General features: G+C 42.7%; 1 pseudogene; it reads left to right on the top strand.

Annotated features, from left to right (window-relative positions):
• The first annotated feature begins 28211 nt into the window (after positions 1 to 28211).
• LOC100138518 (vacuolar protein sorting-associated protein 35-like) lies at positions 28212 to 67063 on the top strand (annotated as a pseudogene).
• Positions 67064 to 72089: the final 5026 nt, after the last annotated feature.

Raw genomic sequence — 72089 nt, 5'->3', positions numbered from 1 at the left:
TGGAGCGTCAAGTCCCTTCAGATATACACTGGGTAGTTAAAAGTTCACTACTAAAATTCTGCTGTATTTGTTTAAAAAGAAAGCCATGCATATCACAGAGTAAAACCTATTTAATTAACAAACACTGAGTGTCCACTTTGTGCAAATAGTGTGAGGCATGAAGAACCAGTGGGCAGTAGGAAGGAATTCCCACAAAGTGATACAGGCTCAGGGGGCTCCACACAAGGGGCGGCCCTGCACAGAGATGCTGGGTCAGAGACCTTCTGAGAAGGTGGCGTTTGAACCAAGACCCAGTGAAGGGGGCACAAGGCGTGTGCATGGCTATCTGGGGGAGAGCAACAGAGCAAGTTTATTTTTCATCATCTTTAAAGATAAAGCATGACTATTAAGATGTTTTGACTTAGGTGCCACGTCAGGACCTTTGGCTCTGCTCCCCAGCTTCTTGGAATACATACTTACTTTTCCTCTCAAGTGAGCTAAGAAAAACGTGTTGTTTAGATGTTGACTTCTCTTGCTAAAAGGCAAGCAAGTCAGCCTAACTGGTGATAGAGTCTTCAGAGAAGGGGCATGAGACAGCTGACCTTCCACGATTAAGGAAGCTGGTCCAGAATAGCAGGGCATGCAGGGTTCCTGGCCACCTCAGTAGGGGCAGCAGGTCCTGAGAAAGGCTTCTCCAGGGCGAGGCATGCTGTCCTGACTCAGAGTGCGGCCTTCTCCACTGACTTTTCTCACCTCAAACCACATTGTTCCAGCACCAGTTGCCTAAGTATTCCAGCCTGTCTTCATCCTTCTTTGTCTGAACTTTCAGATCTGACCAGTTTAGCATTTAAAGACTCCATAATTAAAACCCTTTGCATGGCCAAGAGACAGAAGCCCCCTTCAATGTGGGGAGACAGATCCGTCTGTTCACTAAGTACACACTAGTATGTAATCACTAAGTTGTGTCCAACTCTTTGCAACCCCATGGACTGCAGCTCGCCAGGCTCCTGTCCTCCACTGTCTTCCGGAGTTTGCTCCATGTCCATTAATGCAGAAATGCTATCTAACCATCTATCTCATCCTCTACGATCGGTTCATGTAATAAAAGCCTTGGCATCCCCAAGTAGACAGGAGCCTTCTTCAATGTGGGGAGAAAATGCCATCTGTTTGCTACTCATGTGCAATAATTTTTGACTGGCCAGAAAGAGAGAGGGAAGTGTGCGCTGTGATAACCACAGAGGAAGAACACAGTGAGCAGGCCTGCGGTGGCGCTGGGGAGCAGCGGGTGGGGAGCGGAGACTGGGAAGCTGGGGGTGCTAAGCGGGGCCCAAACACTTCCTCTCCCCCCAACCCCGAGGATTTTCCAAGGCAGAGTTTGGAATCCGCTATCTTGCAGCTTTACTTTTTTATCTTTTATTTTTAAACATAATTATTTGGGAATTCCTTCACTGTGTTTTATTTTGGTTGTGAAAATGTGGCAAGCAGATCATCACAGTGGAGGGCTTTGCCTGGTCTGCATGAATGGCCAGTGACCAAACTGGCCTAAAACTGAAGACTCTGATGTTCAGACATTGAATTTCCCACAATTCCTGGCCACAGGGTGTTATTAATAGATGTCCATTAGCTTTGACTGATGAATGTCAGGCAAATTATTGGGAAAATAAACATTTTCCACTTTTACAATGATAGTGAAATTCAGTTCTAGTCTTCTCTAAGTTATAATCTGTAACTCAGCTATAGTTATATCTGTTATAAATAGTTCTAATTATGTCAGTTATAAATATCTCAGCTACAGTTATAAATCTATTTCAGTGTTTTTTGGTTGTGTTCTATTTTTGTCATAACATGTTATTTTGAACTTCATTAAAATGACAGATAGTCACAGATTACCAATCACAGCCAACACCACAATTGTCTAGTTTAAGTATTGCAAATAATGAAACCAAGTGAAAATCTGCCAAAAGACAGGCAATTTTAGATGGCCTTGCAATCCCAGTTGCTGTTGACAGCTATTTTCATTTTAATTTACACAAAGTATCCATATAAACAATATAGATACATTGAATATATGCAGATGTATGACTTGAGCACTACTTTGCTAGCGTGTGAGATGAGTGCAATTGTGTGGTAGCTTGAACATTCTTTGGCATTGCTGTTCTTTGGGATTGGAATGGAAACTGAACTTTTCCAGTCTTGTGGCCACTGCTGAGTTTTCCAGATTTGCTGGCATATTGAGTGCAACACTTTCACAGCATCATCTTTTAGGATTTGAAACAGCTCAAATGGAATTATCTCACCTCCACTAGCTTTGTTCGTAGTGATGCTTCCTAAGGCCCTCTTGACTTCACATTCCAGGATGTCTGGCTCTAGGTGAGTGATCACACCGTCATGGTTATCTGGGTCATGAAGATCTTTTTGTATAGTTCTGTGTATTCTTGCCACCTCTTCTTATTATCTTCTGCTTCTGTTAGGTCCCTACCATTTCTGTCCTTTTTTGTGCTCAACTTTCCATAAAATGTTCCCTCTGTATCTCTAATTTTCATGAAGAGATTTCTAGTCTTTCCCATTCTATTGTTTTCCTCTATTTCTTTGCACTGATCACTGAAGAAGTCTTTCTTATGTCTTCTTGCTATTCTTTGGAACTTTGCATTCAAATGGATATGTCTTTCTTTTCTCCTTTGCCTTTAGCTTCTGTTCTTTTCTCAGCTATTTATACAGCCTCTTTAGACAACCATTTTGCCTTTCTGCATTTCTTTTTCCTGGGAATGGTCTTGATCACTGCCTCCTGTACAATGTCATGAACCTCCATCCATAGGTCTTCAGGCACTCTGTCTGTTGCTGAAGAATTGATGCTTTTGAACTGTGGTGTTGGAGAAAACTCTTGAGAGTCCCTTGGACTGTAAGGAGATCCAACCAGTCCACCCTAAAGGAAATCAGCCCTGAACATTCATTGGAAGGACTGATGCTGAAGCTCCAATACTTTGGCTCCAATACTTTGACTGTAAGGAGTCCAACCAGTCCACCATAAAGGAAATCAATCCTGAATGTTCATTGGAAGGACTGATGCTGAAGCTAAAGCTGAAGCTCCAATACTTTGATTCGAAGAACTGACTCATTTGAAAAGATCCTGATGCTGGGCAAGATTGAAGGCAGGAGGAGAAGGGGACGGACAGAGGATAAGATGGTTGGATGGCTTATTTTTGTATTCAATTTCTCTAGATCTTATAAAGCAAAGAAGTGGGAAATGCCCAGACAGAGCAAAGGTTTCACTTGTTTGAAAGCAACTGTTGAGACATTTTACATATTCTAGACTGAAGCGTTTGTAAAACTCATACAGAAGATTTACATATCTGTGGAGCAGAGCACATGAGCAGGCAGGTTAGATTCCTGGTGTGTGTCAGTGCGCCCTTGCTTTGTGAGAACTTTCAAATGGAGAAAACTCGATCCACGGGTGGTCACTGTGAGAAACGGCTCTGCTCAAGCAGTTCTACCCTCTTGCTGCTTTGCAGTTTTCCTCGCTTTGTCTTTGCTCTGACCTCACCGTCTGTGCTTTCTCCCTCACTCTGCGTATTCCCGCGAGAGTCAGCTGATTAAAGGGCAAGGCTCAGTGATGACTCAAGGACAAAATTGCTTCTACAGACTATCTGTGCTTTGATACACTTCTGAATAGTGGCAAGCTGACACTCACAACCCCCTTAGGACACATCTCTAATGAGGGAGACAGATGCAGGAACTTATATTTTCAGGTGGAATGTCTCTGAGACATAGCAGTGCTAATCCAAGCTTACTGCTGGCTGGAGGTCCTGACTCCACGGCAGAGATGAGGTTCTCCACACCGGTGCTTGCAGAGTGACCAACAAAGCGAGACTCGGGGGGGTCATCGAGGAGCACGGAGGACTGACTGCAAGGAGCAGGTGGTGGGAGAAGCCCTGGAGGGAAAATCACCCAAAGCCTCAGACTCATGAGGGCAAAGCCACGAGAATTGACAAGGGAAAACTGATTTGTTCAAACAGGACTTGAGCTTGGCAGTTCAACACTGGTTAGTGCTCTGGAGTTCAGCCTGGGTCAAGAGCTATAGCTTGAGTGTGTTGGGATTTCAAGACTTGGCTGAAGTCCAGATAGTACACTGGGTCACAGACCACACAGAATCACTTCACCCTCAGGCTGGTTCCCGCTGACTGCCATCGGTTTTCTGAGAAGTGGTTGTGGTTTTGGTTTTTCTTTCTGTTGGTCTGTTTCCGTCTTCTGTTGCTTTGTGTAATTTCTTGTACTCTCTGGACTCACACTCTGTGAATCTTCAATTTTATTAAACCCAAGTTCCATCTTGTGCAAGATTTGCTCTATGACCGTGGGCTTCCAGAGCTACAAAGAGATCCACCACCCTTTGCTCCATGACCGTGGACTTCCAGAGCTACAAAGGGATGGATCCGCCACCCTTTGCTCCATCTTCATCCCCCTTCCACTCCGGGATATCAGCATTTCCACACTGGTCTCTAACTGTCCAAGGAGTCACAGTCTGGTCCCACTTCCTAGGCAGGAGATGGTCATAACAGATTCACTTCCATAAAAGCTTATTGGGCTTGTGTTTAAATTTTTCCAGAGCTTGGTTTTTTAGTAAATAATTGGAGATCAAACTTTCAGCTATTAAGAAATACCAAGGTATTACTAATTAAACTGGCTAGATAAGTTATCACCTCCTGAACTCATTTACATTTTAAACGAGAAATTCTGGGAACAAGCGTACAGGCCCACAACAGTAGCTCTGTGGCGTTGCATATTTCAGGCACTCAGGGAGAACTGGTGGATATGCCGTTCTAAACAGCAACAGCATCACCAGTCTTTGAGTCTGTGTTTACACCAGCCTCTGGCCTACATTCTTTTTAAACAACATATCATTTAAGTTCTTATTTCGTAAGAGCCTTAGGAAACGAGTATTTCTTTTTGGGGGGGGAGGGGCGTGGAATGGGAAAATAGATGCTCAGATGCTTAGTGTGCCTACGTCATACAGCTGACAAAGGTCAGAACTGAATCAAGCATTTAACCTCTGTCATCTAGTGTCTTTCGGCAGGAGGTTGTCAACAGTGAAACAAACACAGAGCCTAGGTATTCACCTATGATATATAAATAAGCTGTTCTCAGGGTTTGGCTTTGGCTTTTCTGCACAAGCACATTTCACCGGCTCTGTTCGGCTCTCCCATCTGTAATGCGTAGAAACGCTAAGAGCTCCAAGCACAGGAAGTGAAGGTCAGCCTCTCAGAATGCCTTGTCGCCACCCAAGCCCGCAAGTGACCAAGCCCACCGCTCCACAGCCGTGCACAGCACTTCCAACTGCAAACTTTGAATATTTGCCTTGTGCTGTATTTGGGAAAGAGACTACTTTATGTTTATGAATGTCTGTTCTCCTTGTGTTTACTTTACGCTAACGGAGCTAAATGTGAACTCTCACGGTCTAATCACCATAGCTTCTGTCAGACTTGTTCCTGGCCCTGGTGCTCCAGCGCTGATTCCTTGTGTTCCTTCCTGCTTTACGGCTCCGTTTCCCAGTCTGCCCTCCCGTTCCTGGAGCGGTTAATGGCTGGGGTCCTCGGGAGACGGCGTTCGTGCCTAGAATCCCCTCCCTGCCGTCCCCCCAGCGCCGCGTCCCAGGGCCGTCAGCCTCTGTGCCCCGCAGGAGCTGAGTCACGCTTGTGGCAGGGCTGAGGGGTGGCTTAACCGTCTCCGAATATTTACACTCAAAAAAGTGAATATATCACAAAAAATAAATGAACTTCTAACTGTTGAAGCTTGAGGCAAAGCAACGATAAATTGTGAGGATTTATGTGCAAGATGTTTATTATTTTTTATTTCAGTTATTGTACTTATAAGTCCACAATTTCTATTTTGAAACATGTATTTATATTCTTTCACTTATTTAATATGTATTTTTATATTTTATATTAACTTTCAAATTTAAAAAACTTTTAAACATACAATTTAAATTCTAAACATATATTTATAATTTCAATCTCACTATTGATATTCTCCATTGTGGTGAGACATTATGGTCATACATTAGTTGTTTAGGTATGGCTTTCTTTATTTTTTTAATATAGTTAAAATATCTGACTTAAGTCTTTGACTAGTAATTCTACCATGGGCCTCCTCCAGGAGTTTCTGCTTTCTTCCCTGTGTGTGGGCTGTACTTTCTTGCCCCTTTGCATGTCCTATAAAATGACCTTTTAAGCACTATATATAACACGGAAACACTGGAATTGGGTCCACCCTCTCCACGGCGTTTGTTGCTGTTGCCTTTTGTGCAGTACTAGTACTTTTCATCGCTGTTTGCTTTTCTGGTGATTTCTGAACTAATTCTGTAAATCTATTTTCTCAGTCTTGTGTGGCCATGAAAGTCTCTGCCCAGCTAGCTTAGTGGTCAAAAACAACTGGGCCGGTTTTCTTGAACACCTGGAACTGCGAAGCCTCTAGGCCTGCCAAGGTTCTGTGCGGAGGCAGGCCCTCAGCACCCAGCCAGGCAGTCAGGAACTCTGCCATGGCTTCACCTCCCACCGGCTCAGGGCTCGGGTTCATTCTAGCATGTCCACAGCCCTGGGCCTGCATGTGACTTCTAGGTTCCCAGGGAGGTCCTCACAGAGCCTTAACAAACCCCTGTGGGCAGCTCATGAGCCTCTTTTCCTTTTGTGCTTCTGGTCAGACTGTTGTTTGCCCCACTGTTATCCAATATCTTGGGCAGCTGGTTAGAAATGAAAGAAGAGAAGTTACAGCTGACACCACAGAAATACGAATATGCCAATAAAATAGACAACCTACAAAGAATAGATAAATTTCTAGATATGTGCAGTCTCCCACTTACTCAGGAAGAAAGAGAAAACACGGACAGACCAATTACTGGTAATGAAATTGAATCAATAATCAAAAAACTCCCAACAAACAAAAGTCCAGGACCAGATGACCTCACAGGTAAATACTACAAAATATTTAATGAAGTTTTCACTAATCCTTCTCCAACTAGTTCAGAAGAATTGAAGAGCAAGGAATGCTTCCAAGCTCTTTCTGTGAGGCCATCATAACCTGATACCAAAACTAGACAAAGACACCACAAAGGAAAAGAAAAAATAAAATTAGAGACCCATAATATTGATGAACACAAGTGCATCAGTGTTCACTTGAAAAGTCCTTAACAAAATATTAGCATGCTAAATTCAACAATACATTAAAAGGATCATATACCATGATCAAATGGTATTTACCTCAGAGATGCAAGTTTATCTGTAAATCAATCAGTGAGATACACTAAATTAACAAATTAAGGAATAAAAATCATATGATCATATAACAGATGCAGGAAAAGCTTCTGACAAAATTCAACATCTATTTATTACAAAAATTATCAACAAACTGCATAGAGAGGGAACATACCTCAACATAATAAAAAGACAAACCCACGGCAAACATCATCAATGGTGAAAAGCTGAAAATATTCCCTCTAAGACTGGGAGCGAGACAAGGATGCCCACTCTCCCCACTCATCTGAGCCGCCAGGGAAGCCCACCAGAAGTGCCAGTCACAGCAGTCAGACAGAGAAAGAAAACAAAGAAGTGACATGAATCCAAGTTGGAAAGGAAGAAGTAACACGTCACGCTTGTAGATGACAATATCTCACACACACACACACACACACACATGCAGAGCTGACTCGTTGGGAAAGACTCTGATGCTGGGAAAGATTGAGGGCAGGAGAAGGCGGCAGCAGAGGGTGAGATGGCTGGATGGCAGCACCGATTCAATGGACAGGAACTGGAGCAAACTCCAGGAGATGGTGAAGGACACAGAAGCTTCGTGTGCCACAGTCCACTGGGTCTCAAAGAGTCAGACACAACTTAGTGACTGAACAACGACAGATATAGAATCCTAAAGACCTCACCAAAAAACCTATTAGATTTAATAAATGAACTCAATAAAGTTGCAGGATACAAGATTAATACACAGAAATCTGTAATATTTCTATACGATAATAACAAATTATCTGAAAGAGAAAATAAGAAAACAATTTCATTTACAATTGCATCAAACAGAATAAAACACCTAGGAACAAATCTAACCAAAGAGCTAAAAGACTTGTATTCTATGACTATATGACAGGTCTATAAGACCTGATGGAAGAATTTGAAGATGACACAAATAAAGGGAAAGATAAACTATGCTGGTGGATTGGAAGAATTAATATTGTTAAATGACCATACTACCCAAGGCAATCCACAGATTCAATGCAATTCCTATCAAAATAGCAATGGCATTTTTCATAGAACTGGAGCAAATTCTAAAAGATTTAGAATAGGCACAAAAGATCCTGAATAACCAAAACAATCTTGAGAAAGAAGAGCAGAGCTGGTGGTACCAAGACCCCTGACTTCAGACCATACGGCAAAGGTGCAGTAGCCAAGGCACGCTGCCAATGGAGCAAAAGAGACAGCAGTGGAGCAGACTAGGGAGCCTCAAAATAAACGCACAGGTACATGGTTACTTAATCTACAACAAAGGAGGCAAGATTATACACAGGAGAAGGTGGGGACACGACACAAGTGAAGGAGATTAAGAGACACGAACTTACAGTTAGAACCTAAACCAGTGACAGATAAAATTGCAGCACGAGGCAAAGAGTCAGTAACGCTGCATTACCTGTGTGAGCGTCAACTGTTACTAGACGGTAATCGTAAAGCGGTAATCGATGCACAGTGCAGTGAAGGTCAAATCACTATGCGCAGCTGAAGGGACTGTAATAGGTACATGAACTATACTTCAATGAAAGTGAAAGTGAAGTCGTGCCCGACTCTTAGCAACCCCGTGGACTGCAGCCTACCAGGCTCCTCCGTCCATGGGATTTTCCAGGCAAGAGTACCGGAGTGGGGTGCCATTGCCTTTTCTGACAAATCCCCACAAATTCTAAACAGAAGCTCCAAGCAGAACTGCTGACACCCCCCTCCCCAGGCTCCCACAGGCCCTGCTTGTCCAGCCCTGGCTGCTGTGGCTGTTCACTCAGAAGATGCTCCAGATGTGAAGTTGCATCACCCAAAGAAGAAAACTGCCGGAAATGTCCACTTACCTCCTCCCTACACCAAGCACCATCCGATATGAGGGAACAAGACGCCAGTGCTTTTGCCCAGAGGCAGGACCTACTCTGAGCCCAAATGCCCTGTCATGTTCTGAGCTTCTCTGACCTCTCACCCTGCCCTGCTCCTTCCCTCCCTGTTCCCTCACTCCCAGAATCCTTCCTAGATAAATCATCTCACTGGGGTCCTTGACTCAGGTTCCATGTCCTAAGACCCCTTTTCTTATCTCTCTTCTCACACAGACCATGTTCCCATTCATCATCACTCAGTCATGTCTGACTTTATGTGACCACATGGATTCCAGCACGCCAGGCTTCCCTGTCCATCACCAACTCCCAGAGTTTGCTCAAACTCATGTCCATCGACTGGGTGATGCCATCCAATCATCTCATCCTCTGTCTGTCCCCTTCTTCTCCTGCCTTCAATCTTGCCCAGCATCAGGGTCTTTTCCAATGAGTCAGTTCTTCCCATCAGGTGGCCAAAGTATTGGAGTTTCAGCTTCAGCATCAGTCCTTCCAACGAATATTCAGGATTGATTTCCTTTAGGATGGACTGGTTGGATCTCCTTGCAGTCCAAAGGACTCTCAAGAGTCTTCTCCAACACCACAGTTCAAAAGCATCAATTCTTCAGCTTTCAGCTTTCTTTATAGTCCAACTCTCACATCCATACATGACTACTGGAAAAGCCATAGCTTTGACTAGCTGGACCTTTGTCAGCAAAGTAATGTCTCTGCTTTTTAATATGCTGTCTAGGTTTGTCATAGCTTTTCTTCCAAGGAGCAAGCATCTTTTAATTTCATGACTGCAGTCACCATCTGCAGTGATTTTGGAGCCCAAGAAAATAGTCTGTCACTGTTTCCTTTGTTTCCCATCTATTTGCCATGAAGTGATGGGACTGAATGCCATAATCTTAGTTTTCTGAATGTTGAGCTTTAAGCAAACTTTTTCAGTGTCCTCTTTCACTTTCATCAAGAGGCTCTTTAGTTCTTCTTCGCTTTCTGCCGTAAGGATGGTGTCATCTGCTTATCTGAGGCTATAGATATTTTTCCCAACAGTCTTGATTCCAGCTTGTGCTTCATCCAGTCTGGCTGACAACCATGTCCGGAACTGTGCTGAGGTCACAGCAGAGGGCAAAAGAGACCGGGGCCCCTGCAACCTTCTTCTAGCTCAGCTGTGTGCCAAAGGCCTCAGTAGCTCAGACCCTGGGGGCATAGGGATTGGAGGCTTCCACCTCTGGGGCGAGTCAGCCAGAACAAAGTATGGTAGAGACATAATCCAATGAGGCAGAGCTGGCCTCTCAGCAGGTCCCCCCAACAAAGAGAAGCAGATTTTTTCCTCCTGGTTTGGATACTGGGGAACTTCAAGTCATTGAATTGGCTCCAAATAAAACCTTGTGATGCTCTAAAAATAACTGCTTCCCACAGTCAATCCAGTTACTACAAGGGGAAAAAACAAACACTACAAAAACAAAAATTAAAAGAAAATAGGGGAGATCTAGAGGCTGAAGTCATGGTCACTGCTTGTTTCTGGGGTACAATGTGGACGGAGATGTTGAGCTGAACCTGAGAAAGTTCCCCACCCTCAGCCTCTGCTTCTCTTTTCATCCCAGAGAGGACAGCCCAGAGGCTAAAGACAGCCCTCTGCTAGTGTATTTAAGCAGATTTCCAACCAAGATTCCTAGTGCTTCTGAATTCTCAGACATATGTGTGTGCGTGCTCAGTTGCTTCAGTCGTGTCTGGCTCATTGTGACCCTATGGACTGTAGCCCGCCAGGCTCCACTGTCCGTGGGATTCTCCAGGCAAGAATACTGGAGTGGGTTGCCATGGCCTCCTCCAAGGGATCTTCCCGACCCAGGGATGGAACCCATGTCTCATGCCTCCTGCACTGGCAGGCAGGTTCTTTACCGCTGGTGCCACCTGGGAAGACCTTCAGACATACATCTATTGCTAAAAGGCACTGTAAAAACATATAGACCTCTCAGACTTATGGCCTAGGACCTCTAAAAGGCAGTACCCAGCACTGCAAGGCCCACTGCCAGCCCCTGTGGGCTGAGAATTTTGAAAGCAGCTCAACCTTGAAATAACCCCTGAGGTAGTCTCATCCCGGGTATGAAACATACCAGCAGTTTTGCCAATGTTCCTATGTAGGGGCTGGCAGTCTACTTTCAGTCTTTAAGTTGCCCACAGACCCGTGTGAACTCAGGTTCCTCCAGAGTGTACCCTCAGTTCCTTCTGGTCTCCACCAGAACCGCGGCAAGATGCTGCCTGCTGCTGCCGACCCTGGCTCTCACCAGCCAACGGTCCAAACTGTTGCCCTCGCTCTTCTTTCTGCTCAGAATCTGAACTATTTTTTAAGATGTAAGTCCCCAAGAAGACTTCCTCAAGGATCCAAGCTCTGAGATACTTTTTCTTTGTTAGGGAGCACCCTGCAGGCAGACCCTGTGGGTCCTCGCCACGTCTCCAGAGTCTTTGACTTCTGGACTCCCCCTGACATTCCTGGGAGCAGCTCCACCCAGCAATGGCATGAGCTGGCGGTGAACGCCCCAGCTGTGGCAGCTTGTCCTGGAGCGGGCAGCCTGCTCTGTAGCAGCTCCCAAAGTCCCCCGGAGGCTTGAGCCCCGTTAAGCTCTTCTTCCCGCCCACTGTTCACGTTGCCCCTCCCCCTGGGGGCGGTTCCTGAGAACAGGCTCCAAACACGTTGCTCACACACGCGTTTGTCTCTGGGTCTCCTCCCGGAGGAAGCTCATCCCAAGACAGTCCCCACAGAACTTAACCATGAACTCATCTATTAATTATGGCTTTTTGCTTTCTTCTCTCTGTGTTATCTCATCAATGAAGTCACAAGCTATTTGAAGGAAGAGCTACATTTTTTTGCATCATTAATTTTCATACACTCTAGAACAGTACAGCATTTTATGCAGAAGAGATAGTGTGCTTAGCTTCTCAGTTACAAAGATTTTCTATCATGTTGTAGGTTTTCATGCTTATTAGAGTTTAGGAGATAGGAAGCTCGTGAGTTTACTAAACTGCATTTAAAGTATGTAAATGCCATTTACATATAGGATGCCATTATTGGTGCCCAAGCTCCTGTTTTTCATTTTTTATAACTTTTTGTACATATCTAACAGTGGGGAGGTCAGGGAACAACTAACGTGGAAGCGACTAACAGCACCGTCGAGCGAATGAAGGCTGTAGTTCAGCGAAAATGTGCCCGTCTTGGAAACAGAAACTCTTTTAGATCCGTGAAGAATTTGACAGAGTGAGGCTGTTTGATCCACAACCTGTCCCCTCTCTGGGTTCTTTTATGAACCCCTCTCACCCCATCCACCTGAAGCAAATTTTAAGCTGGTGACATTTTCCTGGATTGCACCACATCCTCTTTATTCTCCATCTCCAGAGTCTAAGTTCCTCCTGCCTGTTCCTAGCTTTTCTCTCTCAGTTGAGACTTGCTGCAGCAACTATATCAATGGAAAGGGTCTCACCATCCAACTAAACTAAAGAATGAATTAAGTTTTCATTTTATTATATTCAATGCCTAATTAAAAATTATAAAAAATAAAACTGTAGTTTTATAAAAAATTTAAATTATAATGACTGTGAGTTATAAGGAAAGTCCAAAGTGTGATCGGTATTTTCTGATGGAGAAGACTTGCATGTACATGAGTGAAAATATGCTTTGGTTTTTTGGAAAATTCTCTAACATAGAAGAGGAATATGCTATCGGTGTTAAACAAAAAATTCTTACCATAAATAATTACAATACTACAGCTGTCTATTTCCCCCCAAACAACTCACTGCTAATTTAACACCCATGAAAAGTGGACCGTGAATACCTAAGATTTATTTCAGTAGGGCCAGTAACGGTGCTGGGCATTGTGAATAAAGGCCCAGGGAGCCTGTTGCCTTGAGGCATCACCCCTAGAACCATGGTCTGGGGGTGGGCATGTCAGGCTGTGACAATGGGCTGGTTCTCAAGAACCCAGGTTATGTGTGACATTTAATTTGTTTATGTCTTTCGGGGGAGTTCCAATCTAAAGCTTGTTGGAAATGTAAAATATAAATTTTTATTAACCAAAAACAAAGAGCTAGTTCCAGGATAATAATTTGCTTTCAAAATCCCTCCATTAAAAAAAAAAAAAATCCCTCCATAGTCTGCATCAGCTGCAGAATTAGCTATATGTGTCTCAAAGTGCCAAGTCACTCAGTCATGTCCAACTCTTTGCAACCCTATGGACAATAGCCTGCCAGGCTCCTCCATCCATGGGATTCTCCAGGCAGGAATGCTGGAGTGGATTGCCATTTAGAGGAAGTACGTTGTTTCAAGCTTAATAATTTTCAGGATAAACTGGTTGTAAATACCTTAAAAAAAATAATTTGGCCTTGTCTCTTGATGCAAAAATACATATGACAGAGAAGTCCAGCATATAGTAACTCCCTAGGCACGTGGACTTCTCCCGGGAAATGTACTTTCCCTCCCAGGGTTCCCCATGTCAAGCCTGCAGTGTGGTGGTGAACATGGCTCGGGGGCAGATTAATTAACTCATTCAAACCAGCATTTATTGAGCTCTCACTGTGTGCTCACTGAAGACACGTGGTGAACAGACAGACTGGGGCCCCTGCTGGGGAGGTTTTGCTCTAGTGAAGGAGACAAACTAGCCAAGAGGGAAATAAGTAATAGCGTTGCTCTTGGGAACAAGTGCTATGGAGAAACAACAGCAGGTGGAGGCGGGTCACTGAGACTGCCGAGGAGACACTGAATGCGAGAAGGGGATCTTGGGGAGAGTTCTAAGGCCGGGAACACAGCTTCAGGGGCTGGGGTGGGAGGAAGCCGGCACGTCAGGACAGGCTTCAGTGAAGACTGCATTTTTATCCTCAGTGTTCCAGAGGGAGCATTCAGAGGCCTTCAGGGCAGAGCCGGGCTGTGATACCAGCTTCAGGACTGTGGTTCTGGGCACCATGGGGGAGACAGGACACATGGTCAGGAGGCTTCTCCACAGTCTGGGCAGAGAAGCAGCTGCTGAGACACGACCTGGCCAACCCAGGCTCTGGAGACACCACCCCAGGACCTGACCGTGAGCCAGGAGGGGAGATGCGTTTCCCTATTTGGGGAAATGCTTTGGCCTGAGCACCTGGGTACAGAATTACCTAAAGGAAACAGCCGGTGGTTGATGATGGAAGGTGTGGGAGGGTGGGGCAATGTCCTCGAGCACATGTGTGGAGCGTGCTGGCTTGAAGGGACACAAGGTTCATCCACCAACACTGGCCACAGGCTGGCCACGTGGGCTTGGGTACAACCAGATGGCAGATTCTTGGTTGGAAGATAAGCTTCCAGTCTGATTTCTCTTGTTTTGTTTGTGAAATAAAAGTAAGACGTTGCTTGAGTCCAGCACAGGGAAGGTAGGGGGGTGACGGTGGCCTTGGGGATGGAGAACACATAGGGTTTGTGGTCAGAAGTGGAGCGAGACCACTCGGCATGCTGCGGCCTGACATCTACCAGGTCAGGGTTACCTGGAGTCAGAGGAGTGGAGTCCAATGACCTGGGGATAGGAAGGCCTGGGGGGGGGGGGCGTTCCCTTGTCCCATCTAGAAAGGAAGAGGGGAACTGGCTCCAATTGGAGCTGTTCTCAGGATGTGTCGGAAGCACTTGTGAGAAAGGCTGTCTGGGCCTTGGGGGTGGAAACAGCTCTACAAGGAAATGTGGGGTGTAGGAGGCTTCCTTTATGTCCCGCTTGGGCACAGTCACAGTGAGGAGTGCACCTTCCAGCTATGGGAGGAAACTAGCCCTGCCTTTTAGTAAGTCTGGGGCCTCAGGCAAGGCACTTCTCATCTGGAAAGGTAGTAATAATGCTACTTACTTCAAGGCTGTTATTAATTTTGAAGAAATTACTAGGTATGCACTTGGAACATCTTCAGACACAAAGGATCCACTGGACAACTGCTAAGTATTATTATTATTTTAACTTTTTATTGTAGTGTAGTAGGTTCACACTACTGGGTTACTTTCTGCTGTACAGCACAGTGAATCAGTTATATATGTACATACACCTGCTTGTGTAACTTATATGCAGAGTACATCATGCAAAATGTTGGACTGGATGAACCATAAGCTGGAATTAAGATTGCCATGAGAAATGTCAACAACTTCAGATATGCAAATGATATCACTCTAATGCCAGAAAGTGAAGAGGAACTGAAGAACATCTTAATGAGCATGGAAGAGGAGAGTGAAAAAGTTTGCTTGAAACTCAACATTAAAAAAAAGGATGATCATGGCAGCCAGTCCCATCACTTCATGGCAAATAGAAAGGAGAAAAGTGGAAGATATAACATATTTTATTTTCTTGGGCTCAAAAATCACTGCAGTCAGTGACTGCAGCCATGAAATTAAAAGATGCTTGCTCCTTGGAAGAAAAGCTATGACCAACTTAGTGTATTAAAAAGCACACATATCACTTTGCCAACAAAGGTCTGTATAGTCAAAGCTATGATCTTTCCAGTAGTCATGTATGGATGTAAGAGTTGGACTATAAAGAAGGCTGAGTGCTGAAAAATCAATGCCTTTGAACTGTGGTGTTAGAGAAGACTCTTGTGAGTCCCTTGGATTGCAAGGAGATTAAACCAATCAATCCTAAAGGAAATCAATCCTGAATATTCATTGGAAGCAATGATGCTGAAGCTCCAATACTTTGGCCACCTGATACAAAGAGCTGACTCTAGAAAAGACCTTGATGCTGGGAAAGATTGAAGGCCGGAGGAGAAGGGGATGACAGAGAATGAGATGGTAGGATGGAATCACCGACTCAATGGACATGAGTTTGAGCAAGCTCCAGGAGATGGTGATGGACAAGGAGGCCTGGCATGCTGCAGTCCATGAGGTCACAAAGAGTCAGACACAGTTTAGCAACTGAACAACAACAACATACATATATCCACTAATTTTTAGATTCTTTCCCCATATAAGCCATTACAGAATATTAAGTAGAGTTCCCTGTGCTTTACAGTAGGTCCTTACTAGTTATCTGTTTTATATATAGTATTATTATTTTTAAAAATCCAGTTTTTGTAATGAAGAGGAAATACCTCCATACTGCATTATTTCCCAGTAAAGAGGGTGATATTCTGAGAAATGGTCAGATATCAGAAAGTCCGTCTAGAGAAAAATCATTAACTGAAACTCTGGCCAGATTTATAACAGTTTAATGTTGAAAACCATTTCTCAAATTGAGTCTGGGTGCATGTGCACAAACCCACACACGCACACATGAGTGCATGCACATGTACACTCGGGCACATGTGGGCTGGGTGCCTAGGCAGAGGGTTTGCATCGTGTGCTGCGGCAGGTGGGGAGCTGTCAGGTTGCTTGCTGGTGACTAGAGTCTGTCATGAAGAGTCTTCCTCTCCTGAGCACTGCCCCACCCTCCTCCTGCTCTGGTTTAAACTTTGACTCCACTTTGCAAACTTGAAGAGAAAGCTGTCACCAGCTGATGACTCGGAACTGTTCATATGACTGAGGCCTGTGGGGCACAGCTGATCAGTTCTCCACTTTCTACGTCCTGACTGAGTCACTGGTGCAGCCTCCCTGGAGGTGCAATGCTGTAATTCTGTTATCCGCTGTGCTGATGGAATCTGGCATTGACTTCAATCAAAAGAATTGCAGGCTATGTGGATTACCACGTGTTTCCTGGACACTGAGCATCCTGCAGTTGGAATGGAGATGATCTTGCCCTTACTCTGTAAGCTGCCTGTGAAGCCAGCCAGCCACGTGGATTCAGGGACAAGCAAGTGTCAACACTGCTGACATTTCATTGTGTCCCTTCCCATCACTCCCTCCCACATCCAGTTGGAGATGGGTGGAGTTTCTTGGCAGACCTTAGGTTATATGTGGATCCCTAGCTGCAAGGGATCACCCCAGCTGCAAGTGGACATCTAACTGATTTCTCATTTCTGTTTCTAATAATAAAAACACAGGGTGATGTAGAGTGAACTAACGCACACAAGGCCTGTTCAGGTTAATAAGCACACTTCCATGGTATAATGTTGTGGTTGTATAATATTATTATTATTTAAACTAAATTTTCTTGATGTTTCCTTAGGATATATGCCTAGAAATAATAAATTTGGATTAAAGAGCCTATGATTATTTTTCCAAGACTTTTGCTATGCCCCAACAAACTGTTCTGCAGAAAGATTACATCCATGTGTCAGAGTGTTCACTCAAACTCTAATGCTGGATATTACTTTATTCCAATATTTTCCATTTTCATAGCCAAAAAAAAGGAACATTAAAACCAACATTTCTAACATTTTTAACAGCCTTATTTTAAGCTACAAAGTAGAAGTAGCAAAACTAAGTAAAAACAAATTAAGGTAAATGGCAAGGATTTAAAGTTTGAAACTGCATTTAGGTTTCAAGCCATGTTCTGCCTCATCACTATGATGACAAGAAAAAATGATTCATATTAATTCAAGAACTTTCACTGTATTGTAGCTCTTTTTATTTAGATAAATATTTCAATACCAAGCTAGCTCAATGCTTTTAAATCTTGTAAATGTTTTTTGGATTCAAAGAGATATCAATTTTACCCATTTTATCGGGTCCCATTTCAAAACATTGCACATTAGCGCTCTTTCACTTTATAAGCAGCACTAACAGTATCTTTTCTATCCAATTTTGTAGTCTGAATGTATTTTAACCACTGAATTTATCCAAGGAAGGAAGTAAGGACATTATTCACACTTATAAAGTAGTTCTGAAAGCATTTCAGTCTTTAGATATGCAATTGATATCTGATTAGAGCTGATAACTCCTAAACCAGTAAACTACAAACAACTGAAGGTAAATGTATGACTACATGTGTTTCAAACCTTCTGATAAGAAACCTTTATAGTACATTTTAATGCCCACTCTTCCTTCTTGAATTTAATCAGTTCAAATCTAAAGAACAGGATTACTCCTTGAGAGCTTTAATCCCTGAGTTTTCAAAACCTTGAAAAAGATTTTGGCTTGACCATTTAAAACTTGATTTCCCATCACACAGCACTTTTCTCAGTTCAGATTCTAGCCACAACTGGACACCTGTACCCTCCCATCTTCCCGAACAGTTAACAGTGTTCATAAGACAGATGGCATGTGTCCCCCTTCAGCTTAAAGAAGATGCCAGAGAAATAGGAAACATGGTTCATTTCTCAACTAATCATAGACGAGGAGACCATACCAACAAACAAGGCAAAAAAGTGGGACCTCGGTAACAACCACCTTCGTAAGGGAAAACTGGCCTCCAGCCCGTGCCTGAGTGCACGCGAAGGCCTGTTGGAGCACAGCTGCACTCATGCATTTCTGTGCCGCGTTGGTGCTGCGTGGTACAGTCAAGGGGCATGGTGGAGAGTGTGCCCCACTGGCTCAGATGTGCACCATCTGGCCATTCACAGGAAGGTTGCCAACCCCTGGTCTAGATCACGTGACAACCCCCTGCTGAAGATGAGTAGAAAAGCTGAATCAATGTACACATTTGATGTACATGTAGGTTGGTATACACAACTTCCCTGAGAGGGTGGAATCATGAGAAGTGCCCAGGCTCTGGGGCCTTTCTTCCCCTGGGACAGCCTGTGGGCTGAGCCCCTGGGCTGGAGGCTGCCAAGGTCCAGCCCCGGCTGATCCAGGGTATTCGAAGGGGAGACAGCTTCAGCGAGTTCACTGGATACACTGGCTTTAATTAAATATTAATTAGAGATATAAAGAGTAATAGAATAAGGATAGCTCAGTAGGAAAATTCGGTGAAGAAAAGAGGCTGAGTAGCTTGGTTTACGCAGGAAGTCAATAAAACTTCAAGACAAGAAGCTTGCACCACTTATATAGGCCGCAGGCGTCCTTCCGTTCTCCCGAAGGAGAGAAGACACTGAGGCCTCCCTGGTCGGATCTTAGAAGCCCAGGCAAAGTTAGTAAGCTTGGCGGGCTCCACACTCCAGATGGAGACTCAGCCAGAGTTTGAGAGAGAGAGAGACATGGGGAGACCAGTATTTCGAGGAACTGATCCCAATTCTTTATTTTCCAGAGTCTGTTTTTATACACTGAGATGTTATACAAAAGTCACGCGGGGTCAGCAGTCCTGACTTTTATCAAAGTCAGGTGCTTCATACAAATGCATACAGAGGTCTTAGGGGTGTTACATCATCTTCTGGCCAGGGGGCCTGCTGACAATTTATGACCCTCTCCCTGTGATAGTGGTCAGTCAACACTTATTTCTCCAGGGGTGATTATCCTTAAAACAGACGCCACCCAAATGAAGTTACATTCCTATAGGGTGAAGGTGTAGTGGGTTTTAGTTAAGGAAAGAATTTACTTAGCCTAAGGCCCAACGTGATTAATACCAAAGGTTAATACTTATTTCTTCTATATATTCATTAATGTGTGTAAGGGCAGGGGATGTGGAGACTTAGCAACAAACGTTGGCTCAACAAATGAAAAACCCTTCACCAATACAATTTCTAATCAGCCCATTATACTTATACTAATAGTTTTCTAACTTTTCTAAGGAACCTGTTTTTAGAAGGTTTAAAGCATCTCGTGCCTCTCATGGTTGGGAGGCTGTGAGCAATCACATGTGGCCGAACAAGCCTGTCAGGCAGGCCAGAGAACCTTCAGAGGAGTTTGTAGGTTGAAACGCTCCTGTCACACCCAGGAATTATTATTAACTGGAGCTCTAAGTTAACTCCTTCTCCGAAAGAGGTGGTGGGGGACAGCCCCCCATAAAGTCAGTGTAGGTGAGAGCACAAAGTAGTAAAGTAGGCAGGCTCCGGTTATGGGGTAGATGCTCGAGGATTTCCAGGGGGACTCCTGAGGCTCGATCCCACCTTTGCGTATGTCGAGCCTCCTTCCTCATGACCTTTGCCACGGGTGGAGTGCCTCACGCTGGCCCCCAACAGGAGTGGGCGCTGATGTCCAGGGCCCAGAGGGTTACAGCATCAGTCCTGCAGAAACAAGGGGGACTGGAAGTAACTAGCTGACTGCAGTGGTTACCACCACCCAGCTGTGACCCATCTCAGCCCTGGAAACCTGACATATGGCTGAACAAACCAGAAAATACCCCTGAGAGAGAAGACAGTGTCCTCCTAAGACACAAATTATTTCTACAGCTAGTTTTCAAGTGTAATATTCTCAACATAAAAGATCTCACTATGCTCTGCCCATGATGGAATGGATGCTATTGGGCTTATTATCCTGCCACTGACAAGTGAAAAAGCTGAATAAAATATTCAAAGCTGCTCTTTGCAGGCTTTTGACAACAAACACAGGCTGTGATCCCTGAGACAAAAGAAGCACACATGTGAGCCTCACATTCATCCTTGCTTCTCCCTGAGAGCATCTTCCAGACTCTAGCACAGGGGTTGGAGCCCACGTGGAGACCACAGGCTCTCTGGACAGAAAAATGGAGGCCAGAACTCAGTGCTAAGTGGCTGTGATTTAGGGAAGGGAGAGCACAGAGCTGCAGGGAAGGGAGTCCAAAAGTCTGTGTGGTTTTCATGTGCCCTTGGCTTACTCAGAGCAGCAGACGCACGGGGCCCTGAGAGAACAGCCATGGGAGGCCAGCACAGAGCAGACTCCAGTGTTCAGAGATGCTGAGGACACTGAAATTTGGTCCCAGTCAGGTTGGATTGACAGGCCATGGCTTGGGAGTTAGGACCACTCCTAGGTGTGAGCATCAGTTCTGGGGAGACAGCCAAATGGAAGTAGTCATGCAACTGGTCAGCAATTGCTCACTCCCTGTCTTAAAGAAAGGATTAGAAAAGAATTCCAGGCTTGATTGGAGCTTGAAAGATGAGTAATATTTGGGATGGTGAAATTAGAGTTGTTTAAAATATGCTTTACAAATAAGGAATGGGCCTTAAATTTCAACAAATGCCTTTTCTGCATGCTACATGTTAGAGTGTTTGGGCATTCTCTTGGTTCTGCATAAGTCTTAGGAACACTGTCCTCCATAAACATCCTCTAGGGGAGTCATAATTTGCATTTTATAGATGTTTTGTAAGTGAATGATGCAGTATGTACTCATTTTGCTTCACTTTTTTCATTCAGCTTAGTGGTTTTTGAGATTTATCCATGTGGTACCATCTATCAATGATTCACTCCTTTTTATTGCTGGGTAGCATTCCACTATATGAATTAAAGCAATTTGCTTCCCATTCACCTGTTTACAGGCTTTTGGATTGCTTCTAGTTTGGAGCTATTGCCAAAAACAAAAATAAAAATCCTGCAATGAGCAGTCATGTATGACATATATATATATATATATGATTAAAAATCCAGGAGTGGAATGTTTCTGCTGTATAGTAGGAAACAATGGAAACAGAGAGAGACTTCATTTGGCAGGAAGATGGGGGTGGGGGGCTCCAAAATCACTGCAGATGCTAACTGCAGCCATGGAATTAAAAGACACTTGCTCCTTGGAAGAAAAGCTATGACTGACCCAGACAGCATATTAAAAAGCAGAGACATTGCTTTCCTGACAAAGGTCAATCTAGTCAAGGTTATGGTTTTTCCAGTAGTCATGTATGGATGTGAGATTTGGACTATAAAGAAAGCTGAGCGCTGAAGAATTGATGCTTTTGAACTGTGGTGTTGGAGAAAACTCTTGAGAGTCCCTTGGACTGCAAGGAGATCCAACCAGTTCCTCCTAAAGGAAATGAGTCCTGAGTATTCATTGGAAGGACTGATGCTGAAGCTGAAGTTCCAATCCTTTGGCCACCTGATGCGAAGAACTGACTCATTTGAAAAGACTCTGATGCTGGGAAAGATTGAGGGCAGGAGGAGAAGGGGATGACAGAGAATGTGATGGTTGGATGGCATCACCAGCTTGATGGACATGTGTGTGCGTAAACTCTGGGAATTGGTGATGGACAGGGAAGCCTGGCGTGCTGCAGTCTATGGGATCACAAAGAGTCAGACATGACTGAGTGACTGAACTGAACTGAGGAGTGTGTTAATTTTAAAGAAACTGCTAAACTGTTTTGCTAAATAGTGGCACCGTTTTACATCAGCAGTGCATGAGAGTTCCAGGTGCTCCATATTCTCACAAGACTTGTATTGCCTTTTTTATTTTAGGCAATTTAAAGCATGTAAAAGTTGAATCTCATGGATTTAATTTGTATTTCCTTGATGACTAATGATGTTGAGCATCTTCTCATAGACCTATTTGCAATTTGTGTGTCTACTTTTGGGAAGCATCTCTTTAGGCCTTTTGTATCTGAATTTATTGATACATATTTTTCTCATAAATGTCTAGGCATGTTAAATTTTCTACCAAGAATTCCGGCAATAATTATCAGACATCGTAGCTTCCACATACATAGACAACTGTTGGTAGCTGGTGAATGGCCACGTGGGCTCAGCTGGCCTACCAAAATGAACTGTTAGTTTTGGAGGAGGGGCGCACTAGGGCGGTTGAGTCGGAAGCAACTCTGTGCCTTAATGGTGAGGACACATTCATGGAGTAATAGATTTATCATTTTCCTGTACTGTTTACATTTTCTTTGTAAGAATGAAGAGATTCTGTGACCTTGGTGGCAGATTCAGGGGACACAACTCCTTGCAAGAATTTAAGATGGCACGGCAATTCTGTAGGGAGTGACAGTCCCATCTCACAGCTGAGAAAGACTTTTCAGCCTTGAATGAACTCTCTTCAAGGCCCCCGATTTCTTGAAAGCAGCATCAGAAAATAAGAGTGCTTCTGTTCTCAATTGTAGATTTGGTAGTGTGAGGCAAAAAAGTCGTGGTTTAGTCTCTTTTAGTTAGCAGGAAAGTGGAGCGTGACTGCATATGTCACAAGGGGAAGTCCCGTGTGCTGATACCCTTCTGCAGAGGGGACTAATCTGCCAGGAACATACGTGAAGATTTGGCGCTATATCAAAAAACATTTGAAGCATATCATTCTTTACATTTTCCCCTAATTGATTATAAATAAGGAATGCCATAATAATACTATGACAGATAAAGATCTGAGAGGTGTTATCTGAAGGGTAAGCTGCAGGCAGGATGCCTGAACACTGGAAAGCAATTTACAGAAAGAACAAGACGTCTTCCTTTACCACCCCCTGGAGTAAACCTAACTGTATCAAATTTTATATGGAAAATGATCATTTTTTTTCCTTCTGTGAGATTTTCTTTATTTTTAAAAATCAGATTGTATATATTTTGCTCAATTACAAGAGTGTAGGCAGATATCAGAAGATGAGCAGCTAGGCTTCTGCTGTGTGTGTGTGTGTGTGTGTGAGTATAATGTATACACCTGAAATACAGTCATTCTGAATAAATTGCTGGAGACTTGAATCAGGTTGAATTTAGGACCAAAAATAGCATTATATTCTAATCTTTGAACTGAAATAATTTGGCATATTGTCACATTTAATTATGTGCTCTTCAGAGTTGAGAAGAACTGGGTTCAAACTCAATTTTGGTATTAATATTCCTGCACGATACTGGACAAGGTATTCCTTCTCTCTTAGCCCTCAGTTCTCCATACAAAATGTGATAACGTGATTGTTGGGAGAACAGATTTTAAAGCTGACGTAAAGCACAGAATGAGTGCTCAGTCAATGGTTCCTGCAAGTATTTTTAAATTTTTTATTACTTGAAACTGTTGACAATATAAAAATATGCATAACCTAGTTCATCAGTGCTAGCAGGGATTGAAACTTTAGATCTGGCTTTTCAAAACAAAACTCACCAGACCCATCTTTCATTTGACTCAAGTCCCTGAGTCCAGCGGAGCTCACAGGACTCGGAGCGGCAGCTTCTGTTGTCTCAGGGCTCTTCTCCTCCCTGCTGTTTGACCCCAAATCTTCCGTCTCTCTTCTCCATATCTGCCACTTGTCAGCGCCTTGATCCCTTTACCTGCAGACACTTCCGCCTTTCATCATAAGGTGAACTCGCGGATGCCAGGCTCTGTGGGGACGTCCCTTCCAGGTTTCTCACGTGGTGTCTGGTGTCTGTCAAAAATATCTAACGTGTGCATTGCTGATACTCAGGAAATGTGACAGGCAGGTTTCCCCCAGCCCTCAATGTGCAGAGCACACAGGAGACTCACTCCTTCCCCTTGAATGGAATACTTCCCAAAGCACAGAATCTAGAGCTTTCCCCACCTCAGCAGTGTGTTTTGAGTAGAGAAAGCTTGACAGATTTCTAAGACAAAACAGCCTCAACACAAGCTATAATCTGCAACCATCAAACTCATTTATCTGAGGTATTTTGTGTGATATTATTTTTCTTATTAATGCCTTTCCTTTATGGTAAGTTTCTATGTTATAGGAGTTAAATTTAATTCCAGGTTTATTATCCAGAAGATAATGATAAATATGAAAGTCTTTAATAATCTGTCTTTGAGGGCTCATTTTTAAATTCACAAACATATACATCTTTTTTTCATGAAGAGGTCAATCTCATTTTTTATTTAGTTCATTTTCACATTTACATCTCTTCCTTGGTTTCAATCAAGTGAAAACATACTGTTTCCAAAATCCCTATTTATGCCTGTTATGTATAGCAACACCAAGCCATTAGAGCAGAATCTGTTTATGCTGGTTATGCCTTAAAAGCAAAATAAACATAGCAAATTCTATTAACTTGGATTACATGGCAGCCTATATTTTGAATGATCACATAATGATTTCAACATTTCTTATGTTCCTGAGAAGAAGCATTCAGAAACTTTTCTCAGCATCTATTTTTAAGCATCACAGAAAGCTTGGAGTGTGTGTAGTGATTTGTCTGTTGCCTCCTGGCAAGATTAGACTTACATTGTCCCCAGTAGGAAGCTACAGCACTCTGAAATAATTTTTTTTTACAACTTCTCTAATGTATACAAAATATTTACATCAGAAATGCCAGGAAAAAAAGAAGGGGCAATAAAACATAATCATATTATTTTTGAGGGGTTGCTGACAAGTCTTACTTTCCCTTCTCTTTGACTGGAAACATTTTGCTCATTTTGGCTTATCTTGCCTTTCATACTGTTTTCTTTTCTTTTTTCCTTCTTATGGGTCTAATTATTTTTTCCAAGAAAATTGATGATTCCGGAAAAGGAGTGACAGTTTGAGGGCAGTTAGTCTCCAGTGATTGAGTGAGCTGGAGGGCTTGCACATGGAGAGCATTTGTGATCTCAAGTGTTCCAAACAGAGGCCAGGCTTCCCGGAACAGCCTGGCCACCCTCTGCTGTTCATCAGGGTCAGGTCTGCTAATTGCCAACTGATTAACAGACACTTTTTGGGTCCCTCAGGGTCACCAAGTTGATCTGGGCGCTCTGAAACAGAAGCCAAGTGTGCATGCCTGCAGCAGAGTCTGCACTGACCCGTCCCAAAACCCAGATCTCCGGAGGAAAGGAGGTGTGTGTCGGGGTGCGAAAGACCAGCAGTCACGCTCGGTCCAGGGCCCTGGGGCTGAATGAGTGAGCAAGCCCACCCGTCTGGAGGTCCCTGAGCTGCGAGTTACTGGCGTGGCAGCATCCTAAGGGCCACTGGGAGTGTGGGGTCATGAAGCCAGTACAGTTACGTAGAGCAAACAAATGAACTGCACTCAATGCTTCTGCCACTGAAGATTAGAAACCTCTCAGTCCTGGTGTCAGAGGTTGTCCTTGACTTTCAACCCATAGCCTGCATCTTAATGGTATCGTGAGATAAACTGAGGACGAGAAGCCTCTTTGTCCTGAAGCCCGTGTCTGGTTGGCCGGGCGTGCACCCTCCTGAAGTCACACCTGTCAGGCCCACATCAGTAGGACTGCTCCTGCCGCTCAGGCAGCCTCGACTGTGGTCTAGGGCAACCTTCAGACCACACGCACTATTTGAAGCTGCCAACCATTCAAGCTTGCGAACTGTAAACTCCCCATTCACACCCAGAACTTTGTTGAAGTCTGTCTCTCAGTGTACCTTGAACTTGTGCTCACTTCCCCGCGTGATGATGCCGTGTTTCTTCATCTCTCCAGGGCAGTCCACGTCCTCTGACTCTGGCTTCACTGGCCTCCAACTCAGTGCAGCGATGTTCTTGGGGGCCCTGAGGACCCCTCACTGTCTTTACTTCCATGTCCATCTTCCTCAAATTCTGCTTTCTTCTATGCTGTCCTTGGTTGCTGAACATAGCTGGAGAGATTAATAAACTATAGCCAAAAAATCTTGCATTCTTCATTTGGCAAAATGTAATTGTTTCCTTCTTGGAAAAATCTACAGGCTTTGTCTCTCCCCCACCCCCTGACCATGACATTTCATTCTGCCTTAATTCTTTATCTGTCACATTGTAACACACTTCTTTCATACGAGGACAATGTCTTATTTGTCTTTTTATAATAGCACCAGATCACTATCAACAAATAGTACAATCTACTAGATAGAATATGTTTAGCAAGTATTTATTACACTGGGTAAAAAAGAATGAAGAGAACAATTTGATTATTGCTAAAAAACCACCTCCACAGGTGAAAGTTGTGTGATCTGCAACATCTGGTTGGATATTGTCTTATGTTACAAACTTATTGCTTCTTTTGTGTAAACTCATCCAAATGCAAATCTGTAAATTAAATAATTCCATGCTATATTTATCTTGAAATTCCAACATCATTTATCCAATGGCTAAATAATCCACCAAGTCACAGAATGAAAAAGGACTCTAGAAGTGGGTGTAGAGACTAACTACATTGGAATCACCCCAGAGGTTTATGAAACATGATTTCTTGTACTGTAGCCAGGACTCCCTGAAACAGGATATCTGGGGCCCAAATTCATGTGACTTTAGGAATTCCCGATGTAGCTGTGTTCTAAAGATAGGTTTTGGAGCCACAAATTTAGCCCACATTTCACGATTTACAAATGAATAAGCTGAGGGAGAGCCAGGGCACTTTAGCGACTGTCTGAAGTGTCATAGCAGAAAGGATCTGATATCCCTCTCTCTGCTGGTGGACTGACTTTGCCCAGGCCCGGCTGTCCCTCAGACAGACCTCACCCCCCAGCCCCACCTTAGAGCTGCCCACCTGGTGATGCCTGTGCCTCATCTCAGGCTTGAGCTACACTTTTCCCCTTGAGGCTTCTTGACTCCTGCCCTGAATTCAGGCACACACAAGCTGTAAGTGCAGGGAGGCCGTCTCCCTGCCAGTGCGAGTGGGAAAGGCCCAGAGCGGATGCCCTTTGCCTTCACCTCTTCAGCAGATGGTTTTGGACAGCATTTTATATGCGCTGCAGAAGGTCCTGGTGACCAACAGACACTGCCTTCTCGTGTGAACGATCCCTGTTTTCCCACTTCACTTTCCTTGGTCTTTCATTTCTGCTTCTGAAGTCACTTCCGAGGTAAATAGTGTGCACATAAAATCTTGCCTTTTGTTCTGTTTTGAGAGAGTGCAGACTAAAATGGGCCCTTAAAATGGGAGATTTGGGAGCCAGGTCTAACAGCAATGAGGACCCCATTGCGAGCAGAGTAAGTGAAAGTGGCTCAGTCGTGTCTGACTCTTTGCGATCCCACAGACTATACAGTCCATGGGATTCTCCAGGCCAGAATACTGGAGTGGGTGCCTTTCCTTTCTCCAGGGATAGAACCCAGGTCTCCTGCATTGTAGGAGGATTCTTTACCAGCTGAGCCACCAGGGAAGCCCAAGAATACTGGATTAGGTAGCCTATCCCTTTTCCAGGGGATCTTCCCAACCCAGGAATCAAACCGGGGTCTCCCGCACTGCAGGCAGATTGTTTACCAGCTGAGCTGCTAGCAGAGGCCATGCACGAACACCCCCACTAGGACTCTTCCTTGGTAACTGGAATGGAAGCAGTTGGAACACAGGCCTTGTTGGGCTCTGGGAGTTAGACGATTTAGGAACAACATAAGGGAAATGATGATGGACAGAGTTGGCTTTTGTTAACTGCTTGGAAGACTTGAAAAACAGAAAGTGATTGGCTTAGGAACTAGCAACCCAGCCAAGAACCCCTGTGGCTGGTTCTTGAGTGTTGCTAGGGTGGCTCCCAGAGCACTGACATCCTCCAGGAAAGAGCAGAGATGGCAGATCTACCTTGCTCAAGTGTTGAGGAAAGACCATGGTTTTGGAGAGGTGGGAATATTAAAGCAGATTTATTGAGTGATACCAATATACTCCTTTGAGATACCATGGAGAGTGTCCCCTTCAACAAGGCTAACAAGTCTATTGATAAAGAGATGTTGGCATCATATGGTAATGTGGTGTGAATACTGAAGTCTGGGATTGACAGTATGAGATGAAGCTGAACTGGGTTTTCTTGTATCATTTAGGATTACAGGGCTCCAGAATGGCAGGGGCCAGGTGGTGGCACCCAACTTTATGCAAAGTGGCCAAAATGGCTGAAAAGAACAAGCAGAGCACAGAGGTCTGTGTCAGGCGGTGGGAGGCACTTGTGTTTCCACTGCAGAAACAGGCAAACGGCTCACTTAGGCTGTTGTTTGGGTTCGGGAACAAAGAATCTAGTTGTTTGACTTCTATCTTGTGTTTTCAGAAGGTCACTTTGTATTGTAGAAAACAAGATTAAGTAGCAATCGTAGGTACAGGAAGACGCCTTGAAGACTTTGAATGATCAAGGTGAGCTGGGGGTCATGGCCCAGGCCAGTAGGGGAGGTGAGTTGGGTGGAAGGACCAGCGGTGTGTCTGCAAGTAGAGATGATAGAATTTGCTGCAAGATTGAATGCCAGGTAGGATGAGAATAGGAACCAAGGATAATTTCCATATTTCTAGGTCAAGGAACTTAGAGGATGGTGGCACCAAGAATTGCCAGGGGACCAGGAAGAAGAGCAGCCTGTGGAGAGAGTGAGCACTCTCCCTAGGATGGGCCACACTGGGAATCTGATACACGTCCAGTGGTCAAGCCATGTAGGCTGTCAGACGAGGTGGAGTCACAGAGTTAGTAAATACTTGCATGTCACTTGATACCACGCCCTTGGATGAGAATTCCTGGAGACACCCTGCAGGCAGGGAAGACGTGACACACTCTGGTGCTCTCTAACCACTGTGGAGGACAAGAATCTAGGCAAGGATACTGAGATGGCATAGCCAGTGAGGCCAGAGGAAATCCCCAAAGATCATGTTGTTGAGAAGAAAGTGCTTTAAGTGGAGAGAAAATATAAAAGGACAGAGTGGCCAACTGTAATGAACCTTGCTGACAGGCTGAGTAACAGCTGGGGACAACAGGGTGCCTAGTGGATTTACCAAAAGGGAGGTCATTGTTAGCATCATTTAGCAAAATGATAACATTAGCAAGAGTCAGTTCAATGACTGGACATAAACTGCCGGGAGTGAGGTGGGGTTACCACCATTGCTAATAGAGTGGGACAAAAACTTGGGGCATAAAGTCTGCAAATAATATCACATTCATTACAGTTCAGTTCAGTTCAGTCGCTTAGTGGTCTCCAACTCTGCGACCTCATGAATTGCAGCACGCCAGGCCTCCCTGTCCATCACCAACTCCCAGAGTTCACTCAAACTCACATCCATCGAGTCAGTGATGCGATCCAGCCAGCTCATCCTTTGTCGTCCCCTTTTCCTCCTGCCCCCAATCCCTCCCAGCATCAGAGTCTTTGCCAATGAGTCAACTCTTCGCATGAGGTGGCCAAAGTACTGGAGTTTCAGCTTTAGCATCATTCCTTCCAAAGAACACCCAGGACTGATCTCCTTTGTTGTATCTCCTTGCAGTCCAAGGGACTCTCAAGAGTCTTCTCCAACACCACAGTTCAAAAGCTTCAATTCTTCAGTGCTCAGCTTTCTTCACAGTCCAACTCTCACATCCATACATGATCACAGGAAAAACCATAACCTTGACTAGATGGACCTTCGTTGGCAAAGTAATGTCTCTGCTTTTGAATATGCTATCTGGGTTGGTCATAGCTTTCGTTCCAAGAAGTAAGCATCTTTTAATTTTATGGCTGCAATCACCATCTGCAGTGATTTTGGAGCCCCAAAAAATAAAGTCTGAGACTGTTTTCCCATCTATTTGCAATGAAGTGATGGGACCAGATGCCATGATCTTAGTTTTCTGAGTGTTGAGCTTTAAGCCAACTTTTTCACTCCCCCCTTTCACTTTCATCAAGAGGCTTTTTAGTTCCTCTTCACTTTCTGCCATAAGGGTGGTGTCATCTGCATATCTGAGGTTATTGATATTTCTCCTGGCAATCTTGATTCCAGCTTGTGCTTCCTCCAGCCCAGCATTTCTCATGATGTACTCTGCATATAAGTTAAATAAGCAGGGTGACAATATACAGCCTTGACATACTCCTTTTCCTATTTGGAACCAGTCTCTTGTTCCATGTCCAGTTCTAACTGTTGCTTCCTGACCTGCATACAAATTTCTCAAGAGGCAGGTCAGGTGGTCTGGTATTCCCATCTCTTGAAGAATTTTCCAGTTTATTGTGATCCACACAGTCAAAGGCTTTGGCATAGTCAATAAAGCAGAAATAGATGTTTTTCTGGAACTCTCTTGCTTTTTTGATGATCCAGCTGATGTTGGCAATTTGATCTCTGGTTTCTCTGCCTTTTCTAAAACCAGCTTGAACATCAGGAAGTTCACAGTTCACGTATTGCTGAAGCCTGGCTTGGAGAATTTTGAGCATTACTTTACTAGTGTGTGAAATGAGTGCAATTGTGCAGTAGTTTGAGCATTCTTTGGCATTGCCTTTCTTTGGGATTGGAATGAAAACTGACCTTTTCCAGTCCTGTGGCCACTGCTGACTTTTCCAAATTGGCTGGCATATTGAGTGCAGCACTTTCACAGCATCATCTTTCAGGATTTGAAAGAGTTCAACTGGAATTCCATCACCTCCAGTAGCTTTGTTTGTAGTGATGCTTTCTAAGGTGCACTTCACTTCACATTCCAAGATGTCTGGCTCTAGGTCAGTGATCACACCATCGTGATTATCTGGGTCATGAAGATCTTTTTTGTACAGTTCTTCTGTGTATTCTTGCCACCTCTTAATATCTTCTGCTTCTGTTAGGTCCATACCATTTCTGTCCTTTATAGAGCCCATCTTTGCATGAAATGTTCCCTTGGTATTTCTAATTTTCTTGAAGAGATCTCTAGTCTTTCCCATTCTGTTGTTTTCCTCTATTTCTTTGCATTGATCGCTGAGGAAGGCTTTCTTATTTCTTCTTGTTATTCTTTGGAACTCTGCATTCAGATGCTTATATCTTTCCTTTTCTCCTTTGCTTTTGGCTTCTCTTCTTTTCACAGCTATTTGTAAGGCCTCCTCAGACAGCCATTTTGCTTTTTTGCATTTCTTTTCCAAGGGGATGGTCCTGATCCCTGTCTCCTGTACAATGTCACAAACCTCATTCCATAGTTCATCAGGCACTCTATCTATCAGATCTAGGCCCTTAAATCTATTTCTCACTTCCACTGTATAATCATAAGGGATTTGATTTAGGTCATACCTGGATGGTCTAGTGGTTTTCCCTACTTTCTTCAATTTAAGTCTGAATTTGGCAATGAGGAGTTCATGATCTGAGTCACAGTCAGCTCCTGGTCTTGTTTTTGCTGACTGTATAGAGCTTCTCCATCTTTGGCTGCAAAGAATACAATCAATCTGATTTCGGTGTTGACCATCTGGTGATGTCCATGTTACAAAGAGGCCACTAATCCTATTTATAAACTGTTGTGTTATGTTGGATAGCTTAGAATACTTAGGAGAAAATGGTCTAGCTTCTTAAAGAGCCAAAGAAATAAAATGGAGGCTCAATTTCCTAGGAGAAAGAGGCTCCAGATGAGTCACTAGAAATTAGCAGATTGAGAGCATTGTGTGTCTCTATTTTGAGAGTGGAATTTCAGAAATGTGGTAAGGATTAAGAAAACAAGCCAGCCATAAATCTGGAGGGAAAAAACTGGTTGGCAAATCATATGGGCATCCAGGAATAATACAGAGATGGAGCTGAAGCCAAGATAATGCCCTGAGGCCACCACGAGGGTTAGAGAAAAGTTTAGCTGGGTAGGGCTGAGCATGTTTCGTGATAAGAAGGATATACTATTTGAACTTTAGAACACATCAATTCACTTTTGTTTTTACTATTTAATTTTTAAAAAGGAAGTATAATTTACCAAAACATACTGGTAATAACACTGGATTTGTATAGACAAAACACATATGCATGGATCAAATATTACACACTGATTCTTTCATCATCCAAGTCTAAACAGAGTTTGTGCATTATTCCTAATGCATGACCAATTATTCACCGGGTAGCACCGACATAAATTAGAGTCATTATGGCTGTATGGGAAAACAATGGTGCAAACAATAGGATGGCGTGGAAAAGTGAAATAGAAACAAATATTCCATGAGTATTCAATTTTCTAGCCACGAATACACAGAGAGAAAATAAATTAAATGTGGTCAATGAAGCTCAAGTTGATTTACTTGGAAAAGTTTCTTGTAGCCCTACCATGTCTTACAATATTTTTAAGATCAGTCATCACCCAGTCTTCTTTGTGCCAGTCACACATACTTGGAGCCCAAAAGATACCTTGAGGTACACTGGGAGTTTTGTTCAGGCCATTTAAGCAGAAATGGAACTGCTGTGATCTATAGCTCACAGGCAATGGTGCTCTAGTTGTCCCCCAGAATGCAAACAGAGCATTCTTTCTCAAATCAGGCTGCCAGAGTTTCACTGAACTCACCATAGCCTTTCCAGGAAGGGAGTCTTTGATCTGACTTTGTACTCTCTGCAGAGCTAATGATTATCTCAGGAGAACCATTGTTTTTCCAGAGTAGATTCTGTCTCATTTCCAGTCTGAGTTACAATGGATATCTCTAAATCATGAACTTCAAACTCCTGCAGGCAATGTTGTGTTGGTCTGTTGTGTTTGAATATGCACTTGCAGTTGAGTGCACATCTAGCTTTATTTTTTTTCACAGCTTTTCTGGAATACTTATTTTTCATTGTTTATATGATGAGAATCATAACTTGCAGTTGAAAATCAATGTCTATAGCAGTAAGTTAAGGATAAAAATCAATCATTTTTGATTTTACCTCTTACTGCCAAATGCAATCACTTGTTCAGTAAAGTTCGGGTTTTAATAGATTAAAACATACTTTGACTTGCCTAGTTTACGGGTTTTGCTTTTTTCTTTTATCAGAAGTGAGGCTCAGCTAACATTTGAGTGCTAATTCCTCTTGTCAAAGGAAAAGACTACAATAAAGACATTTGCAAACTCAACAAGTAAAAAAGTTTTTTCATGGTTCTTCTCTGTTGTAAAACATTAGCTGGCTTTTTCCTTTTTATTTTCAATAAGTAAATGTAGAGCCTGTATCTGGCTACCCACTCCAGGTTCCCTTCAGATTTGCTGTCTAGATGATCCGAAAATATGCAAGATGTGAGAATCCTGTGGAACAATTATGTGTTGTGATTTATTTTACAGGGCAACCATGGGACAAAGCAGACACTGAATCTCTCAGGGAAAATGGGGTCTTGTCTGAAGTTCTCCCAGGCAAAGCAGGCTACAGCTCTGTGGGAAGGAACCTCGTCTGTGTGGGCCAACTGCTTTCTCTCCTGTGACAAGAACAAAGAACAGCCAAGGATTTGGGGTCCCGCAGCTAACGCCTCAGAATCTTGGGTTGCCTGCCCAAAAGTTTCCTCTTCTGTCCTCTGAGAAGTTGACTGGATGGTAGGATTATGTGCAAATTTCCTATTTGTCCCTGCCTGGCAGCCAGAAAGGCCATGATTCCTCAAATTTGTTGAACAAAATGATCTAAGCTCACCTTCACTGCTGTCTACTCTTCTACTCGAGGGCAAGCTCGACGCTGCCCCTTCCCTGGGAGGAGGAGCAGCTCCCCGCTGATGGCTGCACTGCTGTGCATGTGACCTGGCCTGTCAGGGCTTCCGGATAACGCAAGTTCAAAACAACCGCTTTGCTCCTCTGAGCCACCAGTACTGAAATTGCCTGAGTGGGTTCCCTGAAAGACATTATGGGCTTTGAATAAAATCAGATTGAAATCGCTGATACCACCCCAGATTTGTGTAAAAACTGGAATGGTGTGGAAATTTTTCCTTAAATGAGTAGTCTATCCACCTGTAATCTGGTGGTAAGGCTGCTACCTACATCTTGGGGTTATCACGAGGGTAGATGGGACAATGTACTCTCCTCATGCCAAACAAACTCCTTGAACTTAAATTAGAATAAAAGGCAGATAAATGTACCTAAAAGTATCATTTGAATAAATTAACCATCTTGAAACAAAATAGTGATCAATAAATGTTTTCCCTTGAATAGAACTGCTTTAGGATTTACAGTTTTCAGTGAAACTAAGAACAATGATTAGAGTTTCTGGACACCTGACTTGGGTGTATGTCTGTGTGTTCATGCTCAGTGGCTTTAGCCATGTCTGAGTCTTTGTGACTCCATGGACTGTAGCCCACCAGGCTCCTCCATCCATGGGATTATCCAGGCAAAAACACTGGAGTGGCTTGCCATTTCCTTCTCCAGGAGATCTTTCAAGTGAACGATCAAACCTACCTCTCCTGGGACTCCTGCATTGAAAGGCAGATTCTCTACCACTGAGCCACGAGGGAAACCTGAATTGGATATAGAATGGCTGGATATTTTTAAAGAATTGTTTCTTATTTATTCTTCATTTCACAGTAATTCAACTTGTTACTGACTTCAAAAAAATTTTGAAATAACTTTAGATTCGTAAGAAGTTGAAAAGAGGATACAGAGAGGTCCTATGTATCGTAACAGACATCTTCAAAATGAGGAAAATTGCCATTGGCACATGTGTACACCACCCAAAGCCATTTTATCCAGAGCGTAGATTCGTGTAACCATCACCTCAGGGTGAAAGGTGGTGAATTCTCCCCACGGGCAACCGTTCCCACAGGGAACGCTTACAATGAGGACTACCGAATCTGACATAAGAAATCTGCAGCGCTCACCCTGGTTCCTTCATCCACGAACTAGTTACCTGAGCATGAGTCTCATTCACTTCTGCTTTGGGCTCCTCATTTGTTCACGGGTTGGTTGTAACTAGTAGTAGATGAACTGATGGATGTGAAAGTCCTTAGTGAGCTCGGACATAAAAATGTCAGGTGTTGTTACCATGTAGCGACCAGAGACCAAGGAATAAAACTCAGAATCTCCTGAACATCACTGCAGAACCTGGTTCCTTTTATCACAATGTGATCTTCTAGCTGTAAAGGGTGGGGCTGAAGATGAGGACTTGTAACTCTATGGACCTTCATCCCCCAGCAAGACTGGCTTGTATTCAAGAGTCAGCTGTTAGTAAGGCCTCTCTCTGTTAGAGGTGCCTTCACAAGCCAGGGCTGAAGTGGTCACTTCTACACAGTGGTCTACAGAAGAAGATAAAAATCTTCATTAACCAAAAACGTGTCTTCCATTGACAGCCATGGTTGTCTGTACTCACACTTCAAAATCCATGAGTCAGTCACATGACCCAAACAGGACTTTCTCCATTCCTCTGACAAACTGTTCATAGCCATTATCAAGCTCATAAAACTGTAAGCTAAATCTGACCAAAATTACTGCACTAAACTCAGAGTATTTGAAACTATAACACAGTCTTCAACACTGAGAAATGAAAAATTACTCAAATACTCAAACATGGGTGATTTGTTAAATACTTGTTTACAAACTGAACTTTTAAAAGTCAGTACACGAAGCATTTATTGACACATAAAAATGTTCACAACGTGCAGTCATGAAAAAGTTCATGAAACAATATACTTAGTATATGTCGATGAAAAGCAATCCAGAAGATTTCTGTTGTTGTTCAGTCACTCAGTCATGTCCGGCTCTTTGTGACCCCATGGACTGCAGCACGCCAGGCCTCCTTGTCCATCGCCAACTCCCAGAGCTTGCTCAAACTCACATCCATCAAGTCAGTGATACCATCCAACCATCTCAACTTTTGTTGTTCCCTTCTCCTCCTGCCTTCAATCTTTCCTGGCATCAGGGTCTTTCCCAGTGAGTCAGTTCTTCACATTAGGTAGCCAAAGTATTGGAGCTTCAGCTCATCAGTACTTCCAATTCAGGATTGATTTCCTTTAGGATGGACTGGTTTGATCTCCATGCAGTCCAAGGGACTCTCAAGAGTCTTCTTCAACACCAGAGTTCAAAAGCATCAATTCTACAGTGCTCAGCCTTCTTCATGGTCCAACTCTCACATCCATACATGACTACTGCAAAGACCATGGCTTTGACTAGACGGACCTTTGTTGGCCATCCAGAAGATTATGCATCAAATTATTAGAAATTTTTCAGATTATTTTCATTTAAGAGAATCAAATATATACTCTTGTTTCCTACAAGGAGTGTATGTTCTTTCTTTTATAACCTGTTGCATTGCTGTTTCATGTGAATGCCATAAAAAATCACTTGTACGAAGTATGAAATTCAATGAGTTTTGCAAACTGTATACAGTCGTGTAAACACTGCACCATCAAGATAGAGCCCGTTCCCACCACCTCTCATAACTGTCCTTGCTTTTCACCGTCACACCTTCTTCAGGCATCCACGGATCTGCTTCCTGATCTAATTTTGCCTTTTCTAGAATTTCGTATTACTAGAATCATACATTATGTAGTCTTTGTTTTTTCTTTTTCATGTAACAGTACTTTTGAGACTCATTCATTCACACTGCTGTGTTTATGAGTTCACTCCCTTTTATTGCTTAACCATATAACATTATACAGATATACTATATTCTGCTTATTCATTTACCAAGTGAAAGACTTTTAGCTGTTTCTGGGTTTGGAAATTGTGAAAAAAGCTACTATGAAATTTTTACATGAGACTTTGTAAAAACCTGGAGTAGAATTGCTGGGTTAAATGGTAAGTGTGCTTTCAATTTTGTAAGAAGTTCCTAAACTTTTTTTCCAAGTGACTGCACCATTGTTCATTCCCAACAGCAAAATATGCAAGCTCCCATTTGTTCATATCCTCTTCAATACTCAGTTTTGCCAGTCTTTTCCACTGTAGGTATTCTATTATTTAGGTAATTGTATCTCTTTATGTTTTTCTTTTCTTTTTTTGCTTATTCTTCCTTTTATTTTTGGAAACAGAATGGCAACCCACTCAAGTATGCTTGTTTGGGAAGCCCATGGACAAAGGAGCCTGACAAGTCACAGTCCATGGGGTCACAAAGAGTCAGACACAACTCAGCGACTAAACACCAGCAACATCTTTAGGGTTTATCCTACAAGTGTGATTAGTGGGTCTATATAAAGAGTTCTTTATATTTTCCAAAGGTGAGCCCTTTATCTGTGCTGTGAGTTGTAAGTACATTCTTCCAGTTTGTCGTTTGTCTTTTAACATTGTCTACGGTGCTTTGCTTTGTTTGCCATGTGAAAGTTACTGTTTTTGTCTATAGTCACGCGTGTCAGCCTTTGTTTCTGGATTCAGAGACAGAGTTACAAAGGCTTTCCTCAGTTCCAGACTCAGAAAATGGACCCATGTTTTCATCTGATATTTATATGGTTTCATTCTTTGCATTTGTATCTTTCATCTGGCGTTAACTTTGGTATATTTAAAAAAAGTTTCTTTCCAAACAGATATCCAGTATAGGAGGTTCCCTTTTCTCCACATCCTCTCCAGCATTTATTGTTTGTAGACTTTTGATGGCAGGCATTCTGACCAGTGTGAGAGGGCATCTCTTTATGGTTTTGATCTGCATTTCTCTGATAATGAGTGATGTTGAGCATCTTTTCGTGTGTTTCTTAGCCATCTGTATGTCTTCTTGGGAGAAACGTCTGTTTAGTACTTTGGCCCGTTTTTTGATTGGGTCATTTATTTTTCTGGTATTGAGCTGCATGAGCTGCTTGCATATTTTGGAGATTAATTATTTGTCAGTTGCTTCATTTGCTATTATTTTCTCCCATTCTGAAGGCTATCTTTTCACCTTACTTATAGCTTCCTTCATTGTGCAAAAGCTTTTAAGTTTAATTAGGTCCCATTTCTTTATTTTTGTTTTTATTTCCATTACTCTGGGAGGTGGGTCATAGAGGATCTTGCTGTGATTTATGTCAGAGAATGTTCTGCCTATGTTTTCCTCTAAAAGTTCTATAGTTTCTGGTCTTACATTTAGATCCTTAATCTATTTTGAGTTCACTCCCTTTTACTGCTTAATCATATAACATTGTACAGATACACCATATTTTGCTTGTCCATTTACCAAGTGAAAGACATGTAACTGTTTACAGCTTTGGCAACTGTGAAAAAAGCTACTGTGGAACTTTTACACGAGGCTTTGTAAAAACCTTGAGTAGAACTGCTGGGTTAAATGGTAAGTGTGCTTTCAATTTTGTAAGAAATTGTTAAACTGTTTTTTAAAGCGCACCATTGTGCATTCCCAACAGCGAAATATGCGAGTTCCCATTTGTTCAGGTTCTTCAATACTCAGCTTGGGGTCTTTTCCACTTTAGCTTTTCTATTATTTAGGGAATTGTTTCTGTTTTTCATTTTCATCTTCATTTTTCTAATGCAAATATCTTTTTATGTTAAAGTGCCCGTTCAAATCTTCCACAAATATTTTGACTCAGATTGTATGTCTTATTAATGACTTTTGAGAGTTCTTTATATAGTCTGGATACAAGTGCTTTATCAGATATATTTTTCTCCCAGTCTGGACCTTGCCTTTTCAGTATTTTTAAAGAGTATCTTTGAAAGGGTAAAGTATTTTAATTTTGAAGAAAGCCCAATTATCAATTATCTCTGTTATGATTTGTTCTTTTGGTATCATATCTAGTTTATCTTCCCCAAAAAGGTCACAAAGATTTACTCCTACTTTTTCATGCAGAAGTTGTACAGCTTTATGTTAAAGTTTACATCTATGATGCATTTCCAATTTTTTTTTTTTTTACTATATGGTGTGAAATAAAGGTAAATATTGTTTTTATCCATATAAACATTCAATATTTTCAGTAATATATGTCAAAAAGATAATCTTTTCTCTGTAAAATTACCTTAGCTCCTTTGTCAAAAATAAACTGTGTGGATTTACTTCTGGACTCCATTTTGGTCTGTATAGCTGTCCTTGTACTGAAATCTCATTGTCTTGATTAGTATAATTTTATTATGCACTTTTAAGTCATGTATTTTAAGTTCTCCAAATTTGAAATTGTCAAAATTGTTTTGGCTGTCTACATCTTTTAAACTAATGTGAAATTTTATAATCAACTTATAAAATTATACAAAATACTCAGTCTCTTAGAATTTTAATTAGAGTCTTGTTGAATCTTAAAATCACTTTGAAGATAACTGACATTTTTTCACAATAAGACTTTCAAAGAATTGACATGGTATCTCTATTTATTTAAGTCTTCTTTAAATTCTTTCAGTAATGTCTGCTGTTTTCAGTGCATGGATGTTGTTATACTTCGTTAAACCTGTCCTTGTGTAGTTTATGTTTTACTATGCTATTACATTTGATGTTATCATTTCTATTTTAATTTCCAATTGTTTATTGCTGGTATGTAAATACTGGAGAAGGCGATGGCACCCCACTCCAGTACTCTTGCCTGCAAAATCCCATGGACGGAGGAGCCTGGTGGGCTGCAGTCCATGGGGTCACTAAGAGTCGGACACGACTGAGCAACTTCACTTTCACTTTTTACTTTCATGCATTGGAGAAGGCCATGGCAACCCACTCCAGTGTTCTTGCCTGGAGAATCCCAGGGACAGGGGAGCCTGGTGGGCTGCGTCTATGGGGTCGCACAGAGTCGGACACGACTGAAGTGACTTAGCAGCAATATGTAAATACACAATTAATTTTTGAATATTGACCTTGTACCCTAAGACATTCCTGAACTTACTTTTTAATTATATTAACTTTTAAAATTGATTTTTTAAGATATACTAGATACAGAGTTTTTATTTTTTATATACAGCTCGTGGGGTCCTCACGGCTAGCACACTGAAGCGATTTGCCATTCCCGTGGATCACGTTTTGTCAGAACTCTTACATGGCATGGTTCATAGCTTCACTGAGTTACGCGAGCCCCTTCACCACAATGCAGGGCACATCATGTGAAACGTTGGGCTGGATGAACTACAAGCTGAAATCAAGATTGCTGGGAGAAATATCAACAACCTCAGATAATGCAGATGATACCACTCTAATGGCAGAAAGTGAAGAAGAACTAAAGAGCCTCTTGAAGAGAGTAAAGGAGGAGAGTGGGAAAAAACAGCTTAAAATTCAATATTGAAGAAACTAAGATCATGGTATCCAGTGCCATGACTTCATGGCAAATAGAAGGGGAAAGGAGTGAGTAGTGATAGACTTCCTTATCTTGTCTCTATGATCACTGCTGATGGTGACTGCAGCCATGAGATTAGAAGACAACTGCTCCTGGGAAGAAAAGCTGTGACAAACCCAGACAGAGTGTTAAAAAGTAAAGACATCACTTTGCTGACAAAGGTCCATATAATTAAGGCTATCGTCTTCCCAGTAGTCACATACAGGTGTGAGAGCTGGACAATAGAGAAGGCAGAGTGCTGAAGAATTGATGCTTTCGAACTGTGGTGCTAGAGAAGACTCTTAAGAGTCCCCCGGAAAGCAAGGACATCAAACCAGTCCATCTTAAAGGAAATCAACCCTGAATACCCTTTGGAAGGACTGATGCTGAAGCTGAAGCTCAAATACTCTGGCCACCTGATGCAAAGAGCCGGCTCATTGGAAAAGACCCTGATGCTGGGAAAGATTGAAGGCAGAAGGAGAAGGGGATGACAGAGGATGAGATAGTTGGATGGAATCACTGATTCAATGGACATGAACTTGGGCAAACTCTGGGAGATGGTGAGGGACCGGGAAGCCTGGCATGCTACAGTCCATGGGGTAGCAGGGAGTCAGACACAACTTGGTGACTGAATAACAATGGATAGACGGTTAGGTTGTTTGTGAAAAAAGTCAGTTCTGCTCATTTCTTTTGAATCTGTATGGGTTAATTTTTTCCCCCTTAATGCTCTGGAAAGGGCCGCCATGCAATACTGAATAGAAGTGGTAACAATGGTGATTAAATTGCCTTGCTGCTGAGTCACTTCAGTCGTGTCGGACTCTGTGCGACCCCATAGATGGCAGCCCACCAGGCTCCCCTGTCCCTGGGATTCTCCAGGCAAGAACACTGGAGTGGGTCGCCATTTCCTTAGTCCTGACATTAAAGGGAAAATAATTATCTATCACTGCTCAGTAGAGTGTTAGCTGTAGGTGTTTCAAAAATTTCCTTCTATGTATGATTAGCTACGTTGCACTGATGTTGAATTTTATGAAAAACAATGTTATCTGTGCCTTTTCATTCTATTGTGTGTTTTGTGTTTTTCCTTTTAGTATCTCAATATGGTGAACTACATCAGGGAATGTAGTTCCCTGAGCTTTGGCTGTTGAAACAAACTTGCGTAACTCGGGAAGGCTCCAGTCAGTCCTAGCAAATTCTCCCTTTTATGTACTGCTTATTCCTTTTGCTTACATTTTGGTGAGGACTTTTCTATTTATGTCCATGAGAGATATTGTTTTCTATAGTTTCTAGTGATGCTTCAATGTGCTTCTGGTGTTAGGACAACGCTATTCTCACAAAGCAGTAGTTAAGTGTTCTTTCCTCTTCCTTTTTCTGGAAGGGTTTGTGTAGAAGGGTTTTTATGGGTTTTTTTTTCAATGGTTGGTAGAGTTTACTAGGGACTGGAATGGGGTTTTTCTTTTTTATAACATTGTACCATGAATTCAATTTTTTCTAATTTTAATAGACAGTGGGATATCAAAGTCATACATTGAGCAAATTTTAGAAATTTATGTTTTTCAGTTTGTCCACTTGCAGTCAAATGTCTTAGCATCCACAGTGTCCTTTGTTAATCTTCTATATACAGCATCTGCAGTGTTGTCCTGTCTGTTCCCCAGCGGTTTGTTACTTTTATTGCTCATTTCAAAGAGTCGAATTTTGTTAACTTTCTCTTTTATTTCTACTTCACTGGTTTCTGCTATTTTAATTTTTTCTTTCTCTGCTTAGTGTGTGTTTAATTTCTCTTATTTTTTAAGTTTCTCATGGTTGGAGAATTTTTTTGTACCACATTTATTTGTCATTTAAGTTATTTTAGATTTTGCTGCACATATTCTGAAGCTTCATTGTTTGGTGAACACATATCTAGGATGGATGTTCTGTATGAAATGATTTGTCATTATGAAATATCTCACTTTATACCTGATAGTATTCTCTTTTCTGAAGTCTACTTTGATATTCAAATAGTTGATTCAGATTGCTTTTGATTAGTGTTTGTATGGTATACTTTTTACTTTTTTATTTTAAAAAAAGACACGAAATTTTCCTTTTTGCAGAGCATTTTAAAAATTGAGTTATAATAAATAAAATTCACCCATTTAAGTATACATTTCTTTGAACTTTGACAAGTACATACTGACATGTAACCGCTATCAATATCAGATGTAGAACATTTCCATCAACATTTGTAGGAACATTTCCAAAATTCCTTCATGGTCCTTTGTAGTCAACACCTCCTTGTATCCCTAGCCCCTGGTCCACACTGATCAGTCTCTGTTTGGTGATTTGCCTCCTGCAGGTGTCACATTAGAGGCGTTACAGAAGACTGAGCCTTAACATGACTTCTTTCATCTGGAGCGGAGCATCTGAAACTCACCCATGCTGTTGGCACCCTGGGTGCCTCGTGCTGAACCCCGTGCGTGCTTTGGCCTCCTGCACCAGCGTCCTTGCTGCTTTCCAGGCTGGCAACTCCCGGTTCTGTTAGATTTCCCTCTTGGCCAACCTGCTACCACCCTCTTCACAGTAATTTCACTATACCTGACGCACTATAGAAAAAGCTGCTTACTTACCTGCTTGTCCCCCTCATTAGGCTGTGTTCTTTGAGTGTAGCTCTGCTATTTGTTCATCTTTGCAACCAAAAGGCATGATTAGTGCCTGATTGTATTAGTTAAGGTAATGCTGGGTACTATTACAAATAAACCACACAATGCCAGCACTTTAAAACAAGGAAATTTTCTTTTTAACTGAATTAACAGATAACTAAGTGAGTCTCTGGCCATCAGGAAGAGGGTGTCTTTAACATGCAGCTCATTCACTCAATTGTGTCTGACTCTTTGCCATCCCATGGACTGCAGCATGCCAGGCTTCCCTGTCCATCACCAACTCCTGGAGCTTGCTCAAACTCATGTCCATTGAGTCAGTGGTACCATCCAACCATCTCATCCTCTGCCATCTCCTTCACCTCCTGCCTTCAATCTTTCTCAGCATCAGGGTCTTTTCCAATGAGTCAGTTCTTCGCACTGGGTGGCCAAAGTATTGGAGTTTCAGCTTCAGCATCAGTCCTTCCAATGAATATTCAGGGCTGATTTCCTTTAGGATGGACTGGTTGGATCTCCTTGCAGTCCAAGGGACTCTCAAGGGTCTTCTCCAACACCACAGTTCAGAAGCATCAATTCTTCTGCACTCAACCTTTTTTATAGTCCAACTATCACATCCATGCATGACTACTGGAAAAACCAGTGGACTAGATGGCCTTTTGTCAACAAAGTAATGCCTCTGCTTTTTAATATGCTGTCTAGGTTGGTCATAGCTTTTCTTCCAAGGAGCAAGCGTCTTTTAATTTCATGGCTGCAGTCACCATCTGCAGTGATTTTTGAGCCCCCAAAAATAGTCTCATTGTTTCCCCAACTATTTGCCAGGAAGTGATGGGACCGGATGCCACGATCTTAGTTTTCTGAGTGTTGAGTTTTAAGCCAACTTTTTCACTCTCCTCTTTCACTTTCATCAAGAGGCTCTTTAGATGTTCTTTGCTTTTTGCCGTAAGGGTGGTGTCATCTGTGTGTCTGAGGTTACTGATATTTCTCCTGGCAATCTTGATTCCAGCTTGTGCTTAGTCCTGCCCGGCATGTCCCATGATGTACTCTAACATTTAACATGCAGTTAATCATGTGAATAATCAGCTCGAAGACTGAGCAGTGGGCACTCTGTCACCTCAGCTTCTTTAACACTTGACTTCCAACTTTAACCACAGTGTTGACATTTGGCCATTAGAAGGAAAAAGAACACGGAGCCCCACAGGTGGGAGGTTCAGAGTAGTAAAGACTACTCCTTCCATGTTTGCTTCTGAGAACTAGTTCACACGGCCAGACCACGGGCAGCCAAGGACTATATCCTGTTCTCAGAGTGGCCGTGTTGGGCAGCTTCTGCCACCGCACAACCATGAAGAAAGAGTGTAGACTGAGGTCTATGACTGACTCTCCACTGGAAGGCGCTGCACTCTAGCTCAGTCACTTTCTGTGTCCCAAGGCTGGTGCCTGTTTCTGGTTCTTTCTACAGCACACAATGGCTATGGGAGGCTTAAGTGCTGACTACCCCAGCTCTTCCTGCTGGAGGTCACGCACACTGGCTGAGGCTGCCCACATGGGGAATGAACACTCCCAGAGTCCTGAGGGGGGTGGAGCACACGTCCTGAAGCATCTGGCTTTATCCACAACCTCTCTGGTTCCCTCCCCTAGCTTCTGGCATTTCAACTTGAACTGAGTGGGAAACAGAAGCCAAGATGCTTGCTGACTTCGTGCTCCTCCTCCTCCTCCATTTCAGCCAGAGGCCCTGCTTTCTTCCTCTTCAGGCCGAGAGGCATTTCTCTGCCTGTCTCCTTCTCCCCAGAGCATGTGTGGACCTTCCTTCCCTGGTTCCATGAAAACAGAATGACATCTGGAGGACAGTCTTTGTGGAAGAGAAGAGGTTTTTAAAAGACTATCAGTGTAATATTTTCAAAATATTAATGTGCAACACATGTGACAGTGTTAAATGAATTATAAAGCTTGCAAAAAATATAAGGCGGTGCAAAATTATTAACAATTCTTTGGCGAAGTGAAAGTGGAGAGAAAACATTGAAAGTGGATTTGCCTCTTGCCCAAGTCAGCTCTGGGCTCAGACAGGATCCCAGGCTGACTGGGAGACCCCAAGCCCACTGTCCAGTGCCCTGCAAAGTGCTTAGAGTGGCCACATGTCATCTGGAGGCAGAGGCCTGTGCGCCTGTGTGGCGGTCGTCAGCATCACGGGAGCTGGGAGCTGTCTCTCTCCATTGCAAACTTGTTTACAGACTTCTCATGCCCGAGGCCTAGGGCCTGCCAGGGATAGTGCTGAATGTTTATGCTTTGAGATGTCCAAACTCAGGAGTCGGAATGAGTCTCCTTGTCCCTGTTTATCGCTCAGACAAAGCAGCTCTCCCGTGTCTGCCAAGTCTGAATGCAGATCTGTCCCCAGCATCTCCTGTCTCACTGCGGAATCACCAAAGCCAAAAAGCCATAGTGAAAAAAGTGCCGAAGCAAACAGAGATTTGGGCCAAAACGCCCTCTGGAGCCAAACTCAAGTTTCTGAAGAAATAGATTTATTTCTAAAATTAGCATCTTTCCAAATGAGATCACAGTCTGTAAAGCATTTGCGGTTGCAGTCCAAGAAAAGACGACCAGGATGACCTTGTGTGCTCACTGAGAGGTGGTCAGCTCTTCTCAAAAGTCAACTAACGGTCCCCAGGGTCAAGGGGATTTGGAGAGACCTTCCTCCCGTAATAACTTCTAAAAAAAGAAGACTCTCAAAGGTCTCAAACACATTCCCAATTAGCACGCGAGTCTGGCAGCCACCTGACTATTTAGTCATCCTTTGATTAATGAGCTCAAATATCTACCGAGTTTGAGAACGTGCCAGGCACGAGGAACGCGAAGATGAGTAAAGCGGCCCCCCTTTGGAACGTCCAGGTCTGAGGCTAAACAGAGCGATGCTTGGACGCAGTGCTGCCTGGGACAGGGCGCCAGCTCTTTCCGGGACCAGCTTCCAGGCTCTTACGTAACACTCAAGACTGAAATCCTCCTTAGGCTCAAACTCCACAGAAACAGAGCATTTCATCCTCCCCACTCCACCCATAGAAGTCACAGCAGTAAACAAAGTCCAGCTGACGTCCTGCAGTTTGTTTATTTGGTGCTTTGTCTGGGTGGACATTCCTCTATTTGGGGGCACAGACAAGTTTTGAAAACATTCTAGCTGGTCGAGTCAAATCCAGAGGCTGGATCTGAAGGTGGTGCGGAGCAGCCCCACCGACTGTGGGCCAGGCTGTCACTGCCCCGGGGTCGAGGCCACAGCCCGGGTCCTGGGCCCACCCGAGGACCAGTAGGCCTGGTGCTGTCTCCACAGAGCCCCCCAAACCCTGGTGGCAACCGGTACCCTCTCACCGCCCCTCCACGCGGTTCTCAGGCCAGAGCCTGCTTCCCCCAGCCAGGAAGCCCTCCCCTGGGAAGGTTTGTCTTCGTCCACAGTCCTCAGGACGAAGTGACTCTGTCTGCTCTGGTCTGCAGCCTGAGGCCTCAGATTCTCGTCCGTGCCTCCTTAGCAGCGCCTGCTCCACACCCTTGAGCCCAAACGGAGAAGGAGGACATCCTGCACCACCCGCCGTGTCATCTGTGTCCCAGCCTCTGGGGTGTTCATGGCTGGTTTTAAAACTGGGGCCACTTCCCCAGGCAGTAAGGATGAGGACCCTCTGTGTTGGGGGAGTGGTAACGACTGTCTTCCAAGAGCCTGAGAAGCTGACCCCCACCCCTGTCTTCATTCCTCTGATTAGCCCATTATAAGAACTTCGGAAGGAGCCTGAGTAACCCAGAAAACTTTGCAAATCGCCCATCACTAAGTTTTGCGACTCTTCACCTGTGTTCTGTGCTTTTTGTCTTCTGATTCCTTGCCGAAGTCTTACTGGTCATACAAGATAGATTTTACACCTAAACATAAATCTATAAGCTCTAAATCTTCTAGAAGAAAACATAGAAAAAATGTCTTTCTGAACTTGAGGTAGGCAAAAATTTATCTAGATGTGAAACAAAAACAAAATAAAACAACAATAAAAAAATACCTATCAACCACAAAATGAAATATGATAAACTCAGCTTCATCAAAATCAACAATTTCTGCTCATAAAAATGCACTTTAAGAGAATGAAAAGATAAAACAGACTGGAAGAAAATATTTACAATGCGTATAGCTAACAAAGTACTCTAAAATATATAAGAAACTGTAATCAATCTGTAACAAAAAGACAATCAGACTAAAATGAGTAAAAATTTGAGCAGACATTTCACAAAATAAGGTATATGAATGGCCAGTAAGCATGTAAGAACTTGCTTGTCACCATTAGTTATCAAAGACAATCAAAAATCACAATGCAGTGTCACTTCACAGCCATAACAATAGGTAATAATCTAAAAATCAAGCATGGCCTTGAGCTGAGAAGTGAGGCATCTAGAACTTTCACACATCACTCATGAAGTGAAAGATTCTGGAGATGGTTTTAGAAGAAGGGCAGCAGTTTCTTATAAAATTAAAAGCATAACTTATCCAGTGATTTAGGCACACCCCTGCTGGTATTGAAGAAAGAGAACTCAAAACCTATGTCCACAGCAAGACTTGTTTGAATCTCGTATCCTTTATTCATAGTATAATACCCCATCGTATGTATGTTCTACATGTTGTCTTCTGTCATCTACTGATGGGCACGTGAGTTGCTTCCACATTTTGGCTACTGTGAATAACGCTGCTATGAACATAGGTGTCAAATAGCTGTTCTGGTCTCTGCTTTCATTTCTTTGGGCTATAATGCCAAGAGTGGAACTGTTGGATCATATGATAATTCTATGTTGAATTATTGGAGGAATTGCCATATCATTTTCCATGGGGGCTTCCCAGGTGGTAAAGAATCCATCTGCCAATGTAGGAGATGCAAAAGACGTGGGTTTGATCCCCGGATTGGAAAGATCCCCCGGAGTAGGAAATGTCAACCCACTCCAGTAATCTTGCCTGGATAACCCCATGGACAGAGGAGCCTGGTGGGCTGCAGTCCACGGGGTCACAGAGTCAGACACGACTGAGCACACGGGCATGCATATCATTTTCTGCAGCAGCTGCACCATCTTACGTTCCCACAGTGATGCCCCAGACTTTGGATTTCTCCTCATCCTTCCCGACACTTGCATTTTCCGGTTTTTGATTAAACCTATCCAAGTGGTGTGAGGTGTTGTCTCACTGAGGCTTTGACTTGCACTTCCCCAGAGACTAGTGATGTTGAACGTCTTTTTATGTACTTAAAGGCCATTTGTATACTTCATTGGAGAAATTTTTATTCAAATCCTTTCTCTGTTTTTAAACTTGCTATTGTACAAGTTCTTTATATATTTTGGATATCAATTCCTTTTTAGAAAAATAATTTGCAAACATTTTCTCCCTTTCCGTGGGTTGCTGTTTACTCCGCTGACCGTGTCCTTCTCTGTGTATAAGGTTTTAATTCTGACGGGGTCTACCTTGTCTACGTTTCTGTGGTTCTTGTGCCTTTGCTGTCCAAAGAATCACTGTCAAATCGAATGTCATGACTCTTTCTCCCTACGTTTTCCTCTGAGAGTTTTATAGTTTGGGCACTTGCATTTAATATTTTGATCCATTCTGAGTTAATTTTTTTCTGTTGTATGCTGTAGGGGTCAAGCTTCATTGCTTTTTGCATGTGTATATCAGGTCCTCCCAACACAATTTGTTGAAAGAACATTCCCAACTGAATGGTCTTGGCACTCTAGTTGAACAGCTCATGATTCAAAAAGAGTAATTTCCCCCATCCTCCTGTGTTGCTATGTCACACAGTTTTAGATTAACTAACGCTGCTCAAGACCTTATTAGCTAGTTATAGTTAGGGTGTGGGGGTTCACTGTGGGGAATCCAAAGAAAATTGCTATATCTACATATCTATATTTATATCTTCATTTCCTGTGTTGTTAGACTCTTCTGAACGTTTCTTATTATGTTGTATATTTTCATCAAGTTCTCACATTCGAATTTCCTGCCTTCAAACATTGATCCATTTTTCCAGTTTAAAGTTCAACTAGACGAGGTAAGTGAAAATTGACTCTAAAGTTCCTACCCCATATTTTCAGTCTTTTGGTATCAGGAAACTCCTTGCAAACAGAAGTAAAATTAGATATCATATTTGTTTACAAACAAATTATTTGATGGAACACAGCTGTGGCAGGAAGTTGAACTGCTAACATTTTGTGTAATTTTAATTCTATTAATTCATTCTGCATATGTCTATCAAACATGTGGTGCATGCTGGAAATGTTCTGAGGATAGAGTAGTGAAAGAAAACAGACAAGTTTGTGCTTTCAGGGAGATAATATTCCAGTGGGAGCCAATGTTTAATAAAAGAAGAAAGTCCCACTCTTTTGCAAGAGGAAAACTCGACACTTTTGAGAAAATAAACGTTTAATTTTGGCCAACCTTGCCAAGGATTTCAGTTTATGCTCATGTATTTCAGCGGACTGACTATTCAACAAGTCTTTCTAACCTCTTGAACATGCTCTTACGACAGCTACTATGAAATTAATTAACAAACGGAAAAAGCCAACTTTGTGACTGCTGAACATAAAATTTTCAATCCCCTGAGTCTTACTAGACAAAATGTGATTGAGCCACCTGTCAAGGCAAGAGTTGTTGTGATGTTGCTTTCAACTTATTTGACAACTTTTTTAAAAGCTCAAGGCTTTCCTCATAGCTCAGATGGTAAAGAATCTGCCTGCAGTGCAGGAGACCCAGCTTCAGTTCCTGGGTCAGAAAGATCCCGTGAAGAAGGAAATGGCAACCCACTCCAGTATCCTTGCCTGAAAAGTCCCATGGACAAAGGAGCCTGGTGGGCTGCAGTCCATGGGGTCGCAGAGAGTCAGGCACGACTGAGCGACTGACTTGCAACACTTGCACTTTCAGGTCAGTTCAGTCACTCAGTCGTGTCCGACCCTTTGCCACCCCATGAATCGCAGCACGCCAGGCCTCCCTGTCCATCACCAACTCCCAGAGTTCACCCAGACTCACGTCCATCAAGTCAGTGATGCCATCCAGCCATCTCATCCTCTGTCGTCCCTTCTCCTCCTGCCCCCAATCCCTCCCAGCATCAGAGTCTTTTCCAATGAGTCAACTCTTCGCATGAGGTGGCCAAAGTACTGGAGTTTCAGCTTTAGCATCATTCCTTCCAAAGAACACCCAGGACTGATCTCCTTTAGAATGGACTGGTTGGATCTCCTTGCACTTTAAGAGCTCAAAAATTCAAAACCTTTTCACCAAATCCTTCAAGAGAATTGCCCTTTCAAGAAGGTGTACCTGCCTTAATGCACAGCCCCTGTACATCATTGCTTGCCCCTGGCCCCTACACAACGGCAAACATATAGAGAGAAAACAGTAACCTTTGGAGTCAGGCCAGGGTCAGGCCAACCCTGAATCCCAGGGTTCTATTTATTCTGCCCCTGATGTGGGGATGATGATGTCCACCTCTTATAGTTATTGTAGGAGTTCAGTGGGACAGACGGTGCAAGAAAAGTGTCTGGCACAGTGTCTTGCACACGGTGTCTTGCACACGGTGTCTGGCACACGGTGTCTGGCACACGGTAAGGGCTCAGTAAATATTACCATCGCTTTTGTATTGTTACTCAACAATGGTCATTACTCTTCTTCATATAAACAATGGGATAAGTCATGGGAATGCTAATTTCTCTATGAAGTGGGATTTTCTAAGAAGGTCTCTTTGAGAGCTTATGCAATTAAAGATGGTAGCAGAAAAGCTGAAAGAGAAATTTCCTCTCCTCTGACACTTCCAAGTAGGTGTTGAAGAATTTGGTTCTACTCTTAACTCCATATTTTTTTCAATCAGTGTATTTCCTCATCTTTTGGCCCACCTTTTCCTTCTCCCTCCCCTCACTCAACATGTTTACACTTTGTCTCAGACAACTCTAGAACCACTTACACAGGACGTTGTGTGCTGGGATTAATTCAACACTGAGAAGTGGAGCCACAGCCATCCCAGGGAGGAATCAGTTCACACCTGGCAGAAGCAGAATACAGAGTCCCCACAAGCAGTGAAAGGACTGATTCTGCTGTTTAGCAGGAGGCTGCAGGTTCTTTCAAGATAACCCTTTAAGAAGGGACACTAACAACCTCTCACGGGGATTTTGGGCTGCTCTCCACGTGTGTGGTCATCATCATGAGTTTTAGCTGCTTGATCTGCTTAAATGATTTTGTTTACAGTTTTTCTCTATATTCCTAATCATCATTTAAGGGAAGAAAAAGTCACTTCTTTAAGGTAACTGGCTCTTGTATTACTCTCTAGGCTTAGCTTGATTGCTGGCTACGAACACAAAAGATCCCTTTCTTTAAAAAAAAAATGTTCTTAAATATACACAGTAGAAAATGTAGATACTCATGTTCCTTCATTAACTTGAATTAGAAATAATGACTGTAAGAAAAAAGTCAGTGTAGGAATTCTTTATTTTAAAAGTTAAGAGATGTTTCCAGGAGACATCTCACTATTGACCTCGTATTTTAGTGAGAGGAATTCATTCAACCCCGTAACATTCAACTTCAATTATTAGAAACCACAGTAGGCTAGACCAGGAATTTAAAACCAGGGTCCTACTCCCATGCAGTGCCTCAGTGGCGAGTCTTTGGTTGGTTCTAGTAATTTGTTTCTGCTCTTCTTCTGAAAGATGGAAATGGGAGTTCCCTTGTGGCTCAGCTGAAAGGTGGAAATAGAGCTTCAGCCACTTCACAGGTTTGCTAGGGGTCAAATCATACAATGCAGACTTCTCAAAGGAGTAAGAGAGAATGTTTGGGGGAAAATGAGTTGCATTGTCTCCTGCTTTGATTTGTTTTTAGTTATGTTGTTAGTTTGGAAATGTAAAACATCATTAAGAAAGTTCATAAATTGTGGCATTTGTCAAAGTGGCACATTGTTTTATAAGTTTGAGAAATACAGTCAGGATTTGTGTTTTGTGTAAATGTTCTTTTGCTAAAGCACATAAAAATTCTCTTTAGTGAATAAAACTATTTCTCAAAAATAAAGTACAATTCAAATATGTTATACTTTTAAAACTAAGGCAGAGAAGCAATCAGTTAAACTATTTAAGATTTTGGTTGGACTGCAAAAGCTTTCTGGGTTCCCTGAGTTAAAACAAGAACTCCTTCAAACTCCTGCTGACTTGGATTACAGGGGTAACTTTACCATATTGTGCTGTAACCTGGGTGCTTGGGTGATCTGGGGAGTGAAGGGTGATTGCCCTGTGAGTAAATACGAGGTCAGAGGGCTCATCACGTGGGGTGGGGGGGCACGTGTGTGACCGAGAGCCTAAGAACAGACGAGCACTCCAGGAGCAGTTGCTGCAGTCAGTTCCCCACTTCCAGACCTCCGCTCCTGTCCCCTCAGACCGAAGCAATCTCCTCGCTTATTTTTATTGGATATCCATGGTTATTCGTCCCAGCCCTGTGCCTCTTCAGGAAAGACTGAGTTGAAAGGGAACCCGAGAAGATGTGAAAGACCCTCTCCCCACTTCGCCTTGCCTGCCCACGACAGAGCCTTCCGCCTGGCCTTTGTGCCCAGCTCCTCACCCAAGAAACGCTGCTGTATTCCAGGAACCGAGCTGGCCTCTGGGAACACGATTCTGAGCAAAGCAAACAAAGTTTACAATTTAGCAGGGAAATGCAATCTACTGAAAAGATGATTTTAAATAGAATGTGATGTAGATCTGTTAGAACAGAGAGAGTCTCTTTCCTCGTTGAGCGTGCTGTCAGTTCCACTACTGTTCAGATCTGCCACTTCCCGTCCACTCCACGCATAGCCCAAGCTCCACCTTCTGCTCACACCCACACTCACTGGCAACTGAGAACAGCACAAAATTTTCAAGGGCATAAAGAGTTGCTTAACTCATAAGTGTTTTCCAAGGTTACTTAAAAATCACATCCATAAGTGATAATGTGAAACCAGATTCTCTGCCAAATTACCAGTTCCTCAGTCACAGCCTGGACTCCGTCAAACTTGCTTTATTTATTAATCACTTAACATCTGGAAGGACTTGATAGTCCCACTGAGCTTGGACGCAGCCCACGCGGAATCATCTGACTTCTCTTAATTCCCCTGCGCAGTGTCTTGAGATGGTATTATCTCGTTCACGTCGGTGGTGCCTCATGAGTGCTGCTGATATTTCAATCTATCCTGCTTCCTTTATCATCATCAGAGAGTGGTGAAGTCATGGGAAGGGTGACATGATGATTCAGCTCAGACCAGTGCTTGCGCAGGACGAATCCTGCAGCTTCTCCGCAGTGGGACCCGCTAGTGTGTTTCCCAGGTAAGTGACCTTGCCACCTTCTAGCACTTGTTCCAATTAAGAATCCACAATTATTTTTTAAACCCCAATTCTTCATACTGGTCTATTGATTTGTACGCACCACAGACAGCAGCTCTCTGGAAAAAGGTGTGCTTGTTCAAGATGAAATGAGACAGGTCCACCCAGGACAAGACAGAGTAGGAAGCCCAGCCTCCCTCGGGGCCGTTAGCTCCTCAAGAGCTGCTTCTTGTCATCAGGGTGTCGGCAGCTTAGGACCTAAAGACTTGCAGTATCTGCAAATGTTTAAGATCCAAAAGAATGAGGCCAGAAAGGATAGAACTTCAGACACCATGTCAGATGGTGCACTTGGTGAGAACTCTTACATCTGCAGAAAGTGCTCAGACATCAAGTGGATGGTTATTCTCACTGTGCAAACAGCAAGTAAAATTGTTTATGGAGCCTCCACAGGACTTGTGGAATCAGCCAAATGCACAGGCACATCACTCAACCAAATGAATGTTAAAATGTACCCATGTTCCTGCCCCTGTCCATCAGTAGAACACTGAAGTGGTGAGACTATATGCCTTCAAACCAACAGTGAGTACGATAGCATTCTACTGCCAGAGTAGAAATCACAAATGCCCTCTGATGGATTGAACTGTGACTCCAAACTGCCGCCTCCTCTAAATGCACGCTCTCTGCCAGGGCCTTTGCAGCTCCTTATGCTAAAAGCAGGTGTACTTTATCCACATTGGTGCTGGGCTTGGCCAGTGCCTCCTGCTGGCCAGTAGGACTGCAGCAGAGATGACGGTTCCAGAGGCTTGATGCGCGGCTTGTCCTCCACTCTTCAGTCATCACCAGCCAGCTCACGGCAGATCGAGAGACAGCTAGAGCAGAGCCGGACGCACCTGTATCTCAGAACCCACTGAACAGCCAAGATCTATTGACTTTTAGTCAATAATATGCTGCAGGAAGTGAGTGCTTCTGTTTCAAACACCAGCTGCTAACTGACAAAAGGCATATAAGTTATCTGCTTTTCTCCATAGTTTGCCCAGTTACTGAATATTGTTTTCTAAATTTGCTGCAATTGTGTCAATAAATAAGACGGTTCTGTGAGTTTAAGTGACTTGAAACTGAGACAGTCACTGAAAAACAGTAGAGTTTTCCTTGTGCTGCTCCCGAGGGCCCTGCTGTATTCCAAAACACAGCCTTTGAACACGTGTGCAACTCCAGAAGTTTTTACTATTTCCATATTTATACTATTTTCTCAGATTCGATAGCCATGGTCATAAATTATTTTCACTGTTTTTAAGTCCAAAACATGTACCCATTCTTTAACTTTGATTCCAAGAGGTATTTTTAGTGCTCACTTAAGAGGCAGAGGAACAGGTGGAGGCGGTCTTTCAGAGAAAGACTAGAACCCTAATAAGGATTTTCAAAAACACCTCAGGCTTACACTCAACATCTTATAGAACTTACTGCCTCTCTTAACACCAACAACAGTTAAATGCAATTTCTAAGAGCTACAGATATAATTGCAATAAAATTATGAGCTATCTAGGAATAAATCTAACAAATTATGTGTAAAATTCTTATGGAAAAAATGATATAATTTACTCAAAATTCATTAAAAGGACCCCAAAATGCATTATGTTCATGGATAGGAAGGCAAAATCATTAACTTTTCCATAAAAATAAATTATAAATTTAATTCAATACCAATCACAATCCTGAGAGGGTTTTTTCTTTTTGGTGGTCTTTAGTAAATCAGTTCTAAAATGTATATGAAGGAACAGAAGACCCAGTGTAGTCAAGACAAATGCCTCCGAAGGCTAAAAATGTCACCACATGCAAGAGCATCACACAGAACCGTAGAGAACACTCAGTGTGTACATTCCCTGGTCTTGAAAAGTCAGCATTAAATCAGTTCAGTTCAGTTCAGTTGCTCAGTCATGTCCGACTCTTTGCGACCCCATGAATCGCAGCACACCAGGCCTCCCTGTCCATCACCAACTCCTGGAGTTCACTGAGACTCACTTCCATTGAGTCAGTGATGCCATCCAGCCATCTCATCCTCTGTCGTCCCCTTCTCCTCCTGCCCCCAATCCTTCCCAGCATCAGAGTCTTTTCCAATGAGTCAACTCTTCGCATGAGGTGGCCAAAGTACTGGAGTTTCAGCTTTAGCATCATTCCTTCCAAAGAAATCCCAGGGCTGATCTCCTTCAGAATGGACTGGTTGGATCTCCTTGCAGTCCAAGGTACTCTCAGGAGTCTTCTCCAACACTACAGTTCAAAAGGATCAATTCTTCAGCGCTCAGCCTTCTTCACAGTCCAGCTCTCACATCCATACATGACCACTGGAGAAACTATAGCCTTGACTAGACGGACCTTTGTTGGCAAAGTAATGTCTCTGCTTTTCAATATGCTATCTAGGTTGGTCATAACTTTTTTTCCAAAGAGTAAGCGTCTTTTAATTTCATGGCTGCAGTCACCATCTGCTGTGATTTTGGGGCCCAAAAAATATAAAGTCTGACACTTTTTCCACTGTTTCCCTATCTATTTACCATGAAGTGATGGGACCAGATGCCATGATCTTAGTTTTCTGAATGTTGAGTTTTAAGCCAACTTTTTCACTCTCTACTTTCACTTTTATCAAGAGGCTTTTTAGTTCCTCTTCACTTTCTGCCATAAGGGTGGTGTCGTCTGCGTATCTGAGATTATTGGTATTTCTCCCGGCAATCGTGATTCCAGCTTGTGTTTCTTCCAGTCCAGTGTTTCTCATGATGTACTCTGCATATAAGTTAAATAAGCAGGGTGACAATATACAGCCTTGACATACTCCTTTTCCTATTTGGAACCAGTCTCTTGTTCCATGTCCAGTTCTAACTGTTACTTCCTGACCTGCGTACAAATTTCTCAAGAGGCAGGTCAGGTGGTCTGGTATTTCCATCTCTTTCAGAATTTTCCACAGTTTGTTGTGATCCACACAGTCAAAGGCTTTGGCATAGTCAATAAAGCAGAAATAGATGTTTTTCTGGAACTCTCTTGCTTTTTCCATGATCCAGCGGATGTTGGCAATTTGGTTTCTGGTTCCTCTGCCTTTTCTAAAACCAGCTTGAACATCTGGAGGTTCACGGTTCACGTATTGCTGAAGCCTGGCTTGGAGAATTTGGAGCATTACTTTACGAGTGTGTGAGATGAGTGCAATAATTTGATCCAAATACCATCAGCAACTTAACCCACCCCCAGCATGACTAGAAGCAGGAAACCCCATGTGTTACGGCCTTCATTCTGTTTGCACTTACCTACGGGGTAGCTGGGGCTCAGAGGACAGCTATCATTACAAATATGAAGGCCCAGCACATGGAAGAAGCCCACCCACAGAACCTGGGGCGAGGAAGGACTTTCTAATATCAGACTTCACAACAGCCGAGGTGCAGCCTGTGCGTAAGAAGGCTGCCTGCCACAGACAACCTCTCATCCCCTCTCCATCCACTCACTAAACAACCCATTCAACAGCTGCCCACTGAGCGCCGTCTGCACTGTTGTAGGCCACAGAGATACGCTACGGAGCAGAAGAGCTGTGATCTGCACACACGCAGCTCATGGTCTAGACAGCAGGAGAGACACAGACACTGGTCATGTTTTGTCATTTTGTGCGAATGTAGTTACATATGCACATATTTGTATATACACACGCACATAGCTCTATGTATTATTTTACATGTGTGTGTGTTATTGCTGTTCAGTCTCTAGGTCGTGTCTGACTCTGTGGCCCCATGAGCTGCAGCACTCAGTTCTGGCTTCCCTGTCCTTCACCATCTCCTGGAGCTTGCTCAGACTCATGTCCACTGAATCAGTGATGCCATCCAACCATCTCATCCTCTGCTGTCCTCTTCTCCTCCTGCCCTCAGTCTTTCCCAGACTTACGGAATTTATAATGTGAAATGTGCTACATAGTTTAATTACATATGTACTTAAATGATTAGAGGTATAATTTCAGGATGTGCATCAGCAGTGTGTGTGTTTGGAGAAGGGCCCGAGGATGGTTTTCTAAATAGCCAATGCTCTCACCATGTCCTCACCTGCAGTGGGCACGTCAGAAGTCCTTAGACAGAAGCCAGCTCACTAGGAAACAGATGCAGAGTGATCCCACAAGCAAGAAACAAGGACTCGGGGACCTTGGCTCCCCCAGAGTCACCCTTGGCTGCTGGTGGGCACCTAAATCCACCCTCCAGGATGCCTCAGCCCCTGGGCATGAAGGCAGGAGAAAGCAGAGCTGATGGGAAGATAGGTTCAGCAAGTGGAAAGTTTATGGTCATAAAAAAGCAATTTTGGAAAATTCTCTGGCAGTCCAGTGGTTAGGACTTGGGACTTTCACCCCGGTCACCTGGGATCGATCCCTGGTCAAGAAATTCAGATCCCATAAGCCACGTGGCACTGACAAAAAGAAACAAAGCAGTTTTTCCTCATCGAGGGAGATATCGCCCTTGTACTGTTTGAGACTTTATAAAATATAGCATTCATCTGTTATTTGTATGTTTATAATGAAATAATCAATGAAATAAAGATACTACTATTGTGGGTGAATCTGCTATTTGCACATACACATGTATCAGAGGAGCCTGGTGGGCTGACAAGAGTCAGACACAACTGAAGCGACTTAGAACGCAGGCACACGCAACATAAATAACCACATGCTCAGATAGTCGTGTCCTACCCTTTGCCACCCCATGGAATGTAGCCCACCAGGCTCCTCTGTCCATGGGATTCTCCAGGCAAGAATGCTGGAGTGGGTTGCCATGTCCTTCTCCAGGGGATCTTCTCTACCCAGGGATTGAACCTGGGTCTCAGGCATTGTAGGCAGATTCTTTACCAACTGAGCCACCAGGGAAGATAATATTCATAAAGCATCATAAATATTTATAAATAATACTTAGAGAAAATATTTTTTCAGTTCAGAGTTTCCTAGAATAACAATGCATTCCCTAGTGAATATGAAAATGCTGCTGCTGCTGCTAAGTTGCTTCAGTCGTGTCCGACTCTGTGTGACCCCATAGATGGCAGTCCACTAGGCTCTTCTGTCCCTGGGATTCTCCAGGCAAGAACACTGGAGTGGGTTGCCATTTCCTTCTCCAATGCATGAAAATGAAAAGTGAAAGTGAAATCGCTCAGTCGTGCCCGACTCTTAGTGACCCCATGGACTGCAGCCTACCAGGCTCCTTTGTCCATAGGATTTTCCAGGCAAGAGTACTGGAGTGGGTTACCGTTGCCTTCTCCGAATGAAAATGCTAGGTTACTAGAATTTTTGTTACTAATTATTTACAAATCATAATCCATCATGTATTTCAAAATTTAATTTCTAATTCTCTATTTACCTTAATGCTTATTTCAATACCGGAGAGGAATTTCCAAATTAGAAAAAGTCCCTAAAACTAAGCCCTTCAAGGCTTTTCTTTTGATTGGTTTGAATATGACTTTCAGGTTGAAAATACCTGCTTCCTGGACTGCCTGCCATTTGCGGTCCCAGCGAAATGTCGATCAGACTGGACCTCGCTTTGCATTTGAAGCTTTTGGTCTGAGTTTGGAAGATCTTAGGGCTGAAAGACATACTCTTCACAATTTAACAGAATTACACAATTTAACACTGCAAAGATCACTGTTTAAAAACAAAACTTGAGAAACATTTTTGGTTATGTCAGAGTATTAACCACATTTATAATCTTCAAAAAGCTTCAAAAGTACTGAGTGGAAGCAGAACATGAGTCATATAATTTACCAGGTAGGCTCACAGTTGAGCATAATGTGCTAATAGTAGGGGAAAAGGGGAGACACACATTCAGAATTTTTAAAAATTTGCTCGACAGTGTTTGGTGTTGTTCACACCTGAAACCCCAGAGGAATCAAAGCTGTTGCCAGCATTGCAGTCCCTCAGGGTATCACTTCCTCACTGTGTATCTGAAAGAAACGTCGGAAGCTGGGAAGGATCCCTGCAGAGATATTAAAGAGAAACACAGGTGGAGACCAAGGTGGGCAGGGAAGACCCTCTCCTCTGCCCAGAGAGGCCACTGAGACTCCGCCTCCGGGGGCAGGCGACCTCCTTTCCTCTGGGCTGACGTCTGCCACGGCAGATTGAGGCTCCTCAGAGTTTTCCTTCAGGAAGTGCCAGCGGTCACCCCCTTTGGGATCAGTGAGAACAAACAGTCCTGCCGTGAGTGTATTTGCCTTTTCCTTCTTCCCCATGTGCTTAGACCTCCAGTGAGCTTGGTTGGATTATCAAAATGAAAGATCTTGGAAATTAGTTTAGTTTTGGACATGAGTGATTTCTCTGAAAGAGCATTCCTGCTAAATTGGCTAGTTAAGGAGTATATTACATTCACTTTTCCTAGGCCGCTGGGCATGCCTAAACAACATAAAATAGCAGAATTTTTAATGGGAAAGAACACTATATAACTCTCCTGTGGAGGCCAAGTTCTATCCAAATACTTGGGGAAGAGTCAATCAGTGCAAGTGAATTTACACCTCATCAGATGCCTGTGGACAGTCCTGGATGGGCTGCATGTCACCATGGTAATAGGATGCTGCACATCTGATTTGTAAGAGAGCTCATCTACTCTATCTCATGAAACAGTAAACACACTTGAAAAGTTAATTCAGGACAGAACTGACAAAGACTTACACAATTCTTATTGTTTTGCAAGTTAAGCTCCTAAGAATTATAAATTATATTTATATTAAAATAGAATTAGTGAGCATTTAGTAGCAGATAACTTTTCATGAAATTATGTGAGATCTCTTCTTTAATGTCTTATAGCCCTTCTGGCACAATGGCTTAAAGATTCTTCTAAAACCATTCAGAAATGCTTTTAGTCTGGGTGCCAAAAACTATTCACAATGTGGATAAAGCAAAATGGTCATTTTATAGACACCATGCAAATGTGAGGCAGTGTTTCTGTCCACAAGGACACTGTGATGCTTTAGATTCTTGAGGGGTCTCTGGCTAAGGGAAATCACAATTTTAACTTGGAATAACTGGGGAAGCCCCAATGTTTGTTCAGAATATTTTGAAATGAGTAAAACATTCAAATATGCAATTCAGTGATGGGATTGGTAGTTGGGGCTTTGGAAAGCTACTTTTATAACAATGCTCTGTTTATAGTAAGTTTTATAATTATTTCTATGCAAATTATAGAACCGTGAACTTCCAGATGTTTAAGCTGGTTTTAGAAAACACAGAGGAACCAGAGATCAAATTGCCAACATCTGCTGATTCATCAAAAAGCAAGAGAGTTCCAGAAAAACATCTATTTCTGCTTTATTGACTATGCCAAAGCTTTTGACTGTGTGGATCACAAAAAACTGTGGAACTTTTTGAAGAGATGGGAATACCAGACCACCTGACCTGCCTGTTGAGAAATCTATATGCAGGTCAGGAAGGAACAGTTGGAATTGGACATGGAACAACATACTGGTTCCAAATAGGAAAAGGAGTACGTCAAGGCTGTATATTATCACCCTACTTATTTAACTTACATGCAGAGTACATCATGAGAAATGCTGGGCTGGAATAAGCACAAGCTGGAATCAAGATTGCCGGGAGAAATACCAATAACCTCAGATATGCAGATGAAGTCACCCTTATGGCAGAAAGGAAAGAAGAACTAAAGAGCCTCTTGAGGAAAGTGAAAGAGTAGAGTGAAAAAGTTGGTTTAAAGCTCAACATTCAGAAAACTAAGATCATGGCATCTGGTCCCATCACTTCATGGCAAATAGTTGGGGAAACAGTGTCAGACTTTATTTTGGGGGCTCCAAAATCACTACAGATGGTGACTGCAGCCATAAAATTAAAAGATGCTTACTTCTTGGAAGGAAAGTTATGACCAACCTAGACAGAATATTAAAAAGCAGAGACATTACTTTGCCAACAAAGGTCCATCTAGTCTTTCCAGTATTCATGTATGGATGTGAGAGTTGGACCCTAAAGAAAGCTGAGTGCCGAAGAATTGATGCTTTTGAACTGTGGTATTGGAGAAAACTCTCGAGAGTCCCTTGGATGACAAGAAGATCCAACCAGTCCATCCTGAAAGAAATCAGTCCTGAATATTCATTGGAAGGACCGATGCTGAAGCTGAAACTCCAATACTTTGGCCACCTGATGTGAAGAACTGACTCATTAGAAAAGACCCTGATTCTGGAAAAGATTGAAGGTGGGAGGAGAAGGGGATAACAGGGAACGAGATGGTTGGATGGCATCACCAACTCAATGCACATGAGTTTGGGTAAACTCCAGGAGTCGGTGATGGACAGGGAATCCTGGCCTGCTGCAGTCTGTGGGGTGGCAAAGAGCTGGACACGACTGAGCGACTGAACTGAACTGAGGCAAATTATTTTATTAAGTTCATTGTGTAGCAATAATAAAATGACTGCTAAGATTCCATATATACAAATTATTTTAAAAGAAAACAAGTCAGACACCATGGTGTCAGATATTCCTGGATAGAATAAAGACTACCTCTGGGTGACTCCAGTCCCACAATAGGGGGTTGGAATGGACTGCATTTTATGACAGAGCGTCTGTTTAGACTGCGTTGGTCAAGTTATCTTTTTCCATCACACAAGCAGGTTTTGCACAGAGTTGTTGGGGCACACTGACAGGAGGACTGGGCCAAGCCCTTGAGTGTAGACGGCAGGCCGTGTACACTTTAAGTGTCAGTTTTTCTGCAGGTAAAATAAGGGGTAGAGCAAGTGGTTTATAAGTTCCCTTTCTAGCAAAAAATAAAAATTAAAAAAAACTGTCCAAGGGATCAAGTTATTATTTCCCTACCACTAAATACCATATATTCAGTAGGCATCAAACACAATATCTTGTAAAGAAAAGTCCGGAGGAAGCAGATTTCTTCGTAATATATAGATTTTCAAACAAATAACAATGAAATAATGAATGCTCTGGAATTAAATAGGCTAAGGAAATACTAGGTACCTGTAACCTAAGATGATATACAAAGAATTTCTGTTTGACTGGGAAATTGATCTACCAAAGTCCTTGGGTCTATTCCAACATAAGATTTCATGATTTTGAGTTTCATTCAACAATGCTACAGACTGTGGTCCTAGTCTCCAAACCCTAGTTTTCACAAGATACCAAGAGAAAGGGCTATAGAGCCTGAGGCCCACCAGGCTCCTCTGTCCATGGAATTCTCCAGGCAAGATACTGGAGCCGGCAGCCATTCCCTTCTTCAGAGGATCTTCCCAACCCAGGGATCCAACCCAAGCGTCCTGCACTGCAAGCTGACTCTTTACCATCTGAGCCACCACAGAAGCCCCATAATTGACATAAAATAAATACACATATTAAATATGTACAAGTTAATGTTTTAACATCTGTATTCACTCAGGAAACCACCACTCATTATCATAGTAAATGTGTCCATCAGTGCCAAAAGTGTCTTCCTGCTGGCTTTAACCTCTTCCCCGGTGGCCTCCCCTCCTCCAGTACCCAGGCAAGCACTTTCATCACAATTCAGTAGTTTCCATTTTCTAGAATTTTATATCAGTTGAATCATCCAGTGTGTGCACTTTTTGTCTGGATTGTCTCATCAGCCTGATTATATCAAGACATCATTTTACCAGCGTGTATCAGCCCTCTTTCCTCTTTGTTGCTGAGTAGCGTCCCCTTGTGTGACTGTATCACAGTTTACCCATGCACTCATAGAGGGTGTGTGCTTCCAGTTCTGGCTGTGACGTATGACGCTGTCCTGAGCATTCGTGCACGACTCTGTGTTGACATATGCTTTTATTTTTCCTTGTAAACTCCTAGGAGTGGAATGACTGAACACACTGGAGTTGTACGCTCATCTTTTAGAAACTCTGCAATTGTCTTCCAAAGCAGCTGTGCTATTTTGCCCTCCCCTTCCGCCTGCCACCCCCGCTGAGAGTTGCGGTTGTTCGCAGCCTCACTGACACTTGCTATGGCTGATCTTTTTATCTGTAGCCAACCTTCCGTGGTTTAACTTTGTGTTTAACGGATAAATAATGGTGTTGAATGTGCTTTCATGTGTTCACTTGCCACTCTTATCTCTTCTGTGGTTCAAATCTTTCATCCATTTTGTAGTTGGTGGGTTTGGTTTTTTTATTATTAAGCTTTGAATGTTCATTATATAGCCTAGATACAAGTTCATGACTTGCAAATAATTTCTCCCTGGCTTCTATTTTTATTCTCCTAATAATCCTTCAAACAGCAGCAATGTTTTATGTTAATTAGCTTAAATTTATGCACTTTTTTCTTTAATGGACAATGCTTTTGATATCACACCTAAGAACCTTAGGTCAAACAAGGTCTTTCCTTAATTTTTTTCTAGAGTTATTTTGTTTAAAAGGTTTAAAATAAAATTTCTTCCTGAAATAGTTGATAGAAATCACCAAAAAAGCCATCTGAGCTTGGTGGCTCCATTGTGAGAAGGTTTTGTTTGCTTGTTCACTAAAAATTCAGTTTCATCAGTAGGTACATTATTCAGGACTGTTCAGGTAATCTACTTCTTTTTTGTCATCCAAAGAATCCACCCTTTGGGGGGAAATTTGTCCCTTTTATGTAAGTTGTACAATTTATTGGCATAAAGTAATGCAAAATGCCTCCCTGTTTTCCTTTTACCATCAGTACAGTCTGCAGTAAGGTCGCCTCTCTCATTCCCGATGCTGGTAGTTTGCATCTCCAGCCTTTTCTCTTGCTCAGTATGGCTAATTTATCTAGTCACTAAGGCAAGCACGCAGCTCCATCTCCTTAACCCCGGGGGACACCCTGCTTCTGCCTGGGTTCCCCTCCCTGCCCTCCGGCGGGTGAGCTGGGGCAACTTATGTTTGTTTCTCATCTTTCAGTGCTCACTGTCCTTCAGTGCTTGATTCCAGTGTCTTAAAATTATTGTTTCATATATTTGGCTGCTTTTTGGTTGTTTCAGACTTAATGGTAAATATAATCTCTGTTATTTCATCTTGTCAAGAACCAGGAATCTCTTCAAAGCGCGCATTTTTGAGACCCAGATATGTTGAAAGGGCCTTTTGTAACCATTAATATTTAACTTGGTAAATTGTAAGAATTATATATTATATCTCTATTAATCAGGACAATTCCATTTGGGAGATGAAAGTCAGTGCCTATTATGTATATATACTTATATTTATATATGATTAGGAAATAAAAGTTTTGTTCAACATGTGTAGTAAATTATTTTTTTGAAGCGTGACTGTCATGCGAGTGTATGTTCCTCATTTCTTTGTCTCATCACAACAAAGATTTGGAGCAATGGACATTAAGGCCCTAGGCGCGTCACAGCTCTTGGGTCTTGGACAAACCATGCTACAGCTCTTAGGCAAAACAGCTAACCAAATCAGCTGTTACAGCTCTATTTTATTTAGAAGATAGCAGGAGAGTGAGAGAGAGAGAAAGAAAAGAGCACACGCACGCGGGAGAGACAGTCCGTGAGAAAGCACTTTGGCTTCTCCTTTTATATGTTTTTCCTCCACCTGGGTCTGCCCTATGCAAATTGGGCTTAGCCAGGAGTGCTGTTTGTTCTGCCTGAGTCTTCACTCTGGTCCTCGGACCTTCCTTTGACCTTCCTTTTTTTTAGCCATCACCATTTTGGACTCCTTTTCCCTATTCTACCTACCTAACAGTGACTACTGAAAGATAATTGTATGTTCAAAGCACTGTAATTGTTGATGCCCTGACTTTACCACACTGTCTAGTTCCCTTAAGAAGTGTGGGACAGCGGGAGGATCCGCATGGGTGTTGCTTGCTGCAGGCTTAGGGGAGTCACCACGCTTAAAACACAGCAGACACTGCAGGATGAGCAGAGAAACTCTTGGATGAAGCCATACAGGCTGTGAAGGTCCAATCATTCCTGGACAAGAACAAGCTTATGTATGCTCTGAGGCATGCTTCTAATATGCTTGGTGAACTCCAGGATTCTATGTTATCACTAAAGAGCTACTGTGAACTTCATACGGCTGTCTCTGATGAACTGCACTGCTTGGAAGTTTACCTGACAGATGCGTTTGCTAAAGGCAGAAAAGTGGCAGATCTCTATGAATTTGTACAGTATGCTGGAAACATCATCCCAACGCTTTATCTGTTGATCATAGCTGGAACTGAAAGGTTGTTGCTGAATCATGAAAGGCGCTGGGATTCTTGGCCTCCGGAGGAGAAGAACTCAATCCAGGGCCCAGAGACGAGGCTTGATCACTCAGAGCTTTTGTGTAATAAAGTTTTATTAAAGTATAAAGGAGATAGAGAAAGCTTCTGACATAGGCATCAGAAGGGGGTAGAAAGAGTGCCCCCCTGCTAGGGTTAGCAGTGGAGTTATATACTTTTTTAATTAGTTATTACAATGAATCAAAAGAATGTCTGGAGGTTGTAAAAATCTTACTAGACCCACTCCTATAATTTACATTTTTAAGTTAACAGGATTAGCCAGAGGTTTTCAGGAAGGAGAAACTGTCCTCAAGCAGGATACATTGTTGTTACATAATCCTTAGTACAGAGTTTAAACTGAGTTGTTTGTTGTGTAATCATCAGTTCCAGGCTTAAAGATCAAAACGTTGTATGTGACTAAGACTAACGAATGTAGAGGGAAAAAAACATTTTCCTTTCCTCCTCCTTGAGAATTCCAGACCTCTCTCTCCTTGGGGACCCCAGACTTCTTATCAACCTGCCTAGGAATTGACCCTCTCAGAATTGTATATGTTAAGTCATTTCCTCAGTCCAGGAAAGATATTTTGAAAGATTTGGTAGAAATGTGCCCTGTTGTGCAATACCCATGAGAGGTCTATTTCTTTGAAATTATCTACTTCAGTGTACCACAAATATCTTACCTGAAGCAGGAGAGCCAACAGATGAAGCAACAACTGGTAATATCAGTGATTCCATGGATTTTGTACTACTCAACTTTGTAGATATGAACAAGCTATGGGGTTGAATGCAGCATCAGTGACAGAACTGAGATACAGAGAAAAGAGAACAAGAAAGACAAGAACTGAGAATTTTAGCAGGAAGAAATTTGGTGCACCTTAGTCAGCTGGAAGGTGTAAATGTGCAATGTTACAGATTATTTTGACCAGCATATTGGAGCAAGTGGTGAACTGCAGAGATGCTTTGGATCAGGAATATCTTATGGAGTACATTATTCAGGTTTTCCCCTGAAGAATTCCACCTTCAGACTTTGAATCCATTTCTTTGGGCTTGTGCTGAGTTACACCAATATGTAAATGTGAAAAAAATAATCATTTCTTTAATTGATAGATTCGCTTTATTTGCTCACCATGAAGATGGACCTGGAATCCCAACAGATATTAAACTTTTGAGGTATTTTCACAGTAGGTGGCTACAGTATTACAGTCTAGACAAGACATGCCTTCAGAGGGTGTTGCATCTTTACAAGTCTCTCTCATTAACCTTACTATGAAGTGTTATCCTGACCTTGTGGCTATGTTGATAAAGTTCTAGAAGCAACAGTGGAAATATTTAATAAACTCAACCATGAATATATTGCTACCAGTCGTGCAGTTTCACCATAAGCTCACCAGACTTTTGAAGATACCCCTTGACACAACAATATTTTAAGCCTTGAAGTTAAAATATTTTCACCCACTCTTTGAGAACTTTGACAATGAGTCCAGAAAGAGCATGAGTTGTTATGTGCTTAGTAATGTTCTGGATTATAACACCAAAATTGTCTCTCAAGACCAGGTGGAGTCCATAATGAATCTGATATCTACACTGATTCAGGATCAGCCAGATCAGCCTGTAGAAGACCCTGACCCAGAGGGCTTTGCTGATAAGTAGAGCCTTGTAGAGAACATTTTGTGCAAAGTAGGGAACACTTCATGCAAAGATGGGCACAATAAAGGACAGAAATGGTATGGACCTAATAGAAGCAGAAGATATTAAGAAGAGCTGGCAAGAATACACAGAAGTACTATACAAAAAACATCTTCATGACCCAGATAATCACAATGATGTGATCATTCACCTAGAGCCAGACATCCTGGAGTGTGAAGTCAAGTGGGCCTTAGGAAGCATCACTACAAACAAAGCTAGTGGAGGTGATGGAATCCTAAAAGATGATGCTGTGAAAGTGCTGCACTCAATATGCCAGCAAATTTGGAAAACTCAGCAGTGGCCACAGGACTAGAAAAGGTCAGTTTTCTTTCCAATCCCAAAGAACGGCAATGCCAAAGAATGTTCAAACTACCACACAATTGTACTCATCTCACATGCTAGCAAAGTAATGCTCAAAATTCTCCAAGCCAGGCTTCAACAGTTTGTGAACTGTGAACTTCCAGATGTTCAAGATGGTTTTAGAAAAGGCAGAGGAACCAGAGATCAAATTGCCAACATCCATTGGATCATCAAAAAAGCACAAGTATTCCAGAAAAACATCTACTTCTGCTTTATTGACTACACCAAAGCCTTTGACTGTGTGGATCACAACAAACTGGAAAATTCTTAAAGAGATGGGAATACCAGACCACCTTACCTGCCTCCTGAGAAATCTGTATGCAGATCAAGAAGCAGCTGTTTGAATAAGACATGGAACAACAAACCATTTCCAAATTGGGAAAGGAGTACATCAAGGCTGTATATTGTCACCCTACTTATTTAACTTATATGCAGAATACATCATACGAAATGCCAGGCTGGATGAAGCACAAGCTGAAATCAAGATTGCCAGGAGAAATATCAGTAACCTCAGATATGCAGAACACCACCCTCAAAAGCTAAGAAGAACTAAAGAGCCTCTTGATGAAAGTGAAAGAGGAGAGTGAAAAAGCTGGCTCAAAACTCAATATTCAAAAAACTAAAATCATGGCATCCAGTCCCATCACTTTATAGCAAATAGAGGGGGAAACAATGGCAACAGTGACAGACTTTATTTTCTTGGGCTCCAAAATCACTGCAGATGGTGACTGCAGCCATAAAATTAAAAGATGCTTGCTCCTTGGAAGAAAAGTTATGACCAACCTAGACAGCATATTCAAAAGCAGAGACATTACTTTGCCGACAAAGGTCAGTCTAGTCAAAGCTATGGTTTTTCCGGTAGTCATGTATGGATGTGAGAGTTGCACTATAAAGAAAGCTGAGCACTGAAGAATTGATGCTTTTGAACTGTGGTGTTGGAGAAGACTCTTGAGAGTCCCTTGTACTTCAAGGAAATAAAACCAGTCAATCTTAAAAGAAATCAACCCTGAATATTCTTTGGAAGGACTGATGGTGGAGCTGAAACTCTAATACTTTGGCCACCTGATGCCAAGAGCCAGCTCACTGGAAAAGACCTTAATGCTGGAGAAAATAGAAGGCAGGAGGAGAAGGGGGCAACAGAGGATGGGACGGTTGGATGGCATCACCGACTCGATGGACATGAGTTTGAGCAAGCTCCAGGAGTTGGTAATGGACACGGAAGCCAGGCGTGCTGCAGTCCACAGGGTTGCAAAGAGTCAGACACGACTGAGTGACTGAACAATAATGATAGGAAATGTGCTTCTTGAATCTCCAAAGTTCTTACTTATCTGCACATAAACTTACCTGCTTATGTGCAAGCAGTAATTCACTACATATTTGAGTATTGTGCTAAAACTATTAAAGCTTATAAGCCTCTTTGTAACCTTGACAACTTCTCTTTGACAGGATTTCTTTGTTTAAATTAGAAAACAGCAGGCGTTGACTATTATGCAGTTGCCAGACTTAAAACTAAAATTACATATTGTGCATCAAGTGAATTAGGAGGAAACGTTGCCAGATATCTATAATTTCTCCATCCTCCAGCAAGACTCATAATTTTGTAGTTCTTTCAGATTCAGAGGGAATGGGTAATGCTTAAATTCATAATTCTATAAGAGGAATGTAGAGGAGAATGTCTTACAATCGTTAAAAATGAAAAGTCTAAATATTATACCAAGATTAAGTTATAATGGAAAAACTAATAAATATGACAAAGAAACTACTGACTTGCACTTGATACAAGAAAAATATGAGAAAAAGTGCAGCCTATATGTGGAGAAGGCGATGGCACCCACTCCAGTGCTCCTGCCTGGAGAATCCCAGGGACGGGGGAGCCTGGTGGGCTGCAGTCCATGGGGTCGCTGAGGGTCGGACTCGACTGAGTGACTTCACTTTCACTTTTCACTTTCATGCATTGGAGAAGGAAACGGCAACCCACTCCAGTGTTCTTGCCTGGAGAATCCCAGGGACGGGGGAGCCTGGTGGGCTGCCATCTATGGGGTCACACAGAGTCGGACATGACTGAAGCAACTTAGCAGCAGCAGCAGCAGCCTATATGACAGTCAAAGATGTAAAATTAATAATTTAAGAATCTTTACAAGTGAGTAAAACAATATGATGAGTAGGATAAAAAATGGCAGCAAATATGAATGAATAATTAGAAAAAGAAACACTGATCAGTGAACATGAAAAAAAGTGCCACCTTTATTTCAACCAAATAAGTTGCATTTGAGCTAATAATATATTATGTTATAACTTTCAGATTGGCAAAGACTAAAGAGTAAGACAATACCCAGAGCTGATGGTGATCTGATGAAATAGGTGCTCTATTAATGGGGTGTATATTTTACATTGATAGTCATTATGGAAGATATCAATAACCTCAGATATGCAGATGAAACCACCCTAATGACAGAAAGTGAAGAGGAACTAAAGAGCCTCTTGATGAAAGTGAAAGAGGAGAGTGAAAAAGTTGGCTTAAAGCTCAACATTCAAAAAACTAAGATCCTGGCATCTGGTCCCATCACTTCATGGCAAATAGATGGGGAAACGGTGGAGACAGTGGCAGACTTCATTTTCTTGGGTACCCAAGATCACTGTGGGTACTGATTTCAGCCATGAAATTAAAAAACGCTTACTCCTTGGAAGAAAAACTATGACAAACCTAGACAGTGTATTAAAAAGCAGAGACATTATTTTGCCAACAAAGTTCAGTCTAGTCAAAGCTATGGTTTTTCCAGTGGTCACGTATGGATGTGAGAGTTGGGCCATAAAGAAGACTGAGCACCGAAGAATTGACACTTCCAAACTGTGGTGTTGCAGAAGACTCTTGAGAATGCCCTGGACAGCAAAGAGATTGAACCAGTCCATCTTAAAGGAAATCAGTCCTGAATATTCATTGGAGGAACTGATGTTGAAGCTGAATCTCCAACACTTTGGCCACCTGATGGGAAGAACTGACTCATTTGAAAAGACCCTGATGCTGGGAAAGATTGAAGGTAGGAGGAGAAGGGGACGACAGAGGATGAGGTGGTTGGATGGCATCACCAACTCGATGGACATGAGTTTGAGCAAACTCCAGGGGATAGTTAAGGACAGAGAGGCCTGGTGTGCTGCAGTCTGTGGGGTTGCAAAGAGTCAGACACAACTGAGCGACTGAACAGCAACAGCATGGAAGATTAACTTGCAACGTTCTTGTTTACTGAGATGTAATTATCATATAACATCTACTATTTTATTTATTATCCTAAAATTTCTTATTGCTGGAAGACTAGATCCCCAGACTTGTTAACTGTGATGCAGAGTAGAGTGAGGACTGAGAGCACCCTGATGAGCCGAGTCTGTGAGCCTGAGTGAGCACCAAATGCTGCAGTTGGGTCTTTTTTCTCGGCTGTGTTCTGTATAGTTGAGGTTTTGGTCAAGAACTTAGATAAATTGTTCTTGGTTTTCTACAGTTTGTAGAGAAAGACAATATTTGTATTTCCTTTGAATTATAGAATCTCAGGTCAGATATACTTTCCAGACTTAATTCCATTCTTAAAATCTAAAATTCACAATTTTAAAGTGTACAGTTCAGTCAGCTTTAGTATATTTGCATGGTTTTGCAACCATTAGCACTTCTAATTAGGCAGGTTTTCATCACCGCCCCCAGAGAAATTCCTAAGCCTCAGCACACACTCCTCACTCCCTCCCCCACCTCCAGCTCCTGGAACCACTCTTGTGCTTTCTGTCTCTGTGGATCTGCCTTTTCTGGACGAGGAAAATGGAATCACGGAATATGTGGTCCTTTGTGTCTGACTTCTCAGCATAAAGTTTTCACGGTTCATCTGTGTAGTGTGTCAGGACTCCCTTCTTTTGTCTAGCCGTATAAAAATTCCATTATATGAATAGACGGCATTTTGTCTATCCATCCATCTCTTGATGGACGTTTGAGCTGTTTTTACATTTTGGCAGTTGTGTAAGATCCCCTGGAGAAGGGAAAGACTGCCCACTCCGGTATTCTGGCCTGGAGAATTCCAGTCCATGGGGTCCCAAAGAGTCGGACGCGACTGAGCAACTTCCACTTCCACTTACAGAGCTATGAGGCTTCCCATGTGGCACCTGTGGTAAAGAACCTGCCTGCTCACACAGGAGATGGAAGAGACATGGGTTCAATCCCTGGGTGGGGAAGATTCCCTGGAGTGGGAAATGGCAACCCACTCTGGTACTCTTGCCTGGAAAATTCCATGGGTGGAGGAGCCTGGTGGGCTACAGTCCATGATGTTGGGAAGAGTTGGACATGGAAGCACCTGAGCACACAGAGCTGTAAGGAACACAAACCCTTGCTTGAATTCCTGCTTTTGGCTCTTCCCCTGAAGAGGCTTTCAGTGCTTCGAATATGTCGTCCCACTGTTTTGTGGCCGATATGGTTTCTGATGAAAACTCAGCTTTACTATTATTGTGGATACATGGTTCACAATGAGTCCCTTCTGTCCTGCTGCCTCCAATATTCTCTGTGACTTTTGGTAGTTTTACCTTTTTAGGTGTAAATCACCTCAAATTTTTCTTTCTTGGAATTTATTTGTGCTCTATAGATGTGTAGACTAATGTT

This window comes from Bos taurus, chromosome 4 (genome assembly GCF_002263795.3).
Source record: "Bos taurus isolate L1 Dominette 01449 registration number 42190680 breed Hereford chromosome 4, ARS-UCD2.0, whole genome shotgun sequence".
Lineage (NCBI taxonomy): Eukaryota > Metazoa > Chordata > Mammalia > Artiodactyla > Bovidae > Bos > Bos taurus.
The sequence above is the reverse complement of the archived record's forward strand: the minus strand, read 5'-3'. Positions and strand labels throughout refer to the sequence as shown.